Source organism: Apium graveolens, chromosome 6, assembly GCF_009905375.1.
Source record: "Apium graveolens cultivar Ventura chromosome 6, ASM990537v1, whole genome shotgun sequence".
NCBI classification, from domain to species: Eukaryota; Viridiplantae; Streptophyta; class Magnoliopsida; order Apiales; family Apiaceae; genus Apium; species Apium graveolens.
The window spans coordinates 300,481,070-300,553,158 of NC_133652.1; the positions used below are offsets into that span (position 1 = coordinate 300,481,070).

Sequence of the window (72,089 nt, forward strand, 5' to 3'; positions counted from 1 at the left end):
CTCCTTTTGTTTTAAACACTCCAAAGCATATTACAACCTTACTCGTAGGTGGTAACCATTACTCTGGTATTATTTTCGTGGATGATACACTGATCTCAAGGAACTGCGAGGAGGAGATAGGGAATCTAAACTAGGTGTTTTCATAGCACTTTAACATCAAGGACATGGGGCATGTATATTATATCTCGGGGCTGGAAATTGATCTAAGTGAAGCTGATTTCTTTGTGTCACAGAGGAAATACGTGTTGTACCTTTTGAAAGAATTTGGCATGATGACATCGACTTCCAACAGACACTTCAGACTATTAATTCTAAGTCAAAACTAAATAAAATTATAATAATTAATACAACTGCATATTACATTTGATGACTATTACAAAAGTGCAGCTAAAAAGGAAATTCAAAAACCAATATACTCAAAACGTAGTGTCCTCGAATTACAGTGTTATCGAACTTGAACTTTAAATCGAACCTAAAAATTAAAAGAATGGGATATGAAGCCCAGCAAGTAACTATCATATAACGGCTCAAAATAATATTTTTAAATCTTTTTTAAAAACTCAATTTAGACATGTAGCACATAACAGAGATCACATAAAATCATACATATTCGGTAACAAGTTGAACAAAGATGTACACGATATCATCTATAACAACGTAATATTTTTAAATCTTTTTCATAAACTCAATTTAGATATGTAGCACATAGCGGTGATCATATAAAATCAAACATATTTGGTAACAAGTTGAACAAAGATTCACAGGATATCATCTATAACAATTTTTAAAAGACAAGCACACGATATATCATATAACATACATATTCAAAATTATTATTTTTATTCATTAATCAAATTTTTATGTCAAAATCTTTCGGTTCTAAATTACCCTCATACTATGCCTGCGACACGACTTTATAATTCGATATTCGATGGTTCGATGGACACCAATTTACGCCCTTGTTAAGACAATCTCAGCAAGCCATCCGTATATTCCGGAACGTGCGTAAACTAGTTATATATATCACAGTATCTAGTGACCGCATTCTATGATTCGATACGCAACTAAAATTATGGGATCTTGAAAAAAAATTAATGATCACATATCCATATCTTATTCACGATAACAAAATTAAATATCCGATAATACATAATCAAACATAACAGGATACGTTATATAATAAATACGGTACAATGAATAGTTACTTACTAATCAATTAAGAATATACAGGCAGACAATATATACGTTACACAGTAATACAAAGCAATGAATATTCACTTACCTAAATCACGCACAAATAAGTCACATTGGAGCACATATTCAATCCTTAATAACTTGTCAAACACGAAACATCGAAACTCTCGATCTTCTTTACAATTCCAATTCAGACCGGATCTGAATTTAGTCTTTTGACCCTTTAAAATTATGTTTTCTTGATAATCATGAAACAAGAAAGTTGAATAAAATGAAAAGACCTTTATGAAAAGTCCATAATCAACAAATTCTGATTTATGATAAATTAACTGCAAATTTTAGAAACCTACTGATTTTTGTTTATAAAAGCTCTTCGAATTTTAATAATTAAAACGAAGAAGACGAATATGAGGAATATATAATGTTACAAAACCTTATTTCATAACTGTATTAAAATATGATCCAAATTTTAAGCTCATTAGTCTAATTCAAATTTTAATATCTTAATCATTATCTAATTTTAATCCTTTTTCCTATTATTATTATTATTATTATTATTATTATTATTATTATTATTATTATTATTACTATTTTGTTGAAAAAACTACGGATATTACACCACTCCACTCAAATTTCCTTGGGATACCCATGTAAACTTGGCACCAGAAAAGGGATAACAGCAACAAGACCTACAAATATATTTACATATGCTCGGAAAATTGATCAATCTTGCTCAATATATGCAAAAACCCACAAACATACATATACATGCAGCCAAAAGCATATTACGATATTTGCTACACAACCTTGCACAAGGCATCCTCTTGGTGTCATCCTTGGCTGCCCAGTTTACTGCCTATTGTGATAGTGACCGGGTGAGCTGCCCCTTTACGAGAAAGTCAGCGCCTGGGTTTTATATACTGCTGGGTTCTTCTCAAAATTCCTGGAAAACGAAGAAAGAATCCCTCGTTGCAAGGTCAAAGGTGGAAGCGGAGTATAGGGCAATGGCTTTAACATGTTGCGAGATCACTTGGTTGTGTTTCAAGGACAATATCTTCCTTGACTTTCCACCAATAGTAATCAAAAGCGACAATCAAGTTACCCTTGCCAGAGCTATTAACTATGTTCTTCATGAGCGAACGAAGCACACTAAAATTGATTGTCACTTCATAAGGGACAAAATCACAACCGAAGAAGTTATCAGCACTCATGTTTCGTCACACTAGCAGACATTCTTACCAAAGGGCTTCCTGTCAGACAACACAATTTTCACTTTAGCAATTATAGTGTCTCTACAAGTACCCCCACTCCACTTGAGGGGGCCTAATTGTAAGGGCCCGAACTTCTGGACTATTAAATCTAAATACCGAAACTTAAATAAAATAAATTCTTAATCGATAACTCAAATATATCACGAAGGTCAAAGCAGCGGTCAAACTCAATAATCAAAATCATAAAAATGGAGACGCAGGTCCACAAATCCGATAATAATTGTCTAAACATATAATCAAATTTAATCAAAAAAAACAAAGTCTTTATTCTAATTCAAATTACACGAAACTAGTTCTCATTCCTTACTCTTAATATGCTCCGAAATTCTGAACCTGGAATAGGTGAGCTACAAAGCTCATCAAGTATAAATTGACTAACTATTTAACTGAAAAATAATGGATGTTATTAATAAAATGATTTTTCTCAAAATAATAATATTCTTTTGTAAAATATTTTCAAAAATAAAGCCAACCAAAAGTTTTATAATTTAAAATTCAAAATTTAAAACCGAACAGAACAAAACAAAATTTTATAAAAGAGCAGAACATAGTAAAAACAGAACGAAACCATAATTCTTATAAATAACAAAATCTTGATCTACGGCTACACTTTGCTCGTAGCCGGCATCATATTCTTATTCTTATTCTTTATACCACACATTTCCAGTGGCCGACATCTAAAGTTCAATAATTACGCGCCCTTAATAGGTATAAGGGGATCTAAGGCTAGTTCCGGAACTATAGCGTAAATTATAAACGGATTCGAAAATGTAGAGACTGGCTTCTAAAATTCACGTATACTTATATCTTATAATTTCGAAATCAAAGTTCGTATATCTTGCACGAAATCAAAAACAGAATTGAAATATCATTTCGGAAAATTAAAAAGTAAGTCAAAAGTACTTACCTCAAGGTCGACACTTAAAATCCAAAATTAATACCGCAAACAAATCCTAAAATTTAATAAGCAGAGAACAATTAATTATTTAATCTATAAACAAACCTTGATTATACATTAATAAGGTAAGATCACAGAAATCATAATAAATCGAACCAAGTTGTTATCTTAACAGGAAAGAAATGATTTGCAAGGCTAGTGCACATCACACTAGATAAATTATTACACCGACAACAATTAATCACTTAAAAATATTGGGAAAAATCTCAAATTGGTCACTGAAGTGAAGCTGTAGTATCAAAATTTTGATTAAACTTAATGGGGTCTCAAGCATACCAGTCTAGTAACCGATAATGACATTTATGTTAGATTGACCGGTTGACCAGATGGGAAGGTGACATGGCCAACGTTTCTTGGACATAGTGGATTATAACGACTCTTTCAGTAGCTGAGGTGGATTGTAACGTTATAAATTAATCAAACACATATCTCTTCTCTTCTCTAACCCAATATATATATATAGCTGTTTCTTACTAAAATCACAAGTTTTAGTTTTTAACATATATGAGTACTTCTACCATGAAATCGAGCCAGAAAAGGGAGCAAAAATGGTGTTGGTATGGTAAAAGAGCTAGGGTGAATACCTCATGGACTCACAATAACCCAGGAAGACGATTTTATACAAGTGGTACAGTGAAGGTAATTGGAACATTAATTAGAAATTATACATATGGTACAATGTTGGTGTGGCTTGTTTGTATACATTTTTTATACTTGATTTGAAATTTTGATTTTTTGTTACATCGAATTTTTTAGGAAGTTGGTGCTGGATCCCATTTTTTTGAATGGTTTAATCTAGATTTCAGTGGAAGGACATTTGGTGTGATTACTCATTTAAATCTCAGAAGAATTTATTTGGAGGAGAAATTGAAGCTTGTGGAGGAAAATCTTGCAGAAAATGGTGAGAAAATGAATGCCTTGAATGAAGATGTGCGTGATCTGATGGTGGAGAATAATAGCTTGAAGACACAATTGAAAATTTGTGCAATTATTTGTGTATTAATGTTTGTAGTGGTGTTAATGTTCAAGTAGAGTAGTAGATGTAGAAGATGTGGTTGATGGCTGGTAGGTGGATGGAATGAATGTGGTTGTTATCGGGTAGATGAATGTGATGAATGACTGCAAATATCATGTATGTAATAAATATTTGAATGATTACAAATGTGGTTTAATGAATATATGCCCCCTGTATAATCATAAGGGCAAATGAACATGCGCAATATAAAAGCAGTAGCCCCTTTAAATTGCATAAGAAATGTCTTACAAAAGCATTTGGAACATAATCTCCAAAATCAAAGCATTTAGCTTACAAATGACCAAATAAAAGTCTTCAACATACCATATTCTCCAAAATAACAGTACAAACCATAATTTCCAAAATACTTAACCAAAAGTAAAAGGGGTTCAAAATGCTAGTAAAAGACATTCAAGTATACAATTAATCTGCAATTGTGAGTGGATCATCTTGACTATTCTTGAACTTGAACTACTTCTTTGCTCGAAGTCTGGTTGAGGTCCTTTGTGTCACTCCAGCTACAGATTGAGAGGTTCTTGCTGGTTTGAACTAGGACACCCCAGGTTGTGGGAGTAGCAGAGCCTTGTCACCCACAGCTCCCCTCATATTTTCTTCCAGCTTCTTTGACTTATCCCCAGTTAAGCAAAATACTTTACCTGCAGGGTTGTCATCTTTCACAAAGGGCAATTTTCTTTTAGGAACTTTGATTGGTTCAACTGTGTTTTTTTGTGTGGCCACTGATTCTTCTGCTTGACTTTCCACAGGTGCTCCATCCTCTATGCCATTATATGTCATCTTTACATTTCTCCTAATTGAATCTTCTGCCTCTTGACATGTTTTGCTTTCATAGACCTTGTGTCTTCTTGTGTGACCACTAGGTCTTGAGCCTCGGTATGTACAGGATCTTCATCATGAGATTGTTGGCCCTTATCATTTTTTTGACTTGTTTCCTTACTTGAAGTTACTTCCTCCTTAGCTCTTTAGTGCTCTTCTTCTTCACAACATTTTCAGAGTTCTTTACTGAATATTGACCTTGGTCAGACTCTCTTGTGTGTGTTTCCTCAAGTGGCACTTCATTCTTATTCGCACAATTAGACTTCCTGTGTGTTTCCTAACCACATATGCTACAATGCATGATCCTTTTATTGATATACCTCTGCAGAATAGGCCATGATTGTGATGTTTGAGACCTATTACCACCCTCCCAGCTTTCCTTTCTCCTCATTCTTTTTGGTCTTCCCCTTATTTTTTTGGAAGATCTGGTGGCAGTAGCTCTTCAGTTGAGTGTATCTCCCAAAATTCCTCATATTTTAAGGCTTCAAGTGGGAATCTATAAGATGCCATAAGTTTCTCTTTCTTGTAGAAATCAGATACATAGTCTACTGGATGGTGTCTTCTATCCTGGATTGCAGCTATGACATGTTCACATGGTACACCAATCAAGTCATAGGCCTTGCAATCATAAGACCTTGCATCTAGATCAATCGTCACAACTCTGGTCCCCATTTTCACTGAATAAGTTGTTGCAGCATTCTATCTTGCTCTCCAATTCCTTGATTCTATGACTAGCACATCCAGCTTCTTCTTAGTTTAGGACACAGCTGAGAGTCATACCTAATCATGGCATCTCTGTTCACTCTGATCATAGTCAAGAGCTTGAAATATATTTCCTGGATCATATTCAGCAAGGACATGTACCTACACATATTCACACAGTACATTACGTACATTTGAAAGTAAATAACATATTCACTGAGGACATTACTCATTTGAAAGAAAATAACATATTCACCTTTCATGTATTATCCAGTTATTAAAGCATTCACTCATATTGTTCTCAACATTATCAGCCCTGTTGTGTGTTGAGAAGTGTGCCTTAGTCCACACCTTTGGAGGTAGTTTATAAAGGTGTTCATATGCATGCTTGGACAACTTTTTCAATTCTTTCATTGCTCTAGTATGTGTTGCAGGGTATGTAGACATACAAGCATTCCAGAATGCTCTTTTAAGAAGCAAATATGAGAACCTGAAATAAAATGAAAGTTCATATAATAAGCTCTAATATGTTTGCACATAGTTAGAAACAAGAAATGTATCAATTATTGATGACATACCATTTCCTGTAGTTGCTGTATAGATGTCTAGCACAGAACCTGTGCTCAACTCCTGGTAACAAATCCTTTAAAGCATTGTCAAGTACCTTTTGCTGATCAGATATAATGGTGTACCAAGTGCCATCACCAAGTCCAAGATCTTCAGTTAATAAGTCAGTAAACCATCTCCATCTATCTGTATTCTCACTCTCAACAACTGCATAGGCTACTGGAAACATCTGATTGTTACAATCCCAACCTACGGCTGAAAGCAACTGGCCTCCACAGATTATCTTCAAAAAACACCCATCAAAGCCTATGACAGGTCTACACCCAGCCTTCCAACCTTCCCTCTATGCATGATAAGATATGTATATCCTCTTACACTTGTTGAGATCACCCTCATTAAGCCTACTAGTCCTGATCTGCACTGTGTTCTTGGGATTACTAGGTAAAATATCATGCCCCATATCCCTCAGCCTTGAGTATTGCTCCTTCAAAGCTTCATGCACACCGTCTAATGAAGCCTTTCTAACCCTTAATATTTTAATCCTTGGCACCTCAATCTCTAATTCTTTTTTGATTGCCTCTGCCATTTCTTTGACTTTCCACTGTGGGTTTCTCCTAACCCTTTTACCATAGATTTCAGTTAGATATTTCACACTAGCAACCTGTTTGAATAGGGTTTAGTACAATTATGTTCATTCACCAAGGTTTTAATGGTATAATTCTCACCATCTTTGTCTTTGTTGCACCATATGTAAAACTTGCAATCAGCTGCATAACATACTTGACACCTTTTAGAATCACTAGTAACAAATTGAATTCCCCTTCTATCCCTAATTCCATACTGCCTCACAGCATCTCTGAACTCTGCCATACACCTAAACTTCATCCCCACCTGCCACCTTATAATCTCATCTTTTTGTCGATACCTAACAGTGGTCCTAGATTTCTTCCTATTCTTGGGATTTGGAGGCCCAACATAACCAATCCTAGCATTCTCATCTTCACTAAAAGATGACTCTTTTCTTAGTTCCTCAGAAGCAAAGTCAGAGTCATCATCACTCATATTGCTAGGATTGGTTACTCTAACATCAGACTTAGTTTTGTTAATGGTTAATGACTCTTTAAATTTTTTGCAATTTTCTCTATTAGTTCTGAGTTCATCATCACTCTCTCCAAACTCATTATATAGACTTTCTTCATCAAACTCAGAGCTCTCTGTTTCTACATCATATTCAAGATCAAATGGATCACTGTAATCACTACATTGTTTTTCCCTCCCCCGCCCCCATTATTAGTGCCATAAATCACCTCATCTAACTCATAATGATCCACATACAGATCAATTCTACCTAAACCTCTATGTATCTCAACTATCTCTCTCACTGAATTATCATCAAATAACAACCTTGTACCATTTTCCCATGTTTTCCCATTAGTTTTGAAGTACACTAAGGGTGTGTTTGGTATTGCTGTTGCAGACAGCAACAGCAGCTTTTCGCTGAAAATCAGTTAAAAAACTGTTTGGTAAAATTTAAAAGATGATTTTCGAAAAAGTGCTTTTAGCCTAAAAGCTGCTGTTAGAGAAAGAGGTCCCCCCATGCTTTTAGAAAAAGCTGCTTTTCAGCTATTGCGAGAAGCAGATGCTGATTTCACCATCAAATCATACCAAAAGCATCATTATTTTTAATTTTTTGCATCAACACATATACGTATCAAAAAAATTACCAAACAGTCATCTGATTTTTATAACAGCACTTTTTTCAGCAGCACTTTTTCTAACAGCAAAGCAATTTTTAACAGCAATCCCAAACAGAGCTTAACTCACTAGGGTGATAACTAAATTTACAAGCTAACTCATCCAAATGTCTAAAAGACAACAAATCAGTGTCAATATCCTCTAGAACATCAACTTCACCACCCACATACTTGATATTGGCGTAAAATCACCATGGTTGTGTATGTATAAAGACACCTTCGACATTGAACTGTAACATGCAAATAAATACAACAACTAAGCACGAAACACACAAGTTCAGATTAATCAAATTAAATAAAACAACATGATTTACATAATCAGATTAAATACAACAACATAACTTACATATACGAACATGGTAAATCAAATATCAAAATGATATTACACATACATACCCAGATAACACAACAATCGAAGTTCAATATGCATACATAAGTGTTGTTAAGATTCGATTGAACATACATCTTCAATTTTAGACGATTTGAACCACCTCCGAACAAGTTTCCGCACTCGATTTGATATTTAAGGTTTCTCTCACACCTCGATTGAACATATTAATCCCTAATTTGGTATGTGACGGGTCAGTTTAGTTTTATTTCTAATTGTCATTTTGTTATTTATTTTTCATTTATTTTATTTTTAATTTTCGGGTCTGACTCACGTTCCACATAACACCACTGAGCCACTCTGTCCAAGATATGTTGGCCATGTCACCTTCCCGTCTGGTCAACCGGTCAAACTAACAGAATTGTCATTATCGGTTACTAGAGTGGTACGCTTGAGACCCCGTTAAGTTTAATCAAAATTTTGATACTACAGCTTCACTTCTGTGACCAATTTGAGAATTTTCCCTAAAAATATATTTATGCAAGATAACAAACAACCATTAAAATATTGATATTCAGATTACTAAAGGGATCGTTAAATGGGCATAAAGGCCTATTATGATTTCTGTGATCTTACTCTACTAATGCGTGATCAAGGTTTATTTATAGATTAAATAATTAATTTTTCTATTCTTATTAAATTTTAGGATTTGTTCGCATTATTAATTTTGGATTTTAAGTGTCGACCTTGAGGTAAGTACTTTTGACATACTTTTTAATTTTCCGAAAAGATTTTTCAATTCTGTTTTTGATTTCATACAATATATAAGAACTTTGATCTCGAAATTATAAGATATAAGTATATGTGAATTTTAGAATCCAGTCTCTACGTTCACTACAAGAAAAATGACCTTTTCCTACCAAACAAATCAAACGAAAATATTTTGGTAGGAAATGGTAGAGCAATTCCTACCAACATATAATCTGGTAGGAATCACTCCAAGTGGGGCCAGATTTTGTACACGCAAGTATCAAAACCTACCAATATTGGTAGAAAACTCAAAACCTACCAATTTTGGTAGGTTTTGACCATAATTTTATACCGAAATGGTCCCAGCAACCACATTCTCAGCCCTCATATGTTTTGAAAAAAGAAATAATATCATTATTCTGAGACTATTTCCTACCAAGTTTGGTGGGAATTATTTCCTACCAATTTTGGTAGGTTTTAATAGAAGTTTATACTAACACTTCCCCACCATCCACATCACTAGTCCACATATTATTAAAAGTAAATAACATTTTTTTGAAACATGAAAATAAATTAATAATTCAGGGTCGTTTCCTACCAATATTGGTAGGAAATGGGTGAAAACTAAGAAAAATGTGCTTTTTCGTTTTTTTCGTCTATTGTATGTCATACTTTTGTTGATCAAACTCCAAAGATATAAATATCTATTTATTTTAGTAGTGAAACTCAAAAGTTAGTTGATTATACTTACATTCCAGTGTTTCTATTTTTAAAAAAAATATATAATTATTATGAAAAAAATTATTAAAATAAGAAAATGTTTCAATAAATTAAAATGTTAAAAGTGAAATGTCATTTTATAGTAAAAATATTGAATAAGAAAATAATTATAAATAAGACGAAGAGCGAGATTGTTCGATATTTGAGATAGCTTTTATATTCATAGTTTATGAGTTCTTGAGGGTTACAAAATATAATTTTTTTCATTTTTTTATTAATCCAACCTTACGAATATCATGATCTATATATTATAATGTTATGATAATTTTTTTTAAAAAAAAATAAATATATTGTGTTTGCTATTTTAACAATCAACACAAGTTTGATAAGTGCTTCTTACTAGTGTTTAGTCTCAGATTAATGCTTCAGTTTCTTAAAAAATATTTATGAATTATCCAACCATACGGATGATAAGATTTATATATTTTATTGACATGATAAAATTATAAGAAAAAAATAAATCTATTCGGTTTGCTAATTTAATAGTCAACCAGTAGTTTGACTAGTTCTTCTTACCAGCATTTATTGTCATATTAATGTTTCGATTTTTATAAGTATTTATGAATGATCGAACCATAAGAATATCAAGATTTATATATTTTAGTGATATAATAAAAATATTTAAAATATATAAATGTATTTGGTTTGCTATTTTAACAACCAACAAGTAGTTTAACTAGTAACTCTTATCGGTGTTTATTTTAAAATATTTATGAACCATCCAACCATACGGTTGTCAAGATCTATATATTTTAGTAATATTAATTTTTTTTTATAAAAATAAATTTATTTTTCATATTATTTTAACAATCAACCAATGGTTTGGATAGTACTTCTAACTAGTGTTTATTCTCATATTCATGTTTTGATTTTTATAAAAGTATTTATGAATGATCCAATCATATAGATGTCAAGATCTATATATTTTAGTGATATGATAAATTTATTAAAAAAAAGTATTGGGTTTGTTATTTTAGCAGTCAAGTAGTAGTTTAACTAGTTCTTCTAACTAGCGTTTAGTACCATATTGATGTTTCAATTTTTTAAAAATATTTAAAAAGGATCCAACCATACGGATCTTAAGATCTATATGTTTTAGTGACATGAAAATGTTTTTAGAAAAAAATAATTTTTTTTTGTTATTTTAACAATCTACCAATTGTTTGAATAGTACTTTAACTAGTGTTTAGCCTCATATTAATGCTTCAATTATTTAAAAATATTTATGAATGATCCAACCATACAGATATCAAGATCTATATATTTTCTTGATATGATAAAATTTTTAGAAAAGGATAAATGTATTCAGTTTGCTATTTTAACAGTCAACCAGTAATTTGACCAATTCTTCTAACTAGGGTTTAGACCTATATTGAAATTTTATTTTTTTTAAAAAAATATTTATCAATGATCCAACTGTACGGATGTTAAGATCTATATGTTTTAGTGACATGACAAAAGTTTTAGAAAAAAATAAATTTATTTTGTTTGTTATTTTAACAAAAACCAATTTTTTGAATAGTACTTCTAACTAGTGTTTAGTCTCATATTGATATTTTGATTTTTATAAAAAAATATTTATGAATGATCCAACCATACGGATATCAAGATTTATATATTTTGGTGATATGATAAAAAATTTCAAAAAAAATAAATTTATTTTGTTTGTTATTTTAATAATTAAAAAATGGGTGGACCAGTTCTTCTTACTAGCGGTTACTCCAATATTCAGGTTTTGATTTTTTTAAAACTGTTTATGAATGATTCAACGGTACGGATATCAAGATATATATATATATATATATCCAATATGAAAAAAAATTTGAAAAAATAAATGTATTTGGTTTGCTATTTTAACAGTCAACCAGTGATTAGACGAGAATTTTTTACTTCTGTTTGGCCTGGCTCGACTCGGCTCGTATTGATGGAGAAAACTTGTATCTAGATCCGCTCGACTTGGCTCGTTAGTTAACGAGTTTGAGATGGAACACATTATTTTATTCGATAAGAAAGCTCGGGTCGGCTCTGCTCACAAAAAAAAAAAGCTCGACTCGGTTCGATCAAAACTCGGATCAGTTCGTTCGTGAACAGCTCTGCCTATCGATAATTGAAGGAAATAAACCCTAATTTCACGAAATTTCAAACATGGAGCCAAAACTAAAATTTTAAACATGGAGCTAAAACAAAAAATTCAAATATTTCGCCAAACTCAAAACCCACCAATATTGGCAGGAAATAAATCTTTGTTTCACAATAATTTTAAACATGGAGCCAAATAAAAAAAATTCAAACATCTCAAAAAATAAAAAAATTCTCCAAGCTCAAAACCTACCAATGTTGGTAGAAAATAAATCTTAGTTTTTCCAAAATTTCAAACATGGAGCCAAATAAAAAAAATCAAACATGGAGGCAAAATCAAAAATTCAAAAAATTCGCCCAATTCAAAACCTACCTATATTGGTAGAAAACGAACCCTAATTTGAAAAGAATTTCAAACATGGAGCCAAAACAAAAAACAAAAATTTCAAATACGGAGACAAAAACAAATGAAAAAAATTTAAAAATTGCACCCTAACCCATACCCTACCAATATTGGTAGGAAATAGGTGACTTGAATTTATAAACTACTATCTTTCTCTTTTCCCTTTCATTTTCATCTACTCTACCAAATTTCATTACACAATTTCTTCATCTTCTTCTTCTTCTCTTTTGATAAATATCTTCATCTTCTTCATATTACCCATCTCTTATATATGTATGCATTTAAATCTTCACAACATATATTATAATCTTGATTGATTTATAGTTTTTATGTAATTACTTCTTAATTTTTACTAAATGTAATCATGTTTTTATGTGTGTTAATGACTACTGACATTTATTTACTCTTCTTATGTAGATTTTATTCATTTGAGGCCAAGAAAATTAAAAAACAATGACGATAATGAAGACATTACAAAGAATGAAGGAAAAGGATTGAACGATAATGAAAACTAGAAGATGATTAGTTTAAACCTTTTAAACATCTATTAATTATTGCAAATGAATTATTTCCAATACTGAACAATTTTTATGAAGATGTAATTTTAACTTTTTATATTATAATAGTGATATGTTCGCTTTATGATGAATTTTTTTAATTTTGGTTATTGTTGCATGCTTATAATTTAGATGTTAGTTATGTACAATTTGTTCTAAATTCATATCAACAAAATATATATTTTTTTAAATGGTCCAACATTTCCTACCACATTCAAGCTATTTCCTACCGCATTCAAGCTAAAACGGTGGTAAGAAATGTCCATTTTCATGGCTTCTGCCAAAAAACCTACCATATCTTAATTAAAACCTACCGATTCTCGTAGGAAATACTCAATCAAAACCTACCAATTCTGGTAGGAAAAAAGAAGTGACAGTGTAAATTGCCACGTGGTAGGACACGTGGCTCGGTACCACAAGCCAACTCATCAACTGGGTCCCCAATTATGTGACGTGGCAGCTGACGTGGCAGGTGATATGGCCGATCATGTAGCATGCCACATGCCACATAGGCAGCCACTTGTTAAGTGGGGATCATTTGAGATACAAGCACCAATTCCTACCAAGGAGCAATTCCAACTTGAGCAATTCCCACCAAGCTCGTTGGTAGGAATTGACCCTGTTTCCTACCAGATTTGGGCCATTTCCTACCAAAACGCTGGTAGGAAATGCCCATTTTTTGTAGTGGTTTTCGAACCCGTTTATAATTTACGCTATAGTTCTGGAACTAGCCTTAGATACCCTTAGTAGGCGCATGAGTGTGCAACTCTAGACACATATTAAGGGCGCGTAATTATTGAAATTTAGATGTCGACCACTGGCAAAGTGTTGTATAAAGAATAAAAATAAGAAAAAGAATAAGAATAAGAATAAGATGCCGGCTACTGGAAAAGTTTGGTCGTAGATCAAGACTGTGGTATTTAGAAGAATTATGGTTTCGTTCTGTTTTTACTTTGTTCTCTATTATATTCAAGTGCCAATGCAGCTGCACTGTCTATTGGAAGAAAGGATCTCACTCAAACTCAAACAACTCAAGATATTTAAGAGAAGAGATATTTTATATAAACTATAATGCTTGAAAAGTGACTTGATCATAAATGATTTTGTACAAGGCTTTATATATGACTCCATGGAAAAATCTAGATACTTGCTTAATTGCTAAAGTTCAAAAGACTCTTGCTTAACCATATAGCTTGACAAACACAAGAGCATGCCGTCAAATATTCCGCTTCACAAGTAGATAAGGTAACAATGGGTTGCTTTTTTGAACTCCATGAAAAAGATGTATCACTTATAAAGAACACATATCCGGCGGTACTCTTTCGTTCATCAATATCACCGGCCCGATCACTATCGCAATAACCAACAAGTTTGAATTCATTATAACGATGATAAAATAACCCGTAATCCATCGTACCTTTATGATAACGAAGAATCTTCTTGACCGCCTTTAAGTGTGTTTTTGTTGGAATCTCCATGTAGTGACTAACAAGTCCAACACTATAGAGTATGTCGGGCCTCGTGCATGTCAAGTATCTCAGACTTCCCACGAGACTTTTGAAGTAAGTGGGATCCACCTTCTCACCTTTTTCAAAATTTGACAACTTTGATCCACACTCAATAGGGGTGCTAACGGCTTGACAATTTTCCATCTTGAACTTCTTCAAAATCTCCCTTATATAGCTTCCTTGTGATATTCGTATTCCATCATTCATTTGCTTAACTTCAATGCCAAGATATTAAGACATAGGCCCAATGTCGATCATCTCAAATTCTCTAGCCATGTCTTTCTTAAAATTCTCAAACATACTTGGACTATTTCCCGTAAATATTAAATCATCCACATACAAGCATACAAGAAGAAATTCTCCATTTTTTGTAACCTTGGCATATAAAGCATGTTCATATGGACACTTGTGAAATCCTTGAGATTGAAAGTATTTGTCAAGTCTACTATTCCAAGCCCTTGGCTCTTGTTTCAATCCGTATAGGGCCTTCTTTAACTTTAATATTTTTCCTTCTTGTCCTTTCATGATGTATCCCAATGGTTGCTCCACATACACAGTATCTTCAAGAACACCATTCAAAAAGGTGGATTTTACATCCATTTGATGAATTCTCTATCCATTTTGAGCCACCAACGAGATTATTAGCCTTATAATCTCCATTCTTGCGACCGGTGCAAATACTTCATCATAATCCACTCCATGTCTTTGATTGTAGCCTTTGGCTACCAATCTTGCCTTGTATTTTTTAACCATGCCTTGGCCATTTTTCTTTACCTTATATACCCACTTCACACCAATAGCTTTTTGCCCTTTAGGAAGTGTTGCTAACTCCCATGTGTCATTCTTCTTGATTGACTTAATCTCCTCATACATTGCTTTCTTCCACCTTTTATCTTACATGGCTTCTTTAAAGGTTGTTAGTTTAGTTTCCGCTAGAAGACAAAGTAGCGTTAAGTCGGAAATGGCGGGAACCTCATCCGTTTCATCATAAATTTCTTGAAGATTTCTATAATTCCTTGGTGGTATCTCATCACTATCACTTGATAAAGATGAGGAAGTTGTTTGTCCATCATTACTTGTTGCTCGTGATGATGTGTGAGGAGTGTTAAGTTGTCCATAATTTTCTTCAATGTCTTCTTCATCAATAAATGGGAAGAAATTATAATCTTCTTGTGCATTGCTCCAATCCCATGAATTTTCTTCATCAAACACAACATCTCTACTAATAACAATTTTTCCATTAATGGGGTTGTAAAGTTTGTACCCCTTTGGTCTTGCATCATAGCCAATAAACACTACACCATATTTGACCTGTATCAACACCAAAAAACAGTGTTAAAATGGCCAAAAAGTGTTACCTAAAGCAAAAAAATGGGCTATGGTCACATTTTTTGAAAATTTGGGGGTGTTGGATTTGCCCCTACTACAATAGGTGTCTATGGTTACACTTTTTGAAATTTTGGTAACACCTCTCAATGTATTACAATAGAGTACCTATAGTTACATTTTCTATTTCTATGGTAACAAGTTAAAGGTGTAACCACAGTTCTGTTGCAAAACACCTTACCCTTTAGTAACATCAAAAATATGTTGGAATAAACTCTTTTGTAACACCATATTTGTTATTGTAATGTTGTGTATATGTTGTGTACTTGATGATTTCATGAACAAAACACCTTAGTAGATTTTAGTTAGTGAAATAATGTAGCACTCGACGGATAAGATTTATGGTTCCGACCGATGACTCATTATAGTCCCGACGGATGATGACTTATTATCCATCGATTGAGTAACTTATGTAACAATAAGTCTGTAGCACATTTCTACATTCACCATTATATAGATTCTGTAAGTAGTATTCAAGTCATGTTGACTTTAACTAGACACTATACCATAAATGGTCTATCGCAACGTCCTAGTCATGAATGTTGCTAGATTATGTTACCTTAACTATACTAGTTTTAGCCTACTGGAATATTGTGATTTTGGTGTTACCTTAGCCGTAAACTTGGTGTTTCCTCAGATAAAAGGTGTTCAGCTTTGTAACATGCATAAACATTGTTGCCTTAGATTATTCACAAACAAATACAATTTTTTACACAAAAAGAAAAATTAAATATTATTTGAATTTAGAAATTTCTAATTTGTATGAAAGTAAATAATTCATTTATTAAAAAAGTAAGAGTTTTGAACCTAAGTGAATTTATAGTTTGAAATAGTGTAAATAAGATTTTGTTTTTATTAATTTATGTATTAATTATTTTACGTTAAATTAAAATTTAAATATTAATTTTGAGTTCAGAATAAATAAATACATAAAAGTAATAAATATATTTTTACATAAATAAAATCTTGTTAAATAAATAAGTTGGTACTGCTAAATATTAAGTAAGGTATTCTTTTATTAAATTTAAAATTTAATTTTTTGAAAAAAATATCAAGTATTAAAATACACGTAAATATAAAACGGCGGCCCATATGTAGTGAATTGCTGGAGATGAATTGTTAGAGCGGCCAAAAGCCCGCTCATTTTTCGCCAAGTACTGCCCAACATCTTTTCACTAACCATTCTATGTCTCATTGTTTAATCTGTCATCGATACAACTCTCTCTCTTTCTCTCTCATAATTAGGACTTTAGTTTCTTCATATTGTGGCTTCTTCAAATTATTGCTGCTATATTTTGGGTTCAATTGATTCGATTTACTTACTAAATTGGGGCTAATTGTTCTATCTCTCGATTTGATTTCAGTTTCAGTGGATATTTGGTAGTGGATTTTTAGGGTAATCTCTCTTATTCTCCATCTATCTATCTCTATCTTATCTATCTCTTTGTCTCTCTCACGTTTCTTAAAATTAGGTTTTGAGGTTTAATCAATTACTCAAACTTAAGCTTTTATAATCAGTTTTTTAATTACTCGAATTAGGTTCTTGGATGTGCTTGGTTGTACATTGTTCTTTGTGTTTGTATTATTATTTTGTGTTCTCTGCTGTTACTCTATCTCTCCCTCCCATTTCTCTATTTATATGCAATTTATTCATCTACAATGAAATTGAGTTACTTTAATGTAAGTGAAACCATGATGCAATAAGTTTTAGGTACTTGTCTCATTTATCATTTACATTACTGCTGTAATGTTCATTGCAGGGTTCAAAACTTGCCCAGAGATAAAGGTAAATACTGATTAACAACATGAATTCATATCTCTCTCCCTCTCATATTAGCACACAAATACACCCCCACACACAAAATCTAATGGCGCTGCATTTTTGGGCTCTCATTGTTTGAAACCAGTAAGATTTTGAATTTTTTTGTTTGGGTCGTAAAAGGGCTGAGACTTGAGAGAGGTTAAATGAATTTTAATTTTGGGGTTTTTTTATTAATTTTTTAATAATATTTATGTAGTTTTTGGTCTGCATTTGTAATGAAATAGACAGGAAATGGCTGGAGGTGGAGCAAGACCAGCCAAATCAGAAGGGCCTCATCCCCCGAAAAATCAGCTCCCTAATGTGTCTGACTGCATAAGCATTCCTCTTTGGCATGCGTGATTTAGTAATTTCATTTTATTTTTAGATACTTGATTATGTTTTTTGTTTGAACTTTAATTTTTTTTGTTGGATTTTTTATCTTTGCTTTATTTGAATTGGGAACTAGTTATAATGTTAGTTCTGATATTCCTTTGTTGATAGCTATGAGTTTTTTGATGTATCAAATTGACGATTACAGAACGAGAATACGAAAAGCTGTATCTCTAATCCAAAAGGCTAAGTTTCAGTTTAGTTTTAATGTGAATATGAATACATATGAGAGCATGATATTGAAGAATTGTATTAGTTGTATGATTTCTATATAATTTTTATTTATATGCTTTTATATTGCTGTATATTTAATTCTTGTGTTGATTACCCTTTTGCGAAGCAACCCTAACCTGTTGGATTATTTGAAACACAACTACGTTTCTGAATATTACTTGATACTAGTGTCTATGTACCTATGTGGTTTGCATAGTTGTGGTCATTTTAATACCCAAATGGTATGCACCACAACCATCTGTCTTCTTAGGTAACACTGGTTGGGTTGTCTTATGGGGTTGTATGGTTTGTGATTGAGTCTGGTAAAGAGGATTCAGAACCTCGATCCGGATCCCATTGTGTTAGTGTCTGGATTAGTGTTGGGTTGTTTAGAATGGTCTCGTGTGTTAGTTTTTGGATTTCTGATTTGGTTGTTTGTAATGGGAACCCTGTTCCTATACTGTTTGTTCCTGATTTTGTTCACATCAACCATCCAAATGGTGCCAAGATCGTGTTGTTGGGAGACATTTTTGACTTGGTTTTTCTCTCATTCTGTGTTTTTCTCTCAGGATCTACAAATATATATTATACAGCTATATCAAGAAGTTTAATCAGCAGTCGTGTTTTTCACAGACCCTCTTATTCATACCTTGTTTTGCAATTATCTGGTAAGCTTGTTTCATCTTTGTACTAATGCCTCATCTACTATCTGCTCTTGCTAATGTTTGCTTTACTTTATTAATTTGCTATTATTTGTTTGCGATACTTTTTGCTAATACATATATTAACTTAATAGCTGCTGCATATGCAACTCGTTGTTTGTACTTATTTCTACGTTGGAAACTCTTAGTAGTTACAAATGGTTCATTTTATCAAATTTTACAAAAACCTAGTTAAAAAGGTGTTGTTGCATTGCATCAAATAATTGTTTTACTTGGTTTTCTTTTTATAATAATGGATTTTGAGTGCTGATTCTGAAAATGTATTTACCTTTATAACATTTCTTAAGTAACTATAATGAAGTATAGTTATATGTATATTATTGGACAATCAGAGGGAGCATGTATGTGTATGATTGTGAATTCGTATATTTTTTGTGATGAACTTGAAGATTGTGATGGTTGATATTTAGCTTTACATATTATGTTTTGCTTTTACTAGATTCAAATTAGAAACAATGAGTTGTAACTCAACATTTTAGACCCTGCAATATTGTAGGAAAAGAATTTGTGAGACATTACTTCGATGAGATTATTGGATATGATGGGTTCTAGAATATGTTTTTTTATCCAAGATCAGGAGATACTATCGACTAAATCAGGAAAGAGCTTCAACAGGTTGATAGTTACATTTTTATGCGGATTTTACATGGCATCTAACTTTTTATGTAATATGAGAAAATTTACATGATAATTGTGCCTTAATAATCAGTTTAATAATCTGCAGTTTCTGTATCAGCTGCTCCTTTTTTCTTATTACATATTTTTTATGTTCCACTTCTAGATAGCCAAAGTAGTGTGCAGAACTCGGTGATTTCTAAGTACACCTGTATAGGGATTGGTTTTTATGCAAAGTTTATCCCTAATACTCCAGTGCATAATAATTTCACTCCAGCAGCCCAACGAGTTCATAAAACAGGTGTTACTGACCTAACCTCTAATGGAAGAATAAGAGAAAGCTTCTTTGTGTACTTGGACAAATTATGACATTCCTTGATCTTGAAGTCGAGGAGAAAGTGAAGCAAATCCAAGCAGAAGTCTGAGAGTAGTGGCTTGTAGTATTACTTTTTTTTTTATAGTTTACATTCTTTCTTTTTTAAATTTTATAATCTTTAGCAGTTGGTAACCTGTTTAGATTTTGGATGAGCGTATTTTTGATTTGTGTAAATGGAATTATTGTGGTAATGAATTGTTATTTTGGGATTATATACATTCTAATAGAAATTTTTAATTTTTTTTGGAAAAGTGTTACAATATCTTTATAAAGTGTTACGGTGGGCCCCCCGTGATCCCCAATATGGGTCCCACTTTTTTAAAAACATTTTAGAACTCTAAGGTAACATAAAAAATAAGTTACAACTGATCTCTCTTTCTGTTGCATTAGCAAGCTAAGGCAACATATAAACAAGTTAAAAGACGATGTTGCCTTAGGCACCAAAGATGTTACCTTAGATCCCTAAGGCAACATGGAAAAACCTATCTTTAAGAAAATGTTACCTTAGCTTAAAAGTGGGGCAAGAACAACATATTTACCCCCTAATGCAACATTTTGTTGGTGTTACAGTAGGCATTTTATGGTGTAGTGAGATATGCAGAATAGGTTGATTAATTGTACATAGATGATGTCTTGTAATTCTGCATAAATGAAATGAAGTCAAGTGTCAGTTTGCTACCCAACGGATAACCTACAATGAAGTCGACGGATGATCAAATAGACAACCCGATGAATGATCAATAACTCGACGGATGATCATGAACCCGACGGATAAAGAATTCAAATATCTGTTGACTGTGACAACATAGTCACATGCGTCGAGTGGATGCAAATGGAATGTGGTATCCTATTCAACAGGGTTTTTGAGAACAAAGAAGCATTGTCATTTACATGCTATTAAGAAGATATTCAGAGATGCTGGAATAGAGTAATGAAGTAGCATTGTAATAGACTAGATAGTTTTTGTTTTATTATCTTGTCTTATTACTTTGTAATCTTGGTGATATATAAACCAAGTAGTAGCAACTAAGACACTGTCGATCTAAGCAAGAAAGCAGAGAAACATTTGTAAGCAGGATTCTTAGCATATTTCTGCAGTCTTAGAAGTTCAGTTGTTGTAAGCAGCTGTGAGGATTTTTGCACACAGGGTTCTCTCGATATATAATATATAACTCTGGTGGAATCATTCAAATCCACCAGAAAGTTTTTAAAAACTTTTGTTTTTAATTATTTGTGTTTTGATTCACTTAAGTTTTTATCCCGCATTGTGCTAATCAATACACTTATATTTATATTTTAGTTAGAACATTTTATTTCAAGAAAAAGTTTCAAGAATTCCATTTAACCCCCCTTCCGTAATTCTTGTCATATTATTAAGGGACTAACATGTAACATTTAATTCAATCTTTTGGTAACATTTTTACATCTTATTGTAACATTTTTTTAACACTTTGGTATTTTTTTAGGTAAATGAGGTCTAAGCCTCGTAAAATATATAAAAGAGAAAGAATTTACACGAGTCACTTCTCAAAATTTCTCTTAGAACATGCTCTAAAAAACAAAGAGAAAAAGGAAAAAACAAAAATAAATTACATCAAAAATCAAAACTAACTTAAAATAAGAAAGGCAAAGCTAAAAGACTTAATCAAAAAGCTCCCTAGCAATCTAAAAACAAACACCAGCCCAGCATCTCCAAAAAAAAGAGCCCAAAGACATCCCTGACCCATATGGCCCAACAGCAACCAGAAGAAAAAGCCTTCCCTAATCCACTTAAATTTGAACAGAAGAAAATAAAATACCACAAAAATACAACTGCTCTCGGGAAATTCCTGCAAAAAAAAAAGCCAGACCAAAATCAGCACTACACAGCATTTGATTCGGAAATCAAGAATCAGCACAAGTAGAGCACAATGTATAATTCTAGCATAGTTATGTTGTGCATATCATCCATACATGCTGCCGGTGAATATGAATGACTAGAAAAAGTAATACATGTTATGCTAATTGGAAACTTACGAATCGCTGGTTGAATATGAATGACTATCAACTAAATTCCCGCAATACAAAAAAATGGTATATAACTTATATAATCATGAATGAAACAAAGTAACATAACATGTATAGGCTTACACTCTAGAGGCCTGGCATCCATATTGAGATGCTAGTTGTGTAAAATTATTGTACGATACATCACTGCAGTGAATGAGAAGAGGGGATCAATAAGTAAGACACTAATATTGGTAAAATAGAAAACAAAGCTAGAAACTGTACTGACAAATTATTTTTGCTGTTAGAAATCCAGCCTGGAATGGTCCCACTCAGTAAGTTGTTATTCAGATACCTCTAATAAAAAATGCTTGTCACAGAATTCATTGAAGCAAAGAAGTAACAAAGAGAACATGCACATGTTAAAAGAAAATAGTAGAGAAAATTGATGGATATATAATTCTGACTGATGGGGGACTTGTAGGTATTGATTTATAGATTAGCAAGTTACAAAGTTAAGTATAGATACATACAAAAAGTTCAGGATGGACTTTAAAGGCTGAATTGAATCTGGATTCGTCCAAACAACCTGTTAAAGCACAAATCTCTGTAAAGAAAAAAGTTTGTATGACCACAATGAAGTATATATTTTCACAATGGCATACTCTCTATTTTGTAATCAACTTTATGCATCCAGTGTAAGAGTCCTGATTGGAAAATTTACAATTATATCCCTTTAGAATCGACATAGCTTAAAAGAATATATCAAATTAACTGGAATTAAAATGATAAAAAAGCTGCAACGATTGATTTACAAGGTATTTAATCTTTTCATCTCTGCAATATATGCGGGAATTGAATATTTAATTAAGCAATTCCTCAATATCCTACAAGACACAAATTGAAAAATAGACTGTTACATCGACAAAAACATCAACCAAAGACATGTTGCATTTGTACATAGTATAAATCATGATCAACTCACAAGTATTTCATATCTGTCATATTTCACAGATTAGGGAAGCTCAAAACAGATCCATTCAAATCAGATATCCTTCTGCAGAGAAAAATCATAGTACCTGACTTCATATGTTCAGAAACACAGATGTAATTACTTGTAATGATAAACTGGTTTGATTGCGCTTACAACTCGGGTAGGTTTTTCAATATAGAGATATTTGAAGGAATAGGACACTCGATAGATGTACCTTGCAGATTCCTATGACAAATGAAGCAAAGTATATGTGGTTGGCCGTGTTAAGATCCATAGAAGCAAAAACTGAACTTTTAATGAATACAAATAAAAAATTTAAAAAATCTTCAGAATCTTTGTCCATGTGCTTGTGAGTAGCTTATTCTAGCAGTGGACCAGAGAAAATGAAAAATAAGTGAACTACAGGAAAAAAACAGAGGAACATTTTAACATCGAAAAAAATGTTGTAAGTTAACCCCAAAAGATGGGCTCTTAGAGGTTCACTCCTTAAAAAATCATTATTAGTAAATTATGGAATTTTTTGTTAATTCATTGTTTTTATGGTTATATTCTTAATATTCTTCGGCTGTAATATCCTGCACAGCAAGGAAGTAACATCAAACGATCAGTCATAATATAACAATAAAAATATTTTCCTGAAAAAGCTTAGGTTGTAATCATATTGGGACAAACCAATCATACCAGCTTTAGTAATTCCAAACCACATAAACCTTTAGAAAAACCTATGGACCATTTGTTTGATAAGATTTTAACCCCATTAACAAAAATGAAAAAAGATTGTACAAGTAAATTACAACAAAGATATATTAGAATCTCATTTCCATTTCTATTAACCAGATTTATATCCCATTATTACTAAACAATATCAATTGTTACAATCCACAAATACAATTTCAGTCCTTCACAGATAATATGGAGAAATGGCTGCAATGAATAAACCAGAAGTGAGCTGCTCTATTTATACTTGTTCAAGAGGGTGAAAACGTAATAAAACCCATATATCTGTATTGACCAATGTCCACCTTTATCTATCATCAATTATATACTTGTCCACAATGACATACCATATAACCATCTTTGTTTCACTATATTTAGCTACATCATTTTTATCCACTAGCATGTACATTCAAGCATTAAATTATCAGGGATGTTCTGTTCTACCTGAACACCTTGATCCTTGATGTGAAAATGGGATCCGCGCATAGTTAATACATGGCTAAGCACACTGAGAGACATAGCATAATCTTCTTATCACAAGGTAGACACACAAATGACACATCATAGTTTATGAACTTGAATGGAACACAAATACAAGAGCAGTGAGATGAAACAGAATACCATTACTAAGAATGTAGTATAAAAATATAATGCATTCTCTCGATGCATCAAGACTAACACCCAGATAATTCCTAATCCTAGATGCATAACATCAATTATTTGACTAATTCTACAAAATAGTTAACCTAACAAGATTGTTGTCAAAGTGTAATCCCTTCATTATACAAATACAAGATCTCATCTAGTTATCTCACATTCTACCAAGGAGGGAAAATTCACATTATACTAAACAACAAATATGTATAATTATAGAAAGGTAAATAAACTCAGAGCTTGTACAGGTATGATTATACTAAACAACAAATACGAAACACGAAACAAGACAAACAGAGTAAAGCATAGAATTGATCTTTAATAACTATGGAACTAAGGTACACAGGTATTGACAACAAATCTAAACAATAAAAACAGTGGCACTGAACAAAATAAGCAGTAAAAATAAACAAAAAGTACCATATTTGTAACAGAAATCAGTTAATAAAAGTAACATAAATTAGATAAACTTAACGGCATTGTGTGTGTGAAAGGGGGAGAGAAACGAAGTAGACTTAGATCTCTTGGGCACGTCGTTCCAGAAAGCAGCATCTTGAGCGCCTCTCTTTCGCCCCAACCCCATTGATGTTGTATCTGATTGAATCAGGCTATTCGAATTCAGAGAGTATATATAGGGGTGGAAAAATCAAACAATAATAATCAAACAACCAATTCATTGTTGTTGTTATATTTGAACTAAACATTTTTCATAATAATCAAACAATCAAGTAAATTCAGATAATAAGCCCCTCGTCCCCTCTTCGATAAATTCAATAATTAAAAAGACAATTAGGGTTTTTTATGTGAATTGAATATCATAAACAACCTTACTAGCAATCAATTGAATAAATAATAAAAAACAAGAATATAGAGATAATAAAAGTTGAAAGTAAAATTAGGGTTTAAATAGAAGTACTTCCATACAAGTTTCATCCCAATCGTGACCGAAGCCAATGACAACGAGGCACTTTTCTTCGGCAATAAGCATCAAAACAAGAAGATGAATTACTAGAACCCTAATTTCCAAGCTCTGAACTCGATTGATTTATTTGTGAGTGTATGTATGTTTGAGAGTGTATATTTGGGAGTGTAAAACTGAGCGGGACAAATATTCTCTTTGGGCTGTCTAAAATTTGGTTAAAATTTGGTCCGGTATTATAATCCCGCCTAAATATTCAGTCCTATGCTAACATTAATTGTAATATCAATTCTAACACTATATTTCGTGTTACAAAAGTAATTTTATCATATCTATGGTAACATCTAGTATCCTCTATTGTAACACAAATAAAAACTGTTATCTTAGACCAAATTTTAGTGATTTATGGTAACAATTTTTTTTGTAACACCAAAAAAAATGTTCCTACAGGCCAGATATGGTGTATTGAAAGACATACTTCTCACTTTTGTAATCCAACTTTGTTCGTAGCTCATCATCGACATGTGCATAAGCTACGCTTCCAGAAACCCGTAAATGAGTAATAGATGGTCTTTTTCCTTTTCATGCTTGTTGTGGAGTCATGTCTTTGACATTTCTTGTTGGACATCGATTTGACAAGTAAACTGCTTCGGCCCAAAACTCCTTAGGCATATTTTTTCTTTTTAGCATGTATCGAGCCATGTTAAGACTGCTTCTATTTTTTCTTTCAGCTACTCCATTTTATTGAGGTGATCTTGGCACCATTGCGGGTCTTCTTATTCCATGATCTTCACAAAATTTTAAGTACTCATTTGAATTGAATTCGCCTCCTCGATCCGAACGAATTACTTTTATTTCATATTTGCTTTCCTTTTCAACTTGCGCTTTGAATTTTTTAAAGCATTCAAAAACTTGAGACTTCTCTTTGAGAAAGTACACCCATATCTTGCGGCCAAAATCATCAACAAATAATAAAAAATAATAATTTTTGCTAAAAGATGGAGGATTAAAAGGCCCACATACATCTGAGTGAATAAGTTCAAGCGGCTCCTTTGTTCTTGTCATAGATTACTTTGGAAAACTCCTTCTTGATTGCTTTCTGAATAGGCATCCTTCACAAATTTGATTTGGATGATTGATGAGGCAAACCAATCACCATGTGCTTCTTAGATAGTGAGTTTAATCCTTCAAAATTTAAGTGTCCAAGCCTAAGATGTCAAAGCCAAGAAGAATCTCCAACACAAGCCTTTAAACATTTTGGACCATCATTTTCAATTTTGAAAATAAACATACGATTCTTGGTCATAGGCACCTCAGAAATTAAATTCTCACAAGAGTCTCTCAAGTTAAGAAATCCATCTTTCGTGGTGATGGTGTAGCCTTTCTCCATTAGTTGGCCCAAACTTAAGATATTATTTTTCATACTAGGTACATACTAAACACTTGAAATAAAATCATGATCTCCATTTTTCAAGCGAATTAAGATGTTACATCTTCTTTGATGGGCACTCCCGAAGAGTCTCCAAAAGTGACTTTGCCATTTACATTTTCATCGAGATCCACGAACAAGTTTTTATTTCCACACATATGATAGCTTGCCCACTATCAAGATACCATAGATTGTCTCCATAATTTTCTTCTCCTTTTTGTGCTAAAAGTAAAGTGGGTTAATTTCATTTGTCTTCTACAAGATTAACTTTCTCCTCAACTTGATTTCTTGAAGTGCGGCATTCAGAAGCATAATGACCAAATTTTTGACAATTATAACACTTGACATTTGATATGTCATACCTTGAAATAAATCTTCCTCTTTCACGGCCTCTTGAATTTCTTGTCTCGCATACTCTTTAATCCTTTTGATTTTCCTCTCTTTGTTGGCCATTTCTCTTCCTGGTCCATGTAAGAAGCCTCTTCCACGTCCTTGGTCACGACCTCTTTCACATGTGTATCTTCCATCATTATTTTTGAAAGATAATTTTGCTTGCAAGGCTTGTTCAATTGGTTCATTCCTTTTTAACATTTTTTCTTCATGGGCTTGTAATGATCCCATAAGCTCATCAATACTCATTTCATCTATATCTTTAGCCTCCTCAATTGCCACGACTTTATAATCAAATTTAGAGACAAATGAACGATGATTTTTTTCAATAACACGAACATCACTTACCTCTACTCCATTACTTTTCATTTGGTTGACAATGGTCAAGACACTTGAAAAATAATCTAAGATTGATTCGGATTCTTTCATTCGCAAAGCCTCAAACTCGCCACGAAGTGTTTGTAACCAAACTTTCTTCACTTTTGCATCTGCACTAAAAGAAAAATTTAGAATATCCCAAACTTTCTTTGATGTTATTGCGGAAGCCACCTTTTGTAGCATAAAATCATCCAAACATTGATGAATGATCATAATCGCCTTCTGGTCCTTCTTTCTTTGGGCTTGTAGTTGATCTTTTTGAACTTGATTCAAATTTGCTTCATCTTCAGGCACCATTAATCCTCTCTCCATAAGTTCCCACACATCATTTGCTCCAAGGATCGCCTTCATACGAATGCACCAATTCTCGTAATTGTCTTTGGTGAATTTTGGCATTTGTCATTGAGACATTCCATTTGCCATGATCTCCTTCTTCTTTAACAAACACAAGTCTTCTTTGAAGACAAATAGAACATTTGGCTCTGATACCACTTTGTTGGAAGAAAGGATCTCACTCAAACTCACACAACTCAAGATATTTAGGAAAAGAGATATTTTATATAAACTATAATGTTTGAAAAATGACTTGATCATAAATGATTTGGTACAAGGCTTTATATAGGACTCCATGAAAAAATTTAGACACTTACTTAATTGCTAGAGTTCAAAAGACTCTTGCTTAAATACTACACATGAAAAAACACACTACTAGAACACTTTATGGATAGTTCTAGAGTTTAGACAAAATCAAGAATAATCTAGAATAGTCCATACACTTCTATTATTTTAAGTCAAAATTATATTTTATTTTTAACACTGTCTAGGTTATTTACATTTGAATAAAGTCAGTTGTAATTTCTTCCTGGTAATGTCTTTGTCTTTAACTGTGTTAATGTGCACCGATGGGTCTCCGTAGACCGTACTGTCTAGTGTCGAATTGGTAGGATCAGGGGCATTATGGTCTTTGTCATCAGTTTGTTAGAATGAAATAGTATACGCCTATACGGGGTTAAAAAAGGGGGTTAAAATTTAAAAAGGATACAAGCTGTGCTACTGGTCCTTCAATATTTGAACAAGCATTATATCACAATTATTTCAATTATTGCATTGCTATTCCATATTGAGATCTACTTTTTATTTACGCTACACGATATAGCATCTCCGAGTGCTATTTTGGGCCAACTTTTAAAAACGTATTGGCCCCAAACTAATAGGACCCTTCAGCCTTCTATTAGGCAATGCAACGGATATATATTCTTACTCTTGATTCTTTATTGACTAATCTTTAACCGAAGATAATGACAGTAGCAACCAATTCTATATCAGAGGTATCTTCTCAGTCTTTACGATATGATACGGGCACTACTCACAGCAGCCAATCTCAGTCTGCTATAGTAAAGATACTGGTTCTTCAGTTAACGATGAACATCTTAACCTTAACAATTATCTGCCCTTGTCATTGGATCCTTTTTTCATATACTAACAGTCTGATTTACCAGTTTATACTTGTATATTATTCAAAGTTCCATGTAGTTCTCCTTTTTTTTGTGCGAAGTCCAACATCCTGACTATCCATTACAATCCAGTCTAATGATCCAGATCTTATAGATTTTAATAATTTAAAAATAAAAATAATTAGGCACATGTATAATATGTGTAATGGAGTTGTATAAGTAATCTTAAACAAATAGAACATGTATGTTGAGCAAAGCAAATATAAATATTCGGCAAACTAATTGTTTTGTTGAACAATAGATTTTCTTATGTTTTAATTTTAAAATATATGAGATTTGCCACATTTTTAATAAAATAGTTATTTTGGAAAAACTTAATTTTAAATAGAGAATTTATCAAAAATACTAATTTTTCTAATTTTTTTTGCGGTTTTACTGATTGTTTTTAAATAGATATGCAACTAGTTAAATAAAGTTTTTTTGGTTGATTTTAGTTTGCATGTAGTTGCACAAACTCGTGAAAGGTTGTATGCAATTGATTCCAGTTGCCAAAAAACCGTATTTTTGTAATTGTTTTTAAAAAATAGTATTTTTGCAAATTAAAAAGTATTTTTGAAATTTTTTTGAAAGAGTGACAATATTTTTGCAAAAATGTTTTTAATCTTGGATATTTTTCAAAAAAGTCCTTTTAAATAATAAGTTATGCATTTTTTCTATCTTCGTTTAAATAACATGAAGACGGCAAATCTTACCTATTTTCGTTTAAATAACATGAAGACGGCATTTTGTCTAAGACATTTTCAATGACAGGGAATGGTACAAGTCAAGATGTGTTTAACTATGCAGGTAGGATATATTGACGCCTTTAGTATTTATAAGATGAAGTTTAAAGATATTTGGTAGTTGAAGTTCATATTTCATTTTAAGCCATGGTTTACAGTCCCTGTAACACCATAAGATCTCTGATCTTCTTATGTACCATCCATTTCGGTGCTACTTTAAATTTTAGCATCAGCAGCTTTAGTTCGTAACATAACTGGAAGCATAACTGGTGAATCAACTGGTGGAAGCATAGGACGGGCTATCTATAACCAGCCTATGCTTCTCTGGGACAGGCCCTCGAAAAATCTTACAGACTTCAGTACGCATTTTACTTTTGTGATTGATTCGCAAGGTGGAACAAGTTATGGTGATGGGATCGCGTTCTTTCTAGCTCCAAATGGTTCCAAGGCCCCCGAAAAAGCAACAAATGGTGCAGGATTAGGGCTTTTTGCCGATGATCATCCTTCTGACAAGCCGGACAATAAATTTGTTGCTGTTGAATTTGATATTTTCAATAACAGTTGGGACCCCCAAAATAGTAATATTGAGCATGTAGGTGTTGTTATTAACTCTTTAAAGTCCGAGGTTACTATGTCTTGGTTAAATAGTAGCTCCAGTATTGTGAATGGGTGGACAAATGAAGCTTGGATAAGTTATGTTTCTAGTTCAAAAAATCTTAGTGTGATCTTCCGTACAAATGGTACTAATACGATGAATCAAAGTCTCCACTTTGTAGTTGATTTAAGGGATCATTTGCCAGAGTGGGTCACTTTTGGCTTTTCAGCTGCAGCTGGATACCGAGTAGCTATTCATAGAATCAGTTCTTGGCGATTTTACTCAAGCCTGGAGTCCAATATAGATGTAAGTGATCCCGGAGTAGAAGGGTCAAGCCCCTCTACAACAAAGAATAATAAGACAGGTCTAGTGGTTGGATTGGCAGTTGGGGGATCTGTTTTTCTTTGTTCCTCTGCTTTGGGCATGTACATATGGAAGAAAAAGAGAGAGCAGACTGAAGATGATATTCTTGTTGAGGATGATTCCATGGATGGTGATTTTGAGAAAGGAACTGGACCTAAAAGGTTTTCATATAATGCTCTTGCTCAGGCAACAAATAACTTTTCACAACAAGAGAAGCTTGGAGAAGGAGGATTCGGGGGAGTTTACAGGGGTTTCTCGAAAGAATTGAATTGTTATGTTGCTGTCAAGAGAATTTCAGGAGATTCTAGTCAAGGAATAAAGGAGTATGCATCTGAAGTGAAGATCATCAGTCGTCTGAGACATAAAAATTTGGTGCAGCTTATTGGTTGGTGCCATGAACAAAGAAATCTTATACTTGTTTATGAGTACATGCAAAATGGTAGTTTGGATTCCCATCTTTTCAAGGGACAGAGCTTGCTGTCATGGAGAGTAAGGTACAAAATTGCTCAAGGCCTGGCATCGGTGTTGCTTTATCTACACGAAGAATGGGAACAATGTGTGGTGCATAGAGATATTAAATCAAGCAATGTCATGTTAGATTCAAACTTTAACACTAAGCTAGGTGATTTCGGATTGGCAAGATTTGTTGACCATGACAAGGGTGCACAAACAACTATTATTGCTGGAACACGAGGCTACATGGCTCCTGAATGTTTTCTCACCGGCCAAGCTAGCAGGGAATCAGATGTTTTCAGCTTTGGAGTTGTAGCATTGGAAATATCATGTGGTCGAAAACCTATAGACCCCATCCTTGAAGAAAACCGGAGAGAATTGGTAAAGTGGGTTTGGGACCTTTATGGAGTGGAACAAATACTTGATGCAGCAGACCCAAAACTCTCCAGGGATTACGATGAGGAGGAAATGAAACGATTGATGATCGTCGGGCTCTGGTGTGCACACCCAGATAGTACCATCCGGCCTTCGATTAGGCAAGCAATAAATGTTCTTACTCTTGATTCTCCATTCCCTAATCTTCCGCCCAAGATGCCTGTGGCAACCTATTCTACACCAATAAACTTTTCTTCTGGGTCTTTACGATACGATGTGGCCACTACTCAGAGCAGCCAAACTCAATCTTCAGGCTCTAGTAACAATACTGGTTCTTCAGCTTCTGCATCTGCAGCACTTCTATCTAATACTGGATACGTGTGATTTACGATTAACATGTTAATCCTAATTTAATTTTTATGCTAATTTCTTTTTCTACGAAGTTTGATGAAATGAATTTATTTACCATTTACGCAACAACATATAGTCAAAATCATAGAACTCATAGCCACAGCCCTACTCGATCATTTCCTAGTAGTTGTACCCATTAAGTCACATTAATTTGTTGACGTGCAGTATCTTGACCTATATTCGATTCATTTTGTTTGTAATTCATTTAGTAATTACTTATGATTATCACATTAGTGTTGAAGAGGATTGTCAACGAAGTGTTGGTGCAGTGGTTGAGCTCTTCTATTCCCTTTGCGGAATGTCAGGAGTTTGATCCCTGGTTGAGCTCTTCTATTCTTTTACCACCTTAAGATTTTAGACGGATTGGTTACTTCAAAAAGATAAAGGTCATGGCACAGAAGAAAGAAATTGAAGTTTCTGCACTTGTCTTAATTCTTAGAGGTTTGTCAGTAATTGATTACTTCATTACATTATTTCTTCTCTAATTATAGTTTGTTTAGTCCACATTGACATGAGAATACATGAATTAGAAAAATCAGTCGTTCTGATTAAATCAAATTTTGATTCTAGCCAAATCTGATTAATCCTCCAAATTGGTTGAAGTTGAACTAATACTTAAACTTTGACGATGACTTATGTGTAATAAAATTTTCCTTCTGCCGGCAAGCTAGCTATGTCACTGTTTCTAGTCATTAAGCACTATGTCACTGCAAATATCAGCACAAAGGTTCTTGGAAGATGGAAAACAAACTTTCCAAATAACAATAGTATAAACAAAGCATTATGCAAATTAATATATGTTTTGTTAATGAAACGGCATTAGAATCTAAACACTTCATACATATTTGGACCCTGAGAAAATATTCAATTCCAGAAGAGTTATTAGATGACCAGAAACATCCACTGATACAATATTATCATCCTGCTCCCTTTCATCTGCATCAGAATGCAACAATGCTAGGTAGTTAAATTATCATCCTTCTGTTCGAAAAATAACTATCACATTGACTACTATTATCAGAGGCGATGTCGAATTAATCCTTTTTTCCTACAGAATAGTTAATTGAAACTTGGTTTTTTCTGTCAGTACTGCTAAGACTGGGTGCAACTACTTTCCTTGTAATACGTCGAATCACTTGGATCGAAGCTGCAAATCAATGTTAGGCTGTTAAACATTATAATAAATTTTATATTATAATGATGATTAGAACAAGTACCCATAGCTCACCTACTACTAGTGGAATTTGCTTCATCGTTGCCTAGACTTAGTTCCGCAACTTGACTAGTTATGGACTGGCTCTGATCAGAGCTGCCAATGTTTGCTCTAGTTGCCACATTTGATTGCACGGGCCACGTCATGGGAAGAACTGTATCCCTGGGGGAAACAATAAGCAATTACTCTATTTGTTTTTGTAAAATTTGTGGACAATAGCTGCAGGGTAGATTTCTTCGTTACAGGACAGACTTACCTGTCGGCTTTTTTATCTTCTTCTTTTTCCTCACAATCAGGTAAGTTTTTGCTTAACGAAAGCCAGATACTCTTGACAATGTTTTCCAATTTTACAGACTTACCACATGTTTCAAGGCTTTTAATATAAATCTATTACTGCTGTTTAGAATCCTCAAGAAGGTATATTATGGACGCAACACTAATTCTCCACTCAGAACGAGGAGACAAAAGGCTCAAAAAACCTGAAATTCTGGATGTAAGAAATATGTCAAGAAGATCTTTATGGTAGTCAATCTTCATTTTCTCCGCATTACCATAAACAACTTCGTCTCCAAATCCCTAAGTATCATACTCTGAAGCTCTCTTCACCAAGTCCAAAAGCCGTCTTGTAACACCGACAACTGCTACATTGGGCACATGTCAATGTTCGGCACCTCATTTTTATAATCACGAAAAGCAAGGAAGCCAAAGTATTGTTCTTCCCAGTTCCTGGAGGTCCCCATAGCAATTTGACAGAATGATGATGGTAACATGCACTTCTAGCTATGCAATTTGCCCCAGCAGCTTCTTGAAAGTCATCCAGAATAAAAAGGCCAATAGTTCCCCTAAATTTTGCTAATAGAGAACTATTTGTTTCCTCGAAAAAACACATGGAACGCCAGAATCCAGCCTGAATACATTTGGAAAACAATCAGCCAAAGTAAGCAACACCAGAACATGTATTGATTAACAATTTAGAAACGAAGATAAATTCTTACTGAAGCATCAGTTTGCAGAAGGTTCTGAATGATATTAGTGTTCACGCCTTCGCCTTCCCAATGCAATACATTCCATACACGAATATTTGTCTTCAAATTCATGACTTTAATGGCAAATAGCTTCTGTCCTTTGCTAAATTTTTGCCAGTTCATATTACGAGGCTAAGTTACCCGGACGCACGTACAGGTGTCGAATATTGGCATTGATCCAAGTATTAGACTCTTAGTTTTTTAAAAATTAGGATTCGTGGATATGGATCCAAAATTGGACACATATGTGGAGATTCAACATACAACCTATAAGTGTAGATATAGTAATATAGACTCACAATAAGCAAACGTGCTTGACTAATATTTCTGAATGGATAATAATTGAAGAGATGACTAAAATGAATACATGCTGAATGTTTAAAACAAGAGAAACTAACAACTATAAACCAGGAACTAAATACCTGATTTATCTCCATTACTCTCCTAGATAGACTCAACTACTAAGACCTATTTAACTGCATACAACCACGTATAAACAGTTGATTTATTATTAAAACAGAATTAATCATATTTAGATTAAATTAATATTCCAACAAACTCCCCCTTAATCTAAAATTGATTAAGGTCCTTGACTCCCAGCAGCTGGCGCATCCTTTCAAACTTAACAATTGACATGGGCTTTGTAAGAATATCTGCTCGTTGTGCCTCTGTGTTCACATGTCTGATAACTATGGAACCTTTCTCTACACATTCTCGGATGAAGTGGTAGCGCATATCTATGTGTTTACTACGTCCGTGGAACACTGGATTTTTAGCAAGGTCTATAGCAGACCTATTATCAATGTAAAGCACAACTGGTCCAGCTTTGATGTTCATAATCTGACTTAACAAACTGTGTAACCAAATCCCTTGACAGGCCGCAGCCGTGGCTGCCATAAACTCAGCTTCACACGATGACAACGCCACACATCGTTATTTTTGAGATACCCATGTGATCAATGATTCATCAAGATAAAAAACCATACCTCCTGTTGATTTCATGTCCACAATGTCGCCTGCAAGATCACTATCAGAGAAGCCTGAAAGCATATAGTCACCACGACCTCGAGCATACACCAGTCCATAGTTTAACGTCCCTCTCACGCACCTCATAATTCTTTTTACAGCGTTCAGATGTAACACAGTAGGTCTCTCCATGAATCTACTCACCAAGCCTACTGCATACGCAATGTCAGGGCGCGTATACACCAAATACCTCAAACCACCCACCATACTTTTAAAATCTGTAGAATTTACAGCTTCACCTTTCTCATCCTTGTGTAGTTGAATCTTTGGTTCCATCGGGTACTTGGCTGAGTTGCACTCTGTTAAGCCATCCTTCTCCAACACTTTTCTAGCGTACGCCGTCTGTTTTAACTCGATATGCCCTGCTCCTTGTTTTACTTCAATGCCAAGATAATAACTCAGTTGTCCAAGATCTGACATCTCGAATTCTTTACTCATCTGTGCCTTGAACTGAACAATATTGGTTACATTCGTGCCTGTGATGATCAAGTCGTCTACATATACACCTATAATCAAAGTTTCATCATCCTCCTTTTTAGTATACACAGCATGTTCCAACGGGCATTTGATAAACCCAAGTTTTTCCAGACACTTATTTAGTTGATTGTACCAAGCTCGAGGAGCTTGTCGAAGCCCGTACAGTGCTTTAAACAACCTGTAGACCTTTTGCTCTTCCCCTTTCTTCTCATAACCTTCTGGTTGCTGGACATATACCTCCTCATATAGTTGACCATTTAAGAACGCTGATCTAACGTCCAAATGATGAACTTCCCAAGAATTTTGGGCTGCCAATGCTAGAAGTAATCGTACTGTTTCCATCCTTGTTACTGGGGCAAAAGCTTGTTCGAAATCAATACCACATTTCTGTACATATCCCTTGGCGACGAGTCTTGCCTTATGCTTCAAAATCTTCCCATCGGTGTCCTTTTTTACTTTGTAAACCCACTTCAAAGCAATCGACTTGTGACCAGGTGGCAAGTTTGTCAATTCCCAGGTTTTGTTTCTCTCTATAGCTTCAATTTCACAGTCCATGGCATGTCTCCAGCAACTTTCTTTTACTGCTTCTGCGAAATGTACTGGTTCATCAATCCCGGCTAACAACAACTCGTCAGCTAAGTCATCGTCCAGTTCCTGCTGCTCAGTTTCGTTGTATATGTCCTGAAGTAGCCTGTAACGATGAGGTGACTCACTACCATCATAGGCATCTTCATTTAGAGTTTCTGTGGTGCTGTAACGAGACTGAGGAGTGTGTGAGGTATGTGACTGAGGTGACTCTACTTCACCTGATTCAGAAGAATGATTGTTTGACCAGTTTTCATCTCCCATATTTTCCACTCGAGGAGTGCCTTGATCACTCGATATTTCTTCGTCCTGAGTTTCTTCACCGAATACCCCTGCCACAGTGAACGATGTCGACACCTGTGTATCATCTTTAGTTGCATTGTTCCAATTCCATCCCTTTGCTTCATCGAACACGACGTCCCGGCTAATGTGCACACGCCCAGTGTCGGGATTGAACAAACGGTAAGCCTTTGTACCTGCTTCTCGTCCAAGATGAACAACACGAACACTTCTGTCATCCAATTTAGTTGTATGCACACTTGGTACTTTCATATAAGCAATGCAGCCAAAGACCTTGAGATACTCCACCTGTGGCTTTTTCTTTGACCATGACTCATAAGGCGTTGCACCTTCAACTGCTCGAGTTGGCACTCGGTTTAACAAATAAACGGCGTGCCTTATTGCTTCTCCCCACATATACATAGGCATGTTTCTTTCTTTCAGTAGACTCCTCCCCATGTCAACCACAGTTCTGTTGCGTCGCTCCACAACTCCGTTCTGTTGTGGAGTGTATGGAGCTGTAAAGTGGCGAGCAATACCCATATCGTTACAAAAACTTGCAAAGGCCTTCGAGCAGAATTCTCCTCCTCTATCAGTGCGAAGAACTTTAATAGTCTGGTTTGATTCCTTTTCCACTAATACTTTAAATGTCTTAAAATATGTCAGTGCTTCATCCTTTGTCCTGAGCATATAAACCCACATTGCACGACTAAAATCGTCAACAAACAATAGAAAATACTTGTTACCAGCTGGTGTTGGTGGAGAGATAGGGCCACAGATGTCTCCATGGATGAGTTCCATCCGTTCCTTGGCACTAAAGACAGACTGTGTGGGAAACGGGTGTCTCGCCTGTTTAGACATCAAGCATCCCTTACAAACTTCCTTTGGGTGTGTAAAAGTGGGCAAACCATGTACCATTCGATTCTTGGACATCAGATTCATAGAGTTAAAATTCACATGACCAAGCCGTGCATGCCAAAGCAAGGTCAAATCATCTGCTTTTGTTAACAAACACATTCCACTAGTATCCTTTGTTAAAACCTTGTATAATCTATTTGATGCACGCTTCACTTTCATTATCATGGTATTTTTCTCATTTTAAATCCACAAAAATTCTCCCTTAATAATCACTTTATTACCACCTTCAGACAATTGGCCCAATGAAATTATATTATTGCATAGACTTGGAATAAAGTATACCTCTTTGAGAGTACATTCCTTGCCATCCTGATTTGTAAGATTGATTGATCCTTTCCCATGTATTTCAACTGTGGATCCATCTCCAAACTTGACTCTACCTCTCACTCCTTCATCCAGTTTAGTGAACTTGTGACGGTAACCGGTCATGTGATTACTAGCCCCATTATCGAGATACCACACACTTATGTCCCTTTGTCCTTCGAATCCAGCTTTGTTCAATTTTGGACTTACTCCTCCTTCATGGAGCAAAAACATCTCATCCTTGACACCATGACATTCTGCCAGCAAAAGAGTGGGTTCATCATCATTTACATAGGCCAAATTTGCCTCATGTGTTTGCTCCTTTTCTCTCCTGGGTTTACGACACTCCGCAGCATAGTGTCCGTAAGCACTGCAATTAAAACAGCGTATGTTATTTCTGTCACGACCACCTCTAGAGAAGTCTCTTCCCTTTGTTACATCTCTTCCCCGTGAGCTACCTCTGTTCGCTCGCTTCACCCACTCATCCCGAGTGAGTAATAGTTGGCCTTCCTTATTCTCCCTTTTCACCCATTCTTCTTCGGTGAGAAGTAGCTGTTGATCACTGCTCTCATTTTTCCCACGTACTCTTTCTTCATGGGCCTTAAGAGAGCCCACTGTCTCCTCAACAGACATTTGCTTCAGGTTCCCGAACTGCTCAATAGCTGAAGCTATCTGTAAGAATCTGGTGGGTACAGCTCACAGAATTTTCTTGACCACGTATTCTTCTTCAATCTCCTCTCCCAACGTACGTATATTGGCTACTAAGCCGTTCAGCCTCATGCAGAAATCGTCAAGTTGCTCAGTGTCCTTCATAGTGAGGGCTTCAAACTCTGATTTAAGAGTCTGAACCTTCGCTTTTTTTATTTTATCTGCACCCAGATGTATTGTCTTGATGGCATCCCACGCCTCCTTTGAGGTTTTCTTGTTTGCAATTGACAACAACAGGTCCTCAGCAATTCCCTGGTAGATTATGGCCATTGCACGTTTATCTACCTTATCCTCGACAGCTGCTGTAGTTGCTTTAGGTTCTACAGCATCCCACACGCCGTGGGCTTGCATGAAAACCTTCATTTTTAGTGACCATGCTGTGTAGTTCGTTTTGTTGAGCATCGGAAAACTTAAACCAAATGAGCCCCCCTTTCCCTTGTTAGTTTCCATGAGTGTACAGACATATTGTATGTATCAAGCTCTGATACCAGATATAAGTGTAGATATAGTAATATAGACTCACAATAAGCAAACGTGCTGGACTAATATTTCTGAATGGATAATAATTGAAGAGATGACTAAAATGAATACATGCTGAATGTTTAAAACAAGAGAAACTAACAACTATAAACCAGGAACTAAATACCTGATTTATCTCCATTACTCTCCTAGATAGACTCAACTACTAAGACCTATTCTAACTGCATACAACCACGTATACACAGCTGATTTATTATTAAAACAGAATTAATCATATTTAGATTAAATTAATATTCCAACACAACCTTCACACAAGCGAAATTATACCTACATTTTATACATTGCATTTGTAAATTCATGTTTTCTGCCACACAAACTAAACATATACAAAATTATTTATATTTATAACATGTATCAAAAGAATAACATGAATATAGATCATTCCTCCTTAAAATTAAGAGTATTAAGTTGTTGTGAAGCCTTATAAATTATTTAAACTAGATTTCTTAACGTCAAGTGTCTGGTTTCCATCTGAAAAATCCGACTCAGCTCCCATACCCACACCCATGTCATGTCTGATGGACACGGGTATGAGCAAAACTCAAGAGTCCGGGTAACTTATCTATCATGCATAATTTGATTTGAACATAAGATTCCCATGGACCTATGTTCATCTCTTTCGAATGTAACTAAAGCAATGGTATTAGAACAATTGGGCCTGTTCAAGTCAGCTACATATTTCCGTCTTATATCAGTTAAAGCCAATATATCATCATCCTGAACTTCATCAGATTCTTCTTTTTACTAGTTCTTCCTTGTTAAATAATATAAAATCTTGGTCGGGCTTTACTCTACAACCTTAAGATTTTAGTGCGGCTGGTTGCTTAACATGGTATCAGAGCTCGGTTTCGGGAGGGACCCTTCAAGTTTCCACCCCCATTTATTTAATTTAAATATTTGTTGTTGTTATTGATATTAGTATTTGTTATATTAGTTGCTGTCAATTATAGAGTGTTAAACAATATAAGATCATATTCGGGGTTTCATCTACCATCTTAAAATTTTAATACGACATGTTACTTAACATTCCTATCCTCCTTAACTGAATATTATAGCACAGATTATCAGGAGGCTTGAATTCCACAGGTACCTTCAAAACATTCAATATTTCAAACAGCGGTGCATGAGCCACCTTCGCAAAATTTGAGAGTAAGACTGCATGCGTGTCTTCAATAAGAGGATTCATAAACGACTTTTGGTAATCCTCTTCTGAGGAAAATGTGGTCGGAATCTTATCAACATGTAATCACAGAACTTAATGTCATCACGATCAGGCGTATAGTATTACTTTTCCTCCAAATGCAAGTCGTCAAAGTCTTAAATCCTTATGATCATACTCCCTTTTTACATGTCTGTTCTGAAAATAAAATTTGTCCCTACATACACATCTTCTTCTTTCTTTCAATACAAATTTCACTATAATCCACAAGAACTATCCTTAAATTTATTGTTCCTCAGGGTATATAAAGGAAAACTCTTTACAATTAACTTTTTGCTTAATTAGTGCAATTTTTTCAAAATGGACAAGTAAAAAGAGACCGAGGGAGTAATTGCATATCAAAGTGAAACAAATGATCTCTGCAAAATTAGACATACATTTAGAGCACAGAATTATGTTAACTAATTTGCATGACATATGTAAAGCTAACTTACAATATATAAATTACTTGATAGTTAAACACACACGCCTTAGTCAAAGCAGCAATATATAATTGCTTGTATTGTTAATTCAAATTTTAGATATATATTGAAAGTTGAGAGAGGTTAAAATGTGAAAATCAAACCTTGCCGTTGTAAAGATCTTTGTTCAGAGCATCATGCAAAGACCATGAAAACACAGCATCCAGTGGACTTCTTTGATTTGGTTACACCAGCATTACGTTCCATCATCTTCTTGATTTCCAACAAATTAAAACTAATTACAATTTCGTAATCAAAATTTATGATGCACAGATTATGAGAGCAGGCAATGTACTTTATTTATACAAGATTTTATTTGTTCTTGTCACCAGTATATATATTATTTATGAGAGCACCCAATGTAACTGGTTAGTGAAGTGTGACGCAGAATATATAAAGGCTGTGTGTACATGGAATGTCAAATGGAGGGGCATAAATAAGTATAAAAATTTTAAATAATTTTTTGATTTGGATGAATAACTTTTTAACAAAAAACAAACATTCAATCTCTATGTTTAACATTAAATATGAAAATAATATCATTATAAAATCAATGTTACAACTTAAAATATATTCGTTACATGTAACTTGCTGTATAATACACGGGCATGCTCTAAATTACACATACTACATTGCTTTCACTCTGGTTGTCATATATTAATGTAATAACGCATTGGATGAATGACATATTTGTTTGTATATATGAGTAGTAGAGAATAAGGATTCTAAGGTTAACTTTAGGATACTTTTACTAAGTTTCACAAATACATGTAAACAAGTCATCGTACTAAAAATAACTAAACATATATTTTACATATCTTTGAATTAGGAAAGTAAGCAATTTGATAACAAATATAATACACTCAAGTCAACCATTGTCTTAGGAAATTTTCTAAGTTTAATCTTTTTTTTTTGACAAAAGGCTAAGATTTTATTACGAACTCAAATCCATGGAAATACAGTGCTGAATCGAAGTAGGAACAGAACTCCTATAGATCATATGACCTGACAAATAATATGATTCCCGAGCTATTTGATGGGCTACCATATTAGCAGATCGTTTAACAAAGAACAAACTAACGTTGTTTAACCTGAATAGTATCCTACGACACTCCTCAATAATCGACCCAAAGTAGGATCGCATAGCTACTTTGCTTCTCATAGCTTTCACCACACTAAGATAGTCAGTCTCCACAGTAGCGTCTTGCCAATCTCGAATCTCCATCCAGCTGAGGGCTTCCTTGAAAGCCATAGCCTCTGCCATAATGGGAGTGATAATGCTCGGATAGAAAATTGCTTTAGCTTCAATAAAATGACCACGACAATCTCTGGCCACCATTCTGAAACCTACTCCCTGACGATCCTCCAAAACAGCCGCATCAACTGATATCTTGACTTTGTTTCATTGAGGCTTAACCCAAGTGCAAGCTCCATCTCCTTCAAGAAGAGGCTGGAGAGGAGTAAAAAACTGTCTGCTTTGGGTTGCTTTCCACTGTGCAAGATACTGCCTTGTTGATGCTACTGTTTTACGAGCCGAAGTAGATTTCTGATTCCAGATGAGATCATTACGTGCTCTCCAAAGTGACCAACACAGCATAACTATCTCAGCATGCTTCCTAGAATCAACTGTACTGAGCACTGTCCACAACCAAGAATTAAAAGTGGAGGCTTCGAAGAAATTGATGCCTGGTAAGAGCAACAGCCAGCTTTGTTTAGCATATTGGAAGGTAACCAAGCTATGAAGAATCGACTCCTCCTCAATTTGAAACACTGGGCAGGTCGAATTGACTGGCACTCTTTTAATCTGAAGTTGAACTAAAGTTGGAAGACACACAGACAAAGCTCTCCACACCAAGTTCAAGGCTTTAGGCGGAGCTTTGATATGCCATAGCAGTTTCCAGATTTCATCACGGTTCTCGTCATACCAGCTACCTCTCTGGGTTTGCAATAATTTATAAGCTGATTTTACAGAGTAATTCCCTGACTCCTCCCAGTTCCAGAACAAGCTGTCATCACAGCTCAAAGTTGCAAGAGGAATTGCTAACACAAGCTCATGGTCCCTCTCATTCAAGACATCCCGAATCACCTCTAAGTCCCATTCCTTCGAGTCCATGCACATTATATTTACCACTATTTTGCCTTGAAGAGATTCTGGGGAAGAGGTAATAAAAGGATGCGCATCACCTAAAAGCCAAGGTTCATCTAAAATTTGTATTAAAGATCCATCACCCACTCTCCATCGAATACCATCAGAAATTAATTGCTTGGCTTCTAGGATGCTTCCCCAAATGAAGCTCGGATTGTGTCCCAACTGAACATGAAGCACATCTGATTTTGCAAAGTACTTGGCTTTATACAACTTCGATACAAGACTGTTAGGGTTGGTAGCTAATCTCCAGAGCTGCTTCCCTAACATTGCAATGTTAAAGTCTCTAAAGTGACGAAATCCCATTCCACCAACATGTTTATGAGTAGCCATCCTATCCCAGCTCATCCAGTTAAGCTTTGAGCTTCTTAACTGATTTGAATTCCACCAGAATTTTGAAAGATATTTCTCGATATTTCTAGTAATCTCCATGGGTAGAAGAAATACGCTCATAGCGTAAGAAGGCATAGTCTGAGCCACATGTTTAACTAGAATCTCTTTCCCAGACCTTGAAATGCAATTCCCTTCCCACGTCCGTATCTTGTCATTCACTCTGTCTTTGAAATACCCTAGTAAAGCTGATTTGTTTTTGCCAATAATGTTTGGTAAGCCAAGGTATGTTGAATGATCATTTGCCTCAGGCATCTGCAAAACCTGGCCAATAGCTTCTCTGTTATAATTCATCACATTGGAGTTATAGAAGATAGAGGATTTCGCTTTATTAATCTGTTGTCCAGATGCTTTTTTATAGATACGCAAAAACTCCACCACACTGCCAGCCTCACTCGAATCAGCTTTACAAAATAAGTAAGAGTCATCCGCAAATAACATATGATTGATCATTGGAGCCCTTCTATAGTTTTTCACCCCATGAATATGCTTTTGAGACTCGAATTTACACAAGAGAGCTGATAAACCTTCCACACAAATGATAAAAAGATAAGGGGAGAGAGGATCCCCTTGTCTTAATCCCCAGGATGGTTGAATTGGCCCAATTTCGTGCTCTCCATGAATAATCGAGTACATCACTGTAGTTACACATTTAAGAACCAATTGAACCCACCATTGAGAGAACCCCATTTTCAACAATATTGCTCACAAAAAATCCCATTCTATTTGATCATAAGACTTGTTCATGTCCAGTTTCAATGCCATGTAACCATCTTTCCCAGCTTTTTTACCTCTCAGATAATGCATAATTTCATATGCAATCTTAATGTTGTCAGAAATAAGTCGATTTGGTATAAAGGCACATTGAGTATCAGACACCGCCTTATCCAACAGCACCTTCATCCGTTTTTCCATAGGCCAGAGCTCACCTACAACTGTCGGGTTTTTCTTTTTAGGAATCAAAACGATGTTTGTGTCATTAAGGCCTCGAGGTAACTCCCCTGTAGTCAAGAAATTTTTTGCTAAGTTATAGATATCCTCGCCTACAATGTGCCAGTGTTTTTGAAAAAACGCTGGTGTCATTCCGTCTGGCCCCGATGCTTTATCGGGGTGCATTTGGAACAACGCGAGCTTCACCTCTTTTCTGGATAATTCCTTGTTGAGCTCCTGGTTTTGCTCGTGTGAAATTGACTGGGGGACACAATTTATAACTTCATCATACAGAACCTGATCTGCAGTAAACAGCTTGGCATAGAAATTGCCTACCAGATCTTTTAACCCTTTACTCCAGTCATGCCATGTACCTGAATCATCATTTAGCTTCGTGATACGGTTTGTACGCTGCCGTTTATTACAGGATGCGTGAAAGTACTTTGTATTCTTGTCACCAGCATTTAACCACAGCTGCTTAGACCTTTGACGCCAGAAGATTTCCTTCTGATCTAGGATCAAAAAGAGCTGCTGCTTTGTATTTTTGTACTCCTGCATCGAAAGTCACATCACGTCTTCTACGGAGCTCCTTTAGCTTTTGATGACATTCTTTTATAAGCTTGTTGAAGCAACCTGTAATTTCCTTACCCCATTATCCTAATTGTTTCGCTTAATAATAAAGAGTATAGATAGTAATGTGTTGACTTATAATCTTTTTTTATAATTACTATTTGAATTTAAGTATTTTAAATGAGTTTATTATACTCTGCCCCCCTGAAGTTTCATGAAATATATACACATGAATCACTAAAATTTAAAAACGTACCTCTTGGCCATTAAAGTATCGTCAATGTACGTCACGACCCTATTTTTGGTGACATTTGTAAAAAGTTGAATATCGCCGGTGAAGTTGAGGGGTATTATCGACCAATGTGCTAAAGTGTACAAATTTTTAAAAAGCTTGTGTTAATGTGTATAAATTTTTAAAAGGTCTGTATTAATTTGGACAAAAATATTAAAAACTTAAAGGGCAAAAATAAACAAATTCATAAACTTTTTCAGATAACTTATACATTGTAGAAATTTAACTCAAACAAGTCTGCGTTTGCAGAATTCGTTATGATAGGTAAACTGTAATTGAATAGTTGATGTTCTAGCACATAGTTCCTTTGAATTTTAAGATAAGAAGGAGGCTATATTATCAGAACTGATCATGAAGAAATTTTTTTGATTACTACAGAATTCTAGATTTATCAATATCAGAGAAGCAAAATATAAAATGACATGTAAAAATCACAAAACAGCTACCATTAGTCCATATAACCATTCACAATTAATCGCCTTCTTCAATCTTAAGGCCAACACCACTTGAACCATTTAAGAGATCGCTCAATTGCATCTTCCAGGCACCTCTCCACACTCTCCAAACAACTTCTAAACAGTTTCTTTTGCTCATTAATGTTTGGTGTATATTTATTTTTAGTCACTAATGTTATATTCAGATTTGATTATTAGCATTATGTCAATTTTTTGTAGCATTAATAAAATACAGTGGTAGTCTGTAATACTTTAGTGATTCGATATATGTCTATATCCTTATACATAGTACTCCATATGTCCTCAAGTCGTTTAGCTTGGTGATGAGAGTTTGCCAAGCAGGCTAGTTTCATGAATTATTTTAAATTTTTTCTTTCTGAATAATAATTTAACGTTTAAAATTTTATATACAAAAAAAATCTTAAAAATAAGTTATTAAACTATGTTTGTAAGAAAAACATGTTGTGAGAGTTGTTTGATTTCATACCAAATTCACATTATTACAACATTATTCTATTTTTGTATTTATATATATATATATATATATATATATATATATATATATTTGTTTCACAATTCTATTAGAGTAGATGGATTTATAGTTTTGATTTTGGGTCGGTAAGAGTTGCATGAAGGAGTTGTGATTAGTGATTTCATTTATTTTTGAAAGTGTCGTTTGGTAAAATATTGGTATGTAATTTTTTTATGTTTTTAGTACTTTATGATGCTAATTTGATTATATTGAATTTTTTGTTTTTTTTATTTCCCAATAATTTTAGTACAGATTGGGATGACTCTTCCTAATAAATTTGGTTTTGAGCTTAGTACCCCACCTAAAAAGTAACAGACCTATATGAACTGATTTTATGCGTCTATTTACAATGTATATACATTTGTTCTGATCAGATGTTTAAAATAATATGTGTGCTTCCTATAACATACGTATATAATCACTCCTTCATATGTATCTACTAAACTCAGACATATATAAGTTTTCTTATAAAACACATATGAGACTTTTTGTACTGGTTATCACTATGTTCTAATAATACTATTGAAAATTGACAAAATACTAATAATCAAATCCGAACTTAAATGTTAGTGACTAAAAAAATCTGAACCTAACATTAGTGAGTAAAAAAAAAAACTTATAGTTAGAGTGGTAAGTTCTAAACACACAATGAGCGACTAAAAAATTCATTTTCCCTTCTAAAATTATATGTTTTAGTTGATATTATTTTAGTTTTAGTTGATATCATTTTTAAAACCGTGACATCAGCCAAACACTATCCATAGTCAAGGCCCAAGTGTGCTAAAGAAAGTATTTGATACATTCAAATGATTTCATATCCGTTTAAAATATCAGTATTATTATTATTATTATTTTATTTTTACTTTTTTTATCGTAGGTAACTCGACACACTCCGCCTCAGGAGGCATAATAATAAGTAATATTCAAATGTATATTGATAAATTTAGTATAAATATAAATATGGATACATCGAGTAATATCCAAACAAAATTGAACCAATATGGTAGGAAATATAAATATGTATGAATTTTAAATTCGTCTAATTTAAATTGTAAGTTTAATAAATATTTTTGTTAATGAAAAAAATATTAATAATTTTAATTTTCCTTATCTTTTATGGACTTATAAATATGAATTTATATATTATGATAAACAATTAAACTTAAAAATATAAATTGAAGTGAATTTTTCAAAAAATTACATAAGTAAATTTATCATTTATTTAGTTTAAAAAAATAAATATTACTATTTACTATTTATTTTAAAAAAATGTTAAATGAAATTTAATATTAAATTGAAAAATCTATTAAGGAAATGAATTCAAATATTATCTAAAAGTATTCATGATATCCATATTGGGATTCCTATATTTTCTTTAAATATTATTAAATTTGGATATGAAATAGCAATAATTCATTTGACTGAACACAATGTATTTGTAATTTTTTTCCCTTGCATAACTTTTGATATCTTGAAGAAATAGCAGCAAAATTGAAAAGAATCAAAAGATCACGAGAATGTAGAATATTTAGTAAAACAACTATTAATAGCAAAACTGTTTGGACTTTAGTAATGCATCAGAGGTCCATAGAAAATGAGTTGATCTCTTGAAATCATCAATCAAGTCTTCTCCTTTTCGGATCTTGATTAGCAGCATTTGAAGAACTAGGATCTGAAACTACTGTTCTCGAGTCGATTCTGTAGCTCAAGAATGCTGCATCCAACACCCCATCAGGACTTCTGGGCGCTGCTCGAGCTGCTGATAAGGTACCATCAGGTAGATCAGTACTCTCTGCTATCTCTGTTAAATCTTCAATCATTTGAACACACTTCAGTAGCCTATCCTGCAATGTCCAACAAATCATATGTTCAAGAAAAATACAAGAAGATTTGTCCTGTCTTTTATTACAGTGGACATCGCAATGGTTTACCCTCTCAAAATGCATGATGCCAGACATTGCAATGTCAATCTGTGTTTCCTGTGTTTCTCTCGTAACACAGATTGCTACAGCAGCAGATATTTCCGAGGGCCGGAATTCCAGAAAATCTAAACCTGCATTTTATTCCCACCAAAATCTGTATCAAACACTTGGAACATCACAGTACCAGAATCAGTTAAGAAACTTTATTTTAATATGTAAATCATTTGTTAAAGAAATAAAAAAGAGAATGGTACAATTGTGAGACCTTTCATTGTGTTTACAATGAACTGGCATGATCTATAGATCAACGATCCATACATTAAAGACCCTGATGGAATCGTATCTTCACTTTTGATCTTTCTAATGAAGAAATCTATAAAGGAAAACGGAGTACAAGCCTGCATCCTCCATTTCAAGTTGGCCAAAACTTTAAGCTCCATCAATTTTAATGATTGAGCTTCAAAAATTAAGCTTGGATATGCCACCTGAAATAACAGAACGACAACTTGTTATAACAATCAAAGATTCGGGCCAAGCTTTAATCATAAATAGCAGAGTATGTCATACAGCTCGCATAAACATCGCATGCACACATGACAGAGGCATTTTATAAACTTTAGAAGAATTTCGCTTGCCTGCAAATTAGCAGTAGATGGCACTCTAACATCCTCCAGTTTTGCTGCTAACAATAAGCAGGCCACAGCTAGCAATTGAAAGCTCCAAGACTTTTCATCCTATGCAAATGCATATAGGCAATTAGCAATTTAGCATGTTAATACACTCAGACAAAAAACTAAATTACACCAAAAGCATCGACTTCAATTAATTCCGAAAACTTACCGGAACTTGATAAACAGAAAGATAGCGATCCAAGTAATTTATCGCTAAGCAAATGGTCGGCGCTCCAAAACAGAAATGCGCATAAGCCTAATACTCAAAAACACAAAAACCCCAATTAGAAATTCGACACTGTCATCACTTCTAATTAGGCATAAAAACAACCATGCCCATAAAAAATTTACCAACACAACAATTAATACAGAGAAAAAAGCAACATTTCCCATTAATCAAAACATCATTCACAACGACATACACTAAAAATTCAATAAAGATTATAAATTCATGAAAAGCATTAACAATAATGGTGACCGAAGGAGTATAAAATCCACCACCTTTTATCTCGCAAACACCATGAAATTCAACAAAAATCCTAGAAAAACAATTTAATATCAATTAAAAAACAACAAATTTCAAAGAAAGACACAAAGACAACCTTATATATCCAATCAACAGCTTCTTTTCTAACATTATATAAATCAAGTTCCTCATTAGTCAATCTTTCTAAATAATCACTTGCTGGAAAAAAATCTTTTTCTTTGTCAAACAAAGAAGACACAACTTGATCACTCTGCATTGGAATAAGACCAATCAACGGCTCTGATCCATTGTCCACCAGATTATCAGAATCTATAAGATGGTTAAGATCATCAATGGCCTCAAGGTCATCAAAATGCAGACTATCAGTTTCAGTACAAAGCAGGTTTTCAAGACTAAAAGGGTCTGAGTCTGCCATTAAAACAAACAATGGAGATTTTTTAACACAATTAAAATAAAGAATGAATGATTAAAGAGCTGATGATACAGAAAGAAATGAAATGAGCTCTGAGAGATAGAGAAGTAAGCTCGGGTATATATAGGTATTGTGGTAGGGTGAGGGCCCAAAAAGACCTGCCTACTCGTGCATTTTGATGAAAACACGCTGGAAAAAAAACTGGAATGAATAATATCTGAGATATACTTTTTTTTTACAATATCTGAGATATTATTTTAACTCTATAAAAATATTCTTTGGATACATATAATGTAACTTTCCAAAAAAAGATTAAATATGTTTTATTTTTTTGAAGACAACTAATATAACATATATTTATCTTTTTTATAAAAAAGGAAAAAACCTAAGTCAAGTTTAGTTTATATTCAAAATAATAACATATAATGATGTTTCGGTTAATTTTTTTCTCGAAAATAATGTTTCGGTTAATTTTCATAACGTATCATTAAAAGGATTCCGGAAAAGGTATACAGTTTGATTTTGAGTACGAGCAAATTCAATGCTAAATCTAATAACACTTTTTTACAATTATCACAACCACTTTTTAGATCGAACCTATTTTTTTATCGTTTACGTAACAATTCATGGGAAAAAGTTAATCGTGTTTCGTTAATTTCAATGTACATTATCGTATCTCGTATTCATATTCTTTACGTTATTGATATGGGCCTAAAATTAGTCTAGGAATGTGATGCCCCATTGTCCTGGGTAAGGAGGTTGAAGACCTTAGTCTCCTCCTCAGTCAAAATGATATCATTTGGACTCCCGTCAACAGCTTGCCCAAAGGACGAGCGAAAGAGAGTCCCCCAGTCACCGCCTTCCCAGAGGACGTAAAGAAATTCTTTCTTCCACCCCAAGTTATTTTCTGGGATGGACTTTCCATTCACTATGTGGGGGATGGTGGGACGCTGGTTCAAAAAAACCCACCCCGGATTCTTGTCGGGGTTATTCTTGAACTAAAATATCTTTCTAAACACAGCGACCGAAGGAGGGACGTCGTGATTTGGCAAGGGCTGATGCCCACATCTGCGAGTAAAATTAGAATGAAAGGATGGAAATGAAGTCTAATACCTGCCCTCAAGGTGTCCCTAAAGACGAATAGAGCGTCCTTCTTCCAGTGGCAAGCCCTGTCGGCCGGACCTGCGGGAACCAGCTTGTACAGCTCCTTGACCTTGAAGAAAGATCTCATCTTGTCTAGCTCATTTGGATCCCGAAAAGTACTGATGTGATCAAATGCATCCAAGTGTGCGTCGGACGGGTACTCATCCCCTCGGGTATTGATCGTATCAATGAAAGAGGTGTACCTTGACCGGATGGGAAATTCGTTCGACTTTTTTGCCACGTTCATCTTGGCCAAACGGGTAAATCTCTTATCTGCCATCTGAAGAGAGCAGAATAGAAGACGGTTTTTAGACACAAACTTTATACATAAAGTGTGCATAAAAAAGAAATGAAGAAAGAGGGTATATACCTGAAATAATGCGGGGAAAAGAGGGAACTGGGTTGCTAAGAATGGAAAGCTTCGAGGGACTAAAACTCCGACCTACAGTTATCCCTACGCCTCCAAGATTTCTGAGAGAAAACGAGAGGAAGAAAATTTAGAAATGAGAAGTGAGGAGTGAACAACTCTGCTCACTCCTTTGTATAGGAAAGGAGGTGAAGATGAAAAGGCAAAAAGGCCCAATAAGTTGGAAGCCCAAAGAAAAAGCCCACATTCCGGAACCTTCCAGAATATACTTGAAAAATCTTAAGGATTTCTAAAAATAATTAAAGGAAAATAAAATCCAAAAAGGATTTTGAAAAAAAGAGGCCCAAATCAAGGCCCAAATCCAAAGAGGATTTGGAAATATTGAAGGCCCGAGTCAAGGCCCAAATCCAAAGAGGATTTGGAAATATGAGAGGCCCAATTCAAAGCCCAAATCCAAATTGAATTTGGAAAAGACCAGATTAGAGGGATAATTGGGAAAAGACCAAGCCCAAATCCAAATTGAATTTGGAAAAGCCAAAATCCAAATTCGATTAGGAAAAGCCCAATAAAATCAACTTGTCCAAATAGACCAGGATCTAGGTCGAGGATGAGGTCGTGAATCCTATTCGAAATCTTTCGAACAGGAGCCAGAAAAACACCCACCTAATAGACCAGTATTGAAGTCGTGTATGAGGTCGTAAATCCTGATCGAATTTATTCGAACAGGAGCCAAAAAATAACCAATATTTCGACCAAGATCCAGGTTGTCAAAACGACTAGGATCTAAGTCGAGGTTTAGGTCATGAATCCTGGTCGAATTTATTCGAACAGGAGCCAAAAAATGACCAGAATTTCGACCAAGATCCGGGTCGTCAAAACGACTAGGATCCAGGTCGAAATCCTGGTCATGGATCCTGGTCGTATGGATTCGACCAAGCATCAGGTGTTGGCCATAATTTTGACAAGGATCCAGGTCGAAATTTCGACTAGGATCCTGGTCGAAAAAGGGCTAAAAATTTCAGAAAAATTCCTGAAAGTTGGAAAAAATTACTAGAAATTGCTAAAAAATCTTAAAAAATAGGGAAAAATCTCAGAAAATTAGGGAAAATTAGAAACTAATTTTCAAAAAAATATTTTTGATAAAATACTCCTAAAATATTAAAGAAATAATGTCTGTGAGTATTAGAATATTCTAGAAAATTAGGAAAAAATCCCAGAAATTAAGGAAAAATTCCTGAAAAATACAAGAAAATTCCTAAAAAGAAGGAATAAGGTAAGGAAAATAATAGGGAAGTTCTAAAACAACCCTGAAGCCATGCAAGGAAAATCATTATAAATGTGTAGGTTGCTCCACACTTTACGCAAAAACGATACCCTGTAAGGGAACAAATGAACTTAACTTCTGCGAAATCTTTTACGGTTTCCCAGAAGTTGGGGGTAAATGATTGGGCCTAAAATTAGCCTAGGAATATAATTAATGTCGAATTAATTAGACCTGATACGGTCCAATAACGAAGCCCACTTAACGAGGCCCGAAGCCCTGATTATTTATTAAATTCGTAATTAATAAATAGGGAAAATTAATAGCTCATTAAATGAGTCCAAACAGTGATATAAATCTATAAGAGATAGCCTTAAAGGCACATACACCCACAAGGAGTCTAATTCCTTGATTCTAGGACTTCAAAGTTTATCCAAAGTCTGAGACTTGTTCAGCAAGTCTCCTAACCCTAACCCTAGTCCAATTCAAGGACTCCCAACGTCTATATAAGGGGACTCACCCCTCCTATCAGAACAAAGTTTTTGACTTGATTCTCTAATTCATAGAGATACGTAGGTATCTCGTAAAGGCAGAGTTAAGTTACGAAACACGAGAACAGCCATTAAAGGTCATCAGCTCCCGAACTTTAGTAATAAATACAACAATTGATATACCCTAGTTTTCAATACATAACAGTTATAATTTATGGAAAAAAGTTAACCGTGTTTCGTTAATTTCAATGTACATTATAGTATCTCGTATTCATGTTATTTCGAAACATTTGTATTTGCTTTTTGGATTCTATTAGTTTTTTTCAATTTTTGATCTCTAAATATAATAGTTTTTGCTAAAATTGTTAAAGAATTCGAAAAATATGTCCAACTCAATTAAAAAAAAAGTGTCATCAAGAAAAAATTTGGGAACTCATAAACCTAAACAAGAGATATTTAAAAGCATGAATTTAACTTCGATTTAAGAAAACTAGAATATGACTCAACTGAGACATGATCCATCTATTTTTAATCTTATTTTTTTTCTTAAAAAAACTGGTTAAAAATACGGAAAATTCAAAAAAAAGATTTAATTTTTTTTTCAAAATGAGTACAAAGTTGGAATAAAGTCTTATATAAAACCGCTAAAATCTTTAACATATTCTAAAAAAAGATTTTTTTTTTTCAAATATTAAAAAATTAATATTATATTAGTGAAAATGGTATATCAAGCCTTTTATAAACATGATCAAAATTTATCATACATATGTTAATGGTGGTAATTTTCTAACAAAATAGTCCAATAAGCGAAGTTCCTTCTTATTACGAGGTAGTCTAAAAGTTCCCCTCCTAATAAACTATCATGAAATACTTCGTCTAAGGAAATTGGGTGCATATAATTCAATTTTTATGAGATCTTTATGAGAACATTGAATAATAAATGTTTTGCAAAAACATTTTACTAATTTTTTTGAATATATAGATATTTTTTGGGATTGATACAAAATTTCATGAACTTTAAGAACATATTTTTAAAAAATTGATTTTTTTTATTTTAGCCTGATTTTAATATTTATATTAAAAAATATTAGTAAATGTATCAAAATTTATCTTTCTCTTATATGTAAAATTTGATGTTTTTAATATTTAATGGGTTCTTTTTAAATTCAAAATGACTACATCTGTATTATATATAAAGATTATTTTATTAAAAAGGAAAAAAATTAAGTTAAGGGTTTATATTAACAATAATGACATAATAATAATATATAATGATGTTTTGGTATTTTTTTCCTGCAAAAAAGTTTTAGTTAATTTTGATAACGTAACATTAAAAGGATTTTCGAAATAGATAAATAATTTGGCTCCATCCAATTTAACAATAAATCTAAGAGAATTTATTCTAAATACTGTTGTTTAATTCTTATTTCTATTTTTACTACCAGAGTTAATGACATTTGTACTTTTAATATTACTTTTACACCTACATTCTTTTATTATAGCATTTACGGTAAAGTTGGTTTTAAATTTAAAAATACGATAGTGAAGTTTGGAGTATTAGTTGGGAGTTGAGGTGCTCAACGCATATACTTACTGTTTCATTGCATCGAGAGTAAGATTCTTCTTCAACCTCAACCTCCAACGATCTCATAAGCAACGCTTTCTTATTCTGCTCTGTTTTGCTGGTTAATCAGATGAAGTGTTATAAAACTTGTGAATTTTGTATGTAATATTGTAGAGATGGATATATAGGTACATACAGATTTGTTCAATTTCTATATTATTAAACCCTAAATACCAAAATTTCAAATAATTCATTGTTTTTATAGCTTGTTAGGTTTGAATGAAGTTGCATGTGTATATGTGTTTGATTTTGCATATTACAATTGGAGAATGTTAAAAACTCTGAATCTCTTTATCTCTCATGTAGTGTTGTTGTTTGTTGATTTAAAATTGTACAATGGGTAGTATATGACGTAGATAGTTGTATTCTAAATTACTGAGAGTTTTGCCCTTTTTAAGTAATAGATCTGTGTGTATAAGTTTCATATTGGGTCACTAAGTTGAGGTGAATATTAGTTAACTAAGTTACAGATGAAGTTGCATTTTACAGGGTCCCTGCAACTTAGGATGAATATCAGTTAAATAAACTGCAGATAAAGTTGCAGTTAACTAAGTTGGTGATTTAGAATTTAGTTGCTTTTAGTTCAGTGGCCCCGCAGGGGTACTTATTGAAGTTGCAATCAGGATTTAGATGTATTTTGGGAGGATTTTACAGGGATTATTGTTAAAATAGATTAAGTTGATCACAAGGTTGCATATTAGGATGTTAAGTTACATATAATATTTCTAATATTTAACAAACATTATAATACTCATATGTGATGCATGTTCAGCAGATATGTTAATAATATGTTTAGGATCTTTAGTCAGTTGGTATATAAAAGTTGTGATGCATTGCAGGGCACTTTGAAATAATGGTTGAAAGATCCCTAGAAGAATTGACTCCCTCTCAGTGTATTAGTGGGATATTCGTTTGGGATATTATAAACCCTATATATTTGAGGGTAGTAAGGCATCTATAAAGGCCATTTAACATGAATTTGAATATTATAGAAATCCAGATTCATTTTAACAATAATCTCAAAAGAGCTCTAAGAATCCACAAATGCTGGATAAATTTCATATTCTAGACAACTTTGACACCTTCGGCTGAGGGTTTAGATCTAGATTTAGGTTTCATGTAATAAATTATCTAGATCAATTAGGAGTTATTTCAATTAACAATGTAATTAGGTCAGATCGATATTTGTATGCTATATATGAAAGACATATTCCACAAGTTGTGCAAAAGGAATTAATACAATTTATGCTTTAAGTATATGAAGTAGATAGTTGTGTTTTTAATAGTTGAGCTTTATATGTGTTTTCAATTTATGAGATTTTGCCTTTTTAAATTTACAGATCTGTTTACATATCTTGGTGCATACGAGGTTCTCTTCCGTGTCTCGGTCTCTTTCAGAGTGTGGTTCTGCTTCAAAGGGGAAATCAAAGATGACCCCGAAGGAAGTTGAAATGAAAAAGTCAAAGTTAAAATGGAAGGGCAAGAGGGAGAACTTTATAGTTTAAGATAATATGATTTCACCTTTTAAGGTACTGTATTTTTTCACATACTAGTATGATGTTCAACATATATTTGTATTCATTGTTTTATTTTTTACAAGGAATGCAATATGTTATTCATGTTAAACATCATAGGACAGCAAAAATAAACACGAATTACAAGTATGAACAAATTAGTGATTTGTTGAATACATTATCTGTAAAGTAGCTTGACGAATTTCATGCTTCCTATTTTGGACATTTCACCCATTTAAGACCTTTTAAAATCCAACATCAACTTATCCATAACCTCTTGCTTAGACAATTGAAACAAAAAATCCCTCTTGAAATCTGAATTGGTATTGCTTGGATAAAACTTTGTTTTGGTATACGTGAATTTGCGCTTATCACTAGTCTGGGTTGCGTTGGTGTTGTAGATAAGAAAAGGTTTTTTAGGTATGAGAATCAGTTTGTTAATTCATATTATCATGGTGCTAATAGTATAACCAAGAGTAGTTTCAAACAGTCCTTTTTTAAAAAAAATGGAAAACTGATGAGGATGCAATTAAGTTTGCATATTTACTTCACCACTTTATTTTTAGCTCCAGTAGTGATTCTGTGATTCCTAAGGGTGAACTTGATCTGCTGGACAGTGGAGATTTTGATCAGTTTTCATGGGGTAGGGAAATTTATAAGACAACGTTAGAGTCACTGAAATCTATTGCAAGAACATGTTCCAAAGACAACTATTATCATTTGAATGGTTTTCCCCATGCTCTTCAACTGTAGTTTTATGAGTGTTGTCCATATTTGAATGAAAAGTACTGTGATACAAATAGTGGGTGTATTCCACATATTATTAGCAGGTCAAATGATAGTAATGCGAAGTTTGAGGATGTGTATACTACACTGTCCTTGAGCACAAATGAGGTATAATAACTAAATTTACCGTGCTCTCATTATATTCATACCTATATTTATGTAGATAATATTTTATTCATTTGTTATTATTTGTACAGCTGGAATTGAGAAACTTAACTGCTACTGCAAGTGAGATTAAAGAACTTCATTTGGAAGAATTATTTCCAACTTCTAATCAGGAGAGTGTTCAGGAGAATGACAACAGGGATGATGACTTTGTCAACCGTCCACCCCCACTTTTGAGGCTTTCTTCTTCATATACAAATGCACCTGAAGGTAAAATGTCTCTCATTAAGATGTAGAGGAAACTTTACACATTTGAAAGTCATTAGAATAATCATACTGTTGAGGTTAGTTCTCTGAAGACAACTATGAGTGAGATGCGTTCATATTTTGAATTGGTCTTCTCAAACTTGCAAGAAACTATCATGAAAGAAGTACGTATCTTATTTTTTAGTTTCCGTAACTTTTTTTAAATTAATATAGTTGAACCTTTATATTAATTTGGAATAATTTTTTGATTCAAAAACTCTGTTAATGATGATATTTTATGCAAACTAATTGAATTTCTCAAGTTATGAGGCATAATGAAAATGATGATGATAGTTTTTTTGTATAATTACACCGGAGCTGATTTGTCCAATCTCATAGATGACTCATTTTTCCTTTCTAGCCATCCTAAAAAAGATGCTCCAATTACAAAGGATTTTAATTAGATTTGAAGTATTAAATTAGTTTGTTCCTATTGAATTATTGTATATTATATAAGTGTATTATTATATTATACATTATGTCATTCAGGATACAAGAAGATGGGACCCTTGGCCATAAAATATGGTTGCAGAAATTTCTGATATTACAAAAGAGGTTGCTGCTACAAATGAAGATAGTTCACTTAAGGTTGCAGATGTTGTAGTAGACGTTGCTGCAGATGATAGAGATGTTGCAGCTAAAGTTGCAGGTGTTACAATAGAGTTTGCAGCAGCTGATGGAGAAGTTGCAGGGGACCCTGTAAAGCTTGCAGAGAAGGATAGTAATGTTGCAATAGGAGATTCAAAAGTTGCAGGAGTTGACAAAGATGATGATGGTTTTTTTGATAACCTCTCTGATAAAGAATGGACTAATTTGGAGTTTGTTGTGCAAAGTGCCAGCAAAATAGGGAATCCCATATTGGTAAATGTTTATAAATTTAAAAGGTGTAAATATTGTTATTTTATGTATAAACCTGTGTAATTAGTAAATTTTATTTATTTGTTATAGGGAACTTCTACTGAACCTATTCAGCCAACTCCTGTTAAGCTCCCTTCATATTTGCAGTCTCCATTTTTGTAATATTTTGGTTCGATATCGGGGAAAAGTACTGACTCCTTACATATTCAAGAAGTGTTCAACACTGTTAAAGGACTTTCTGTATTGGATGGGAAGATTGGAGAATTTTCAGGCTTTAATATATGGGGAGAGTTCATAAAATAGTTGGATCATGGCTTGGTTACAAAGAAAAAGTAAGGTTTTTATACTTGTTTGTGTATATGTATATCTAGTTTTATATTGATTTTATTGTTTGTATCTTCTATATTTTTGGTGTGTGATAACATTATATTCAAAAGAAGACAACAAGATCAACCCGGTTCTGAATTTAGGGGTTGATTTGGTATCCCATAAAACATGGTATCATATTTTAAAGTACGGTAGCAAGGGTCACACGAACTCTGTAAGTTTTGATGATTGTTGAATATCGGGTTGTATTGATCAAATTGTACTATAATATTCATATTTATATTATTAAAATGTCCAAATATTTTTTGTGGAGCATGTTGATGTGTTTTTTTACCATTTAGGGAAGAAGGTTATGGAAACTTTTGAAGTTGTTTCTACAGATTCCACCTTTCAAAATTGAGTTTCTACCATGTATGATGCATGTGTCAAGAAAGATAATTTTACAGTGAATATCAAGCAACAGATTGCGAAAGTTATGATGGGCGATGTCATTCGTTACAATACTCATTGGGGGTTGGTTTGTAATGTCATGTTTCTTGTATTCATTCGAGAGCAAAAACATTGGCTTCTAGGAAGACTTAATTTTCCAGATAGGGAAGTCCATGTGTATAACACCTTAAACAATGATGGCGTGAAGGAGATTCTTGTAAAAAATCTGTGTCCATTTTGCAAGTTGCTGCTTATAAACGTGATGATATACTTTCAAAGGCACTGGCCCTAGGTGACTTAGGAGAAGTTGGTCTAACAAAATGCCCACTTCTTGTGCTTAAACCAGTATGCCCAGTAGACTTTCCTCGAAGGAAGTGCATGTCAAAACCAGAAGAAAGGAAAAAATGTCCATTATATCTTGTAAACATCAAAAATCAATTAATATTGAAAAACACATATTTAACATAAAGTTCAGAATTTTTCAAAAGCAATATATACATACGGACAACCCCCTTTCAAATATCAAATATCACAAAAAATTGCCTTAACTTTTCAAAAATCATCGCTTTCAAGATTATGCTAACGAGTTTTTTTATCACCGTAGTACCATAAATCATTTCTTGAGCTCAATTAAACATATTACTTAAAAATAATCCCATCTACAACACTCCAAAGAATAATTCAATCAATTAGTCCTCCAAAAGCATTATAATGCTTTAGAAAATCTATATCACTTCAATCACGAACATACACGCATAAACACTAAGACCACCATAAATTTATAGCATCAAAACCAGAAAACTAAATCAATCATCAAAAGCTATCAGCAATTTGAAATGAAAAACACTACACCTCTTATAACCAGAAAAATGTATTATAAAATCAAAGTTACTAAATAATCAACAACTTGATCGAAAACTAATTCACCAAAATTACTAAATTGAGTACTAAATAAATGCACAAATATTCCACAATTTAATCAAAACAATACCTTCACTAAGCGTATGTAAGTTACTAAATAATTGACAACTTAATCAAACACTAATCCATCGAAATCACTGAATCAAGTAATAATCACTCAAATGTATAAAACACGAAAACTAATCCAAATACTACCTTCACTAAGCGTATGTAACCTAGGCAATCCAGGCGGAATCCCATCAGCATCACCACCATTCGCCTCACCGCCATTCGTATTCTCCCTAACATCAAGAAACGAAGCAGAAGCGTGACGATAATGACCATTATTGCCTCTCTTCCTATACATATTCCTTTTCTTAACAGCCTTCAAATGTTGAAGTGCCTCATCATTGAAGTCCTCTCTGTCTCTATCCAAATCATAAATGTGATGATATTGACTTCTCATCCAAGTCTTATTTGAAAAAGTCAGATGTTGATCCTCTCGGACTAGTATTGCATCATGACTGCATTAGGTCATCATCTATGTAAGTCGCATGACTATTTAAGTTTGCTAAATTTTTATGTACTGTATAATTAAATTATGTTATATTTGTTGCAGTGATAGTGGTATATACATGATTTCGTTTGCTGGGTATTTTGTTGATAAGAAGGAAATTTTCAAAGCATATTTGGATATTGGTGCTCATAGAAGCAAACTTGCTTTCATATTTTACTCATATAACAAGGAAAAGCATATATATGGCTACGAGAGCGAGGGAGATGATACAATAGGAAATGAGAAGGCGATAAAGACTCCAACGAAGAAGAGAAAGATGACATCTATAAAATGAATTATTTGTGTTAATTTTTTTTGTGCCACTAAGTACTTGAAAGGAATTGTGTATTGGTGGTTAGTTTTATAACATGATTCGATATGATGAAATTAAGAATTATATAAATTATAAGGTTTGAAAACTTATGATTTGGTTCGTTTAAGAATTATTAAGTTTGTATTCGGTTGTTAGTTGTATATCAGGGCACTAAGTTGCATATAATTTTTTGTATCATATTACTGAGTTTCATAATATGTTGCATATTAGGTTTCAAAGTTGAATATTAAAATAATAAATTGTTAAAGTTGCTGAAGTTGCATATTTATTTAATAGTTGCATATAATGTTGCATATTGGATAATTAAGTTACATAGTACCAACTTTAATAATTTATGCCTATAAGTGGGTAGTTTAATTAACATGAATATTCTTTCATTGCATGAGAGAGGAGAATTTTTAGATAGATGATCTTAAGATTAATATTTCTTGAAACTAAGTGTGTGCATATTATAAACCAATATGTGTATCAGGGTACTAAGTTGCATATAATGTTGCATATAATATTACTGAGTTGCATGTGTTGTTGTACTGTAGGTTTATACGTTCTTAGATACTAAATTAAGACTATGAGCATGCACTAACTTAAAAGGAATATCATTCCAGTGCATGTACTATATAAAGACATGATAAGATTGAATTCATTTGGATTATTGGCCCCGTAGGGACTCTTAATGAAGCTGCACTTTGGATTTTAGAAATATAATAAAGTTGATCACAAGGTTGCAAATTAGGTTGATATTTGCATCTAATATAGCATTCAGTGTTGTTAATATTTAGCAGACATTATAATGCTAATATGCAACAAAAATCAACTTCAAATGCAACTGAAACTAGGTTATCAGTGCCACTTGATACCTTAACCTCAATCAAACAAGAAATAACTTTTAAAGTCAAATATATAAAACTAGTAGTTTTATTATGTGTACTATAAAATAACAATTATGTTTTTGCTTGAGAAAAAATAATCTATGTAATCATATAAAGTAATTAATTCAATAAATTTTGATTGGAGGATTTCTACAAGTTCTTCTATTATGTCCGTATTGATTGTAACTACCGTATTTGACTTTTCATGTTGTTTTGCATTTATCTCCCAAGAAGCTTTGCATCTTCTTTTATTTTAGTCTGCCCACTCTTTCTCGTCCTTATGGAGGATATAATGTCATTGACTTGATATTTTTGGGTACTTCACACGTGTCTTTGTGACCAACAGGTAACGCAGTCTCTTCATAAGCATGGATCATTGCTTCCTTTGTGAAATATGGTGAACAATAATCATATGGATCATGATTAACCTTTTGTAAAACAGTAATCACTACAAGAAATCTGGCCATTTACGACGGTTTTTTTGAACTGAAATCGTCGTAATTGAGCCATTTTCGACGAAAAAAATTCGTCGTTTTTGGTCGAGTAGTAAGTTCATTTTTCGTCACAAGATAAAATTGTGTCGCAAGTACAAATTTCGTCGCAATATCTAATTCCGTCGAAACTGTGAATTTCGTCATAAAGAAAATATCGTCATAAGATGATTTTTCTGTCGTAAGTTTTGAGCTCAGGCCACAACTTAGCAACAATTCAATTAAAAATAATTATTATAAAGTGATGAACATTGATCGGAAGTAACCTACAACTTCCGTCATAAGTTTAGTTCTAATAAACCGGTCATTCTTGCAAATGATTCTTTCATAAATACAAACAAGTATTTAATTCGATGAAAACTGTAATTGCCCATTGGAGTCGAGTTCTCATATTTGTCCATAAGCGCGTGGTTTATAAGGCTATCAGATTCATCACCGTTTTGCTTGCAGTCCTTAGACTGACTTTCTGGGAAACTGATATCATGGACTCCGCTTACTGATTCTGGAGATGTTAAAGCTTCCTCCTTTTGTAAAGAAATGGAAGCAAGGATCAGATTTTCAGAGTCACACAAAACTCTTTCTCGTTAAGGTTACTGTATTCTCAAATAAAAAAGCAGTTGACCCTTTAAGTTCTCCAGAAATCAGTTCAAGGTCTCACCAGTTGTACTTTCACATGACTTGTTCATAAATAATTATGGAGACAAGTCTTACTTATCGGTGCATTACTTCTTCCTTGTTCATCTCTTATGTGGAGAATAGGTGAAATTAAAGAATAGAGAGGTGCGGAAATTAAAGAGCAAAAGTGGAGGATAATATGAGAAGAATATGTTAGAGATGAAGGCTAATAAAATGGAGGAAGTGGAGTGACAAAGAGAGAGAAAACCACAGGTTCTTTCTAACAACCATTGATATCTCTCATTTGTTGTTAATCTAAGGGCTATAAATGGTTGCACTTACAATCCGTGTGCTTCTGTTTCATCCAATTATTGCTTGCAACCTGTCGAACACATATCGGTCCTCCTGGTTGAACAAATTGTGGAAATCGTTGTTTTAATTAACATTTGCTTAAATCTCACGAGTTGTCATTGATATTTAAAAATTTTATTTATTCTGTTATATTTTAATTTTGAAATTTTTTTTGTTAATATATAATTATTATAAATTTATAATAAAAATAATAATGATAATTTTAGTAGAATAAGTAGACTCCGTATGGTGGTTTAACAATTTGGTATTTTAGCGGATACGTAACAATATTTATTTATTTATTAATAATAAAATAGATTGTGATCGCAGTTTAGTAAAATAAGTATACCATATCTAGTTATTTAACAATTTAGTAGTATAGCGGATATATAACATTATTTTTTTATTTTCTTTAATAACCAAAATTAGGGAATAACTGTTGAACCAAATTATTCCTCGTTCCGATTATTATCTGATATAGTATAGATTTCGTATATATCAGTTTAAAAAACTCCACCAACTATCTTTTTCAAAATTGATATTTTGTGATCAAATTGCTATTTTAAAAAAACTAACTATCAAGCACTAATATTAAAGATTTTATTTGGTCAACCCATTAATTTGAATTAGAAAGCATAAATTGACGTTTCGATTATTTTAAAAATATGTTTTAACGATCCAGCCGTATGGATTTAAATAGATATGTATATATATACATATATATTAGTGATATAACCAAAATTTCATATATATCAAAATAATTTTATTTGGTTTTCCATTTTAACAATCAAGTATCAGTTTGACTAGTACAAGTAACTAGTGTTTAATCCTAAATTGATGTTTCGATTATTTCTAAAAATATTTTTCAACGATCCAACCGTATGGATGTATATATATATATATATATATATATATATATATATATATATATATATATTATTGTTATGACCAATATTTAATTTCAAAATAATTTTATTTGGTTTACCATTTTATCAATCAAGTGTCAGTTTAACTAATACAGCTAACTAGAGTTTAATCCGGAATTGGTGTTTCGATTATTTTAAAAATATTTTTCCAACGATCCAATTATATGAATTTAAATAGATATATATTAGTTATACAACCAAAATTTAATTTCAAAATAATTTTATTTCGTTTGCCATTTTAACAATTAAGCATCAGTTTAACTAGTACAGCTAACTAGTGTTTCGTCCTGAATTGGTATTTCGATTAATTTAAAAATATTTTTCAACGATCCAACCGTATGGATGTCAATAGATATATATATTAGTGATATAACCAAAATTTCATATCAAAATAATTTTATTTGGTTTGAGATTTTAACAGTCAAGTTTCAGTTTGACTAACTACTGTTGAATCTTGAATTAGTGTTTCGATTATTTTAAAAATATTTTTCAACGGTCCAACCGTATGGATGTCAATAGATATATATATATATGTTAGTAATATAACCAAAATTTCATATCAAAATAATTTTATTTGGTTTGACATTTTAACAGTCAAGCTTTAGTTTGACTAATACAGCTAACTAGTGTTGAATCTTGAATTAGTGTTTCAATTATTTTAAAAATATTTTTCAACGATTCAACCATATGGATGTCAATAGATATATATATATATATTACTGATATAACCAAAATTTCATATAAAAATAATTTTATTTGGTTTGACATTTTAACAGTCAAGCTTCAGTTTGGCTAGTACAGCTAACTAGTGTTGAATCCTGAATTAGTGTTTCGATTATTTTAAAAATATTTTCAACGATCCAACTGTATGGATGTCAATATGTATATATTTTAGTGATGTAACCAAAATTTCATATCAAAATAATATTATTTAGTTTGACATTTTAACAGTCAAGCATCAGCTCGACTAGTATAGCTAACTAGTCAATATTATATATTGACATTAATATGGTATATACATGGTTTGATTTTTCATCGATACAACTGTATGGATGACAATATATATATATATCTATATATATTAGTGATATAATCAATGTTTCGTAATAAATTATTTTATCAAAATATATAAATTTTTCTGAAATTTTTGAAATATCACCCAAACAAATAAATGTTGACATTAATATGGTTGGATCATGAAATAATATTTTTTTGAAATTGAAATTATCAAAAATCATGTGCTAATTTGAGAAAAGTCAAATTTACCGCCAAAATTTTTAGAAAAATCAAATTTATCGCCAAAATTTTGGGGAAAAGGTTAAATTTCCCTCTTTTATAACTTACGACGAATTTTAATTTTCGTCGTAAATTGGATATTCAACTTACGACGAAATGTTCAAATCATCGCAACTTCAAATGATTTTTATTATCCCGCCAAAATTTTTGGGAAAAAAAAGTTAAATTTCCCTCTTTAATAACTTACGACAAATTTTAATTTCCGTCGTAAATTTGACGATCCGATTTTTACTGTCGAAAATATTTCGTTCTAAATTTAGGTAAATTATTTTTTTATTCAATTTCACTTTAAAATTTTAATAAAAATAATTAACTTACGACGAAATGTTTAAATCGTCGCAATTTCAAATAATTTTTATTTTTGTTTAATCGTGTCATGCATAATTTTATTAATAAAATATTAAACTTACGACGGTTTTGGATTTCGTCGTAAATATTTACGACGTTTTAATTTTTTCCGTCGTAAGTTGTGCGCGCATTTTTTTCCGTCGTAAGTTGGCCGTCGTAATTGGCCTATTTTGTTGTAGTAAATTGCATGAGCTGAAGGAAGTTGGTCTAGTTGAAACCTATTGCATTTGTAGGTTCTCAAACCAATATCAACTATAGCTTTTCTATCAACATTGTGAAGTTCAAACAAAGCATCATTTATCGGATGCACCTGTACACATATGAATATATAAGTCAGTGTTGTTCAATCCTCAATATATTAAAAAAATCTAAAATTTAAAATCGTATTATCAAATTAATTGAGTATAGATAGTTATCTTTCAACATATCTTCGAACTTATTGGTCAGTCTTGTCATGGTTTCATTTGTTATATTTCTATTGTTCCAACTCTATTTTTGGATCAAAGAACGCAAACTCTCTAGCATAGTACAAACTCGGAGTTCTTGAATTGCTATGATTAAAGAATTTAAAGATTCGGAAATGTTGGATGTTATGTTTGAGTACCTGTTATTTGGTGAATGAACTATTGCCCATTTATCATACCCAACTTTTTCCAAAAATGTTCTTATTCTGCTGTCAACCTGATCAAGCTCTCTCATGTGATACTCAAACTTTTTAATAGTGTATTCATTTGCCACAGAGAAGAAAGATGTAATATCCGGGATATGACGTGTAATGTTTTTTGTTAAGAAATAAATATTATGTGATTATTATATGAATTTTTGGTGAATAAATTGTTAATTGGTATCTGTGTTTGGATGTTTATATGTGATAAAATTGAGAATTTCAATTTTTACATGTCTAAAATAAAGTATAGATAATTTTGATATTTTTTTATTAATTTATATATTATTATATGATTTTATAAAGGAATTTATGGATTTATTAAATTATTTTTCAGGTTAATTATAAATTATTTGTATAATCGGGAATCGTCTATCTTCAACCGTTTTTACGTTTTTACAACCCGAAAGTCTCGGGAAAACTCCTTACTAACGTAATTTGATTATTCTGAGCATTTTCCGTGTTTTGAATTTTTCGATCCGGAGTACGGTTTTACCTATACGATTCCCGGTACAAAGTTTACGTTATAATTTTCATTTCGGTAAACCGATAAAACCCGTATTTTTTAGAAACGGGATATTTTGATTAAATTATTATATTATCTTCTCGTAATTCGTGTAACTAAACTGCTGAGACCAAGTGTGTATTTACAAAAAAGCCTGATTTTGATACTTATCCTAAAAAAAGTACCAAATTGGATCAGTTTTGTTAATCCTTAACGATTAAGTATTCTATTTTTATAACCGGTATGATCCAACGGGGTACCAATATTCCGTAAATATAAATAGCCAATACAATATCTTATTATGTACAGATAATCATAACCAGGTAGTGAAATCTTATTATTATCCAGAGAAAATACATAAATCCATCGCGTTCTTCATAATCAAACGAGGATTCGAAACCATTATCGAACTCCAATTTGGGCGTGCAAGTAGTCGAATCGAAGCTCTTGACGAGTACAATCAAGTTCTACAATCTATACCACTACAAAAACATCAAGTAATTTTCTATTTATTTTATTAATATCAAACTTAATTGATTTAAATTATGAATTTTCGATTTGGATGTTGTTTGTATGATTTTTTTTGTAGGTTGATGCTTGCATGTTGTAGAAAATTCAATCCTGATCATTTTGGTATTTCATATGGATGATTTGAAGTTCAATAAGATGTTTAAAATGATGTTTGATTCTTTGATTGAAGAAATTAGGGTTTTTGAATCATTTGAATGTTCTTGATTGGAATTTTGGAATTTTTAATCTGTCGATTCTGGAAAGATTCTGAAGCCATGAACATGTTCAACTTGTTGTGTATAATCGATTGATGTAATCTTTATATATATGGAGTGTCTGAATCGACTTCACCGGAGTTCGTGAAACTCGACGGCGGCGTCGTATTCCTGGCCACATAGCCTCTTTCCAGTCGATTTCAAACCCATAGGTCCTGGTGAGCTATAGGTTGATTCTGGAGTTTTTGCCCAGTTTCTGGGCGACTAAACGCCTCTGGCGTCGACCCCGACGACGATTCCGGCGACCTGGGGGTGGCGGCGGACAAATATCCATTTAGCCCCCAGAGTTTTGTAATTGATGCAGTTGAGCCCCAAGTTTGTAAATTTTATATTTTTAACCTTACGAACAAAGTTTGAAAAAGTTACACTTTACACCCCGAGATTTTAATTTTTAAAAATTGTTTTTATTTGTTTGTTTTAATTTCAAAATTCATTTTCAAATTTAAAAAAAAAATCTGAATTATTTAATTAAATTTAGTTAATAATTAGTTATTTAATTGGTCAATTAATTTAAATATTAATTGATTAATTAACTTTAATCGATTATTTAATTAGATTTAATTATTCCTTTTGATTTAAATATCCCAAAAAATAGTTTCGAGTTTTAAAATATTTTTATAAATTATATTCAAGGCTCAATAATTATTATTAAATGATTTTAAAGTCAGATTCGGGTATTCAAACCTTATTATTTATTTATAAATGATTTTGTTACCCGTTTTAATTCCGAAAAATGTTCAAAAATTTGTATTAAATACCAGAAAATTTATTTTAACCCCGTACCTTCTTTGAAAAATTATTGTTATCGAATAACTTGCGTGCTATGTGCTATGTGATATCTGATTAATGTGGTATACGCCTATGTGTTTATTGTTTGACTATTTTGGACATCACTTTCAATCCGTAAATCGGATTTGGGTGAAACGAAGGGTAGATAAAAGCTTATGACGTTTATGTGATGATTAGAATAATATGAGATTGATTATTGATAAATACTTGTGATGCCTAGCAGAGTAAACGAGGCATTAAAAATGAAAGCAGGTGATCAGTAAATAGAACTGAGGCATAGAAAAAAACAAGTGAAGGGTGAGTTTAACAAGAAATTGATTCCTCTGAATCATTTCAATTGATCATTGTTTAACCTCCGTTATTGTTATTATGACTTGATGAGCTAGTTAGCTCACTCTTGTGAATCTGTTTATGTTATGCTATAGTTAAAAAGAAAATTGTTGGTAGCGAGGATTCCCGGTCCAATGTGCGCGCTGGGATTCCAAGTTGAATTGGATCGAGCCAACAGGAGCTTTATGTTATAGTTTTGAGTTATACAAGTTTGTAAGAATGATTTCATTATCAGTTGTAAGTTAACCTAATTGGGATTTGGTACGATGTTATAAAAGTTAAGGTTGTGGCTTGTTTTCATACTTTAACCTGTTGTGATCCGTGGTTGTGTAAAGAAGGGTCATTGCATATAATATTTCATATACCGGTTTATATATTGTATGTGTGTTGTTGTGAACCCCAAACTTCTGATCCGGGTTTGGAGGGCGTCACAAAAGACTCTTTAACCTTTTTTGAGTTCTTCTTGAACTTACTTTTAATATTGCTCAAGAGATGAAAGATGCAAAATCCATTTGGTATCTCTGGATACACTTTGCTGACAGTTTTTATTATGCTCTCATGGCGATATGAGTAGCATCACCAATATTTTCAAACTCATTTGAGATATGCACAAGTTGACCAGATATGAGTTCTGCATAGTCAATGTATTATCTGCAATCATATCGTCATCCATTTTAGTAAGTGACTTTGATGTTGCATCTTCAGGTTGCACGGCTTCAATACACACATAATCACTTGTTGTTTCACTCATGCTTGACGTAATAGTGTCTTGGACATTATTTTCTCTGATTGTCAAGCATAGAGGGTATCTTGTAAAGTCTGGTTCTCTTTTCTCTAACTCAATATAAAATATAAGTTGACAATCATTAGTAATATCAAACGGAGGATAACTATCTCTAACTTGATACTCGATTTTTGTTATAGATGATTCTAGAGACAACATCAGTTGATTGTGAATAAGTCCCAGCAAGTTATTTTAAGTGCAGTTTCTTGGAATTAGCAATCCGCAAACCTTAAAGTTGATGTAGTTGTGGTTTTCATTCCATTGGCCACCATATTGTACTATGACCGCGATATTTTCCATTTATCCTTTAGAAAATAATTTTAAAAATTAATATCCAATTGCAACTTCAATCAATCAAATTCAACAATATATGCCAACTATACCAACTCAATTTTGAATTAGAACAATCAAATTTAGCAGCAACTCAATTAGCATGTTAGGTGGATTGCAATATGCTGAATCAGAAAACCACTACTGAATCAATCAAAATGAACATAAATTGCAACATAAGAAATATGCATGTTACTTTGGTTGCAAAATCCAGAATCTCACATGTCATGGTTAGTCAACCAAAATAAATCTGAATTGCAATTTCAATCAACCAATTTCAATAGCATCTACTATAGTAGCTCAATTTTGAATTAGCATAACCAACTTTAGCAACAACTGAATTAACATGTTAGTTGGGATATAATATAACTAAATCACAAAAACCACTACTTAATCAACATAAATTGTAACTCAAAACTACCAAATTCAATGGTAACCACTAGTCCAAATTAAAGCTCAAGTAAAAAATGAACTCTCATGTTATTTTGGTTGCAAAATCCATAATCTCATATATCATGGTTAGTCAACCAAAATCAACCTCAATTGCAATTGAAATCAACCATTTGAAATAATGAACTAAATACAAGTATGGACAATAAACTTGCTCAAAACTAAAAGTGCGTTCAACTAGCATGATGAATTCAATCAGAATAAACTTTAATTGCAACTCAGAATAACATTCAAATAAAGATAAACTACAATACAAACTTACAAAATCATCATTAACATCTACAAAACTCTTGTAATCTCAAACCTCAAAATCATACAAGAATCTGGAACCGTAGGCAATCAAAGAAATACATAGTATTCAACTTCAATTTCAAATCAAATCTACATAATCGAATTAATATCATATATTTTAAATCTCAATTGCAACTAAAACTGAAATTAAAAAACTAAATTGTACCTTGTTATAGAGTTTAGATGCTAGTTGATGATCAGATAGTGTTGGAGTGAGGAAAAATTGCGTTTGGAGCGAATTTTTTTCTTCAAACTGAATTAACGTATTTTTGAAAATGGAGAAAGAAAGAAGGTATATTTGCAAATAAAACATGTCCTTACATTATTTGTGATATATTTATATAACATGTATATATATAAAACCCTAAATCTAATAATATTTTATACAGTTATTACAACCATTTTTTAGATCAAATCTACTTTTTGTCGTTTACTTAATAATTTATGGGAAAAAATTAATCTTGTATTGTTAATTTCAATATACATTCTTGTATCTCGTATGATCATATTGTTTCGAAACTTTTGTATTCACTTTTTAAAATTTATTAATTTTTTTCATTGTTTGATCTTTGACTTTAAAATTTGGCATGTGTGGATATACGGTATAAATATTAATATTTCCAAGGCATTTGTTAATTACATAATATAAAAAATTAAATAGATTAGAGTATCCTGCAAACAATATTAAAATGATTTTTCTAAAATTGTATTTCAACACTAAATATAAATTTAAATATTACAAATAGTTGTTTTTAAAAAAAAGTTAAAGACATAGTATTAATTCAAAAAATATGTCTAATTCAATTAAAAAATTGATTAAGAAAAAACTATGTTAAACTCATAAAACTAAACAACACTGTATTAATAAAATTCTAACCATAGACGAGAAAATAATAAAAATAATGATTTAACATATTTTTAAGAATCTACTCCAAACTTATTCTTTTTACTAAATAGAATTGGTTAAACAAAAAAAGAATAGAAATTTTGAATAAATTATTATGTAAAACCTCTAAAATCTATAATATATTTCAAACAAAGTAGAATTATAATAATTTTTTTAAAAAAATAGAAAAAATAATATTAAAATTCTGAAAAAAGGATATCAAGCATGTTATAAACATACCTTTTTAATTTCAAATTTAAATTATTTTTTTTGGAAAATGATCAAAATATATTAGAGATTCATTAGTGATAATTGTTTAATAAAATAGACTAATCAACTAAAATAATTTAGTACTATGAAGTAGTAGTGACTAAGGGCTGTTTTAAAAACCATTTTTTTGATATTTTTGAGAAAAAATGCTGCAGCAATGCTATGAATCGGATCACAAATTGTAAAATACTATTTACTGAAATAATGTAAACAACAATATGAATTAGTGATTATGAACTGAATCATAAACTTGTATCATTTTATCATATTGTACTAAGTTGTACTCCAACCAATTTTTGAGTTTTAGAACCTTTGGCAGTATTTTTTATTGCACATAGATGTATAGTGGCACATGGCAGCATTTCTTATTGCAAAAACTGGTAAACTCTTACTTTGTCATGCATAATTCCTGCTGCTATCTACCTGCCTTCTAGCCAATTTTAT

At 32.9% G+C, this 72,089-nt stretch overlaps 6 protein-coding genes and 2 long non-coding RNA genes across 9 annotated transcripts; 2 read left to right on the forward strand and 6 right to left on the reverse strand.

Moving 5' to 3' along the window:
• Window positions 1-6,052: 6,052 nt before the first annotated feature.
• LOC141666301 (uncharacterized) lies at window positions 6,053-7,603 on the reverse strand. Its single transcript, XM_074472291.1, has 5 exons — window positions 7,322-7,603; window positions 6,917-7,202; window positions 6,553-6,796; window positions 6,326-6,464; window positions 6,053-6,136 (listed from the first exon to the last, which is right to left on the reverse strand). The coding sequence occupies exons 1-5, from the start codon at window positions 7,601-7,603 to the stop codon at window positions 6,053-6,055; spliced, it is 1,035 nt and encodes a 344-aa protein (XP_074328392.1).
• A 6,740-nt stretch (window positions 7,604-14,343) lies between these two features.
• LOC141666302 (secreted RxLR effector protein 161-like) lies at window positions 14,344-14,907 on the reverse strand. Its single transcript, XM_074472292.1, has one exon. The coding sequence runs from the start codon at window positions 14,905-14,907 to the stop codon at window positions 14,344-14,346; it is 564 nt and encodes a 187-aa protein (XP_074328393.1).
• A 2,466-nt stretch (window positions 14,908-17,373) lies between these two features.
• On the forward strand, window positions 17,374-18,177 carry LOC141666947 (uncharacterized). Its single transcript, XR_012552430.1, has 3 exons — window positions 17,374-17,482; window positions 17,847-17,872; window positions 18,133-18,177. It is a non-coding gene; the product is annotated as an uncharacterized LOC141666947 (long non-coding RNA).
• A 3,620-nt stretch (window positions 18,178-21,797) lies between these two features.
• On the reverse strand, window positions 21,798-23,643 carry LOC141668389 (uncharacterized). Of its 2 annotated transcripts, none has more exons than XR_012553047.1 (4): window positions 23,398-23,643; window positions 23,175-23,268; window positions 22,479-22,796; window positions 21,798-22,396 (listed from the first exon to the last, which is right to left on the reverse strand). It is a non-coding gene; the product is annotated as an uncharacterized LOC141668389 (long non-coding RNA). The 2 variants fall into 2 exon arrangements; XR_012553046.1 differs by having other exon boundaries at window positions 23,175-23,246; window positions 23,398-23,641.
• A 3,514-nt stretch (window positions 23,644-27,157) lies between these two features.
• LOC141666303 (uncharacterized) lies at window positions 27,158-28,066 on the reverse strand. Its single transcript, XM_074472293.1, has one exon. It carries the CDS (start codon window positions 28,064-28,066, stop codon window positions 27,158-27,160), a length of 909 nt encoding a protein of 302 aa, XP_074328394.1.
• Window positions 28,067-29,941: 1,875 nt separating this feature from the next.
• LOC141667381 (L-type lectin-domain containing receptor kinase IX.1-like) lies at window positions 29,942-32,282 on the forward strand. The gene has a single exon (XM_074473842.1). The coding sequence runs from the start codon at window positions 30,223-30,225 to the stop codon at window positions 32,074-32,076; it is 1,854 nt and encodes a 617-aa protein (XP_074329943.1). The 5' UTR covers window positions 29,942-30,222; the 3' UTR covers window positions 32,077-32,282.
• Window positions 32,283-37,806: 5,524 nt separating this feature from the next.
• On the reverse strand, window positions 37,807-38,562 carry LOC141666305 (uncharacterized). The gene has a single exon (XM_074472294.1). It carries the CDS (start codon window positions 38,560-38,562, stop codon window positions 37,807-37,809), a length of 756 nt encoding a protein of 251 aa, XP_074328395.1.
• A 9,226-nt stretch (window positions 38,563-47,788) lies between these two features.
• LOC141666306 (cyclin-D4-1-like) lies at window positions 47,789-51,087 on the reverse strand. Its single transcript, XM_074472296.1, has 7 exons — window positions 50,778-51,087; window positions 49,368-49,660; window positions 48,935-49,021; window positions 48,730-48,828; window positions 48,360-48,579; window positions 48,104-48,225; window positions 47,789-48,016 (listed from the first exon to the last, which is right to left on the reverse strand). Exons 1-7 carry the CDS (start codon window positions 51,085-51,087, stop codon window positions 47,789-47,791), a joined length of 1,359 nt encoding a protein of 452 aa, XP_074328397.1.
• Between the last annotated feature and the right edge of the window lie 21,002 nt (window positions 51,088-72,089).

Bases quoted from the DNA above. Each gene is read 5' to 3' on its own strand.
- LOC141667381 (XM_074473842.1), top strand. From the start codon at position 30,223: ATGCTTCTCTGGGACAGGCCCTCGAAAAATCTTACAGACTTCAGTACG.
- LOC141666306 (XM_074472296.1), bottom strand. From the start codon at position 51,087: ATGGCAGATAAGAGATTTACCCGTTTGGCCAAGATGAACGTGGCAAAA. The intron at 48,580-48,729 runs GCAAGCGAAATT...CTGTTATTTCAG, and splicing joins CATCTACTGCTAATTTGCAG to GTGGCATATCCAAGCTTAAT. The intron at 48,017-48,103 runs GTAAACCATTGC...TGGACATTGCAG, and splicing joins GCATCATGCATTTTGAGAGG to GATAGGCTACTGAAGTGTGT.
- LOC141666301 (XM_074472291.1), bottom strand. From the start codon at position 7,603: ATGAGTGATGATGACTCTGACTTTGCTTCTGAGGAACTAAGAAAAGAG. The intron at 6,465-6,552 runs GTATGTCATCAA...ATTTTATTTCAG, and splicing joins TACAGCAACTACAGGAAATG to GTTCTCATATTTGCTTCTTA. The intron at 6,137-6,325 runs GTGTGGACTAAG...GAATATGTGTAG, and splicing joins TTTATAAACTACCTCCAAAG to GTACATGTCCTTGCTGAATA.
- LOC141666302 (XM_074472292.1), bottom strand. From the start codon at position 14,907: ATGAATGATGGAATACGAATATCACAAGGAAGCTATATAAGGGAGATT.
- LOC141666305 (XM_074472294.1), bottom strand. From the start codon at position 38,562: ATGTCTGTTGAGGAGACAGTGGGCTCTCTTAAGGCCCATGAAGAAAGA.
- LOC141666303 (XM_074472293.1), bottom strand. From the start codon at position 28,066: ATGCCAAAATTCACCAAAGACAATTACGAGAATTGGTGCATTCGTATG.